The sequence below is a fragment of the Vipera ursinii genome, assembly GCF_947247035.1.
Source record: "Vipera ursinii genome assembly, chromosome: 3".
NCBI lineage: Eukaryota > Metazoa > Chordata > Lepidosauria > Squamata > Viperidae > Vipera > Vipera ursinii.
This window is the reverse complement of record NC_139516.1, coordinates 68,008,657-68,080,745: the sequence shown is the minus strand read 5'-3', so window position 1 is coordinate 68,080,745 and position 72,089 is coordinate 68,008,657.

Genomic DNA, 72,089 nt, shown 5'->3' with positions numbered 1-72,089 from the left:
CGGGATTCCACCCGCCAAACTGCCGACCATTTATATATATAAATTCAGTGTAGCTCAGGCAAGCCAAAAGGTTGGACAACATGCCTTAGGTTACATTTGTAGCTTGCATACAGATTATCCTTGAGTTACAAACATTCATTTAGTGACTGTTTGAAATTATAAAGGCACAGAGAAAAGTGACTTATGACTGTTTTTCATATATAAGAAAGACTATTGCAGCGCCCCTTTGGTCACATGATCAAAATTGGGCCACTTGGCCACTGGCATGTATTTATGACAGCTGCAATGTCCCTGGGGTCATGTGATCACCCTTTGTAACCTTCCCAGCATGCTTCCGTCAAGCAAAGTCAATGGGGGAAGCCAGCTTCGTTTAACAATTGCATGATTCTCTTAACAACTAAGCGATTTGCTAACAGTAGTGTCAAAAACAGATCACAAAATGGGGCACAATTCACTTAACAACTGTGTGGCTTAGCAATGGAAATTTTTTGGCTCAATCGTGTTCATAAGTTGGAGAAGACTACCTGTATTGGAAGAATGAGCAACACGGCCACCCTCCTGAGGTATTTGTTTAATATCTACAGTTGGCAATAGAATTGTATTTAGTATTTGGGACTGGCACTTTGAATTCCTTATTTGAAAACAGGAACTAAGGATCTGGTTAATATTGGATAATCTTAAAATTAATGGTTCTTTTCAAGCAACTAGGCTTTTTTTTCCCTCCCGCCTCCTGGAGATGTATGATCTGACCCATAGTTTAGGGTATTTTCCCTCCGAAGAAAAGAGCGAGAACAAATTAAGGCCAAAGAATTTCTGGATTTCTCTTCCAAAAGCATTTCAGCACTCCTGGCTACTATTCCCACTGGCCCTATCCATCATCATTGATAGTCTGAGAACCAATTCATTTATCACATGGCTCTAACATTGTCACCTAGAGCTCTGGCTACATAGACCCAATTTCTTGGATTTGGTCTTTCATGTGGCCTCTTCCCTGCTGGCATCCACTCAATCACTCCACTTGCCATCTGAACTTCTTCTAAGCGACCCATATGTCATACAGTTCCCAACCACCTGGTGGTTCGGGTTGCAACTGCCGATTTCTAGCGCGACTTAATTGGTCCTTTGTTTGTTTCCCCTGTACCGGTATCATCAAAGACTCTGCAATGCAATGACTGAAAAACTTTTGGAGTTGGGTTTCCCCCCCCCCAAAGTAATCCTTAAACAGAATATGGTATTTCACACTGCATCAAGAATGCTGATCCTTCCCTCCATTGAGACACTTTAATTAAATCTACTTGTCGTATCAGTTGTAGGTCAATAGGTGTTAACGTGGAATGTAATAGCAAACAATGCAGGTAAATCCTCGACCTAAGAGCACAGTTGAGCCCCAAATTTCTGGGGTTCAGAGAGAGAGAGAGTTAAGTGACTTGTACCCCATTTTATGACCTTTCTGGCCACAGTTGTTAAGTGAATCATGCGGTTGTTAATTTAGTAACGTGGTTATTAAGTGAATCTGGCTCCCCCCGCCCGACTCTGCTTGGCAGACGTTTGCAAAAGGTGATCACATAACTTTGGGAGACTGCAAACATCACAAATATTTGCCAAGCATCTGAATTTTGATCATGTGACCATGGGGATGCTGCAATGGTCATAAGTGTGAAAAAGGGTCATAAATCAGTTTTTTCAGTGGTGTTGTAACTACCTGTAGAACTAAAAAAATGAATTTTAACCAAAAAAACCCCCACATTTGGGTAAAAATAAAGCAATGACTGAACTACTGATTCCCAGAATCCAAAGTTTCACTGCAACTCAAAGTTTTTACCAAGATACCAAAATGGAGCAAATGTTGTCCTTGTCGATGAAGCAGATATTTCACAATTGTGGGTCAACTCTGTCTCTTCCTGCCCAAATCCTTACATCTCCATATATTTTGGTACTCCCCATTATGGGATACAGACAAAGGCTCCTTGGCTCCCTGAGTCCTACCAAGGAGAAGGGCGGTATATAAATCTAAATAAATAATAATAATAAATAAATAATAATAATACTTGAGCAGGATTATACAGAGAGAGATATTTTACTGTAATTCATGATAAATCATAATCATGTCTTCTCTGCACCATCATCCCAGGAAATATTTTGTCCACTCCTTCAAATCTTTTTTATATTGGATAAATACCCTTACATTTTTTTTTCATCCCAACAGGGACTTGGGGATTTACAGTGACTTTTAGCATATTGAGGCTTTTAAAAATTTGAATTATTCCTTATAATATCCAGATCATCTTTGTAACTAAAGTCTGGTGGCATCAACATAACAATACACTAGTATGCGTTTTTATATATCTGCAAGGTGTTTTTTTAGTTACAAGCATAACAGAATAGTTTTTAGTTTCAGAGTAACAGTAGCTACTGTTAGGGTCTCCCCATATAAACTATTGAATGAAATCATTTATATTAATATAATGTCAGCGGTACTATATTTCACAGCAATAACTAATCAATTGGCTTCTTTTATGTTCATTTAGAAAGTTAGCAGGAACTGCAGTTGAGTCAATATAATTTAATATAGATCCGCTTATGGCATCTAAACTCTACTATTTGAGTTGATTTGAACACATTATTTGTGTATTATAAAGTGCAACATAGAAAGGCACCATTCTCTATTACCATTTGTTTCCTAAACAGTTCATGATTTGTGAAGTATTCTTTGTGACAATTCAATTCTTGATCCTTTGGAGGTTTATGGTAAATTGACTAAAAATGGTCCAAGCAATTTTGGATTTGAGAAGACCTGTTGTGAAGACACAGTTGTGATGAGGAAGGAAGTAGCCAAACAGCTTCTCTATGGTGGTAGTTTGAGGTGGCTTGGCTCTTTAATAAGGAGGCAACTGCTTTCCAATATTCCTGGATTTTGCTCTCTGTTCAGCTAGAAGTGCCTTGATTACAATTAATATTCCTTGCTGCAAGGGAGAATCAGTGCTAGCATATTCCCCTTAACTGCCTTTTGCTCTCTGACCATTCCTCTCATATAATTCTTGATAAGTTAAGTAGGACCGGCCAACATTAACCTTATTACCAAAGATGGTTTGAGCAATCCTACAGTCCTGAGGTATCATAGAGATCTCTCAGGAATGGGGAAGCCAGTTTTCACACAGGATTAATTTCGCTGCCTCTGACCTTTAAGCTACAAATTGCCTTTAAAAAAAAATCTGACAGTAATTTCAGCTCCTTTTTGTTTTTGCTTTTCATTCACAAGTAGGCCAGTTTGCCCTATATTTTGAGATACTGATGAATGGTAGCGGATGGATTCAAATATAGGCATTGCTTAAATGTGATTTATTGATTAGGACTATTATGGAAGTGCACAAAATAAATAAGAGGTGGATTGGATTCAAGATAGTTTAGACACATGGAAGGAAAGGGCTTCCTCTACACAGGGATCCAGCAGAGGTTTCTTACTACCCCCTTTCAAATAGATTCTATAGGCTTTCTGTAAATTAAGAAAAAATAATCTATCCAGTACTTTGAAGACTGTCTGAATGTTCAGAGAAAGACTATTAGGGAGTATCTGCGGAGGGGATAGTTGGTCTTGGCAGATATGATTAGGGTCAGTTGATGATTCGTAACTGGTTAGGTCTTCATTTGCAGCCATTTTATGCATTTGCAAGCTCAAGTGTTCCGCAAATTTTCAAATGCACCCTGCCGGGAATGATCTCCCATCGCCCAGTACACTCACACAGAGAGGGCCTCCTCAGGGTGCCGTCGGCTAGACAATGTCGGCTGGCGACCCCCAGGGGGAGGGCCTTCTCTGTGGGAGCGCCAGCCCTTTGGAACCAACTCCCCCTTGAGCTTCGGATGGCCCCGGACCTCCAGTCCTTTCGCCACGGCCTTAAAACACTTCTTTTCCATCAGGCTGACCTGGACTGATGACAGGGATTTTAAAATGTTTTTTAATTTTTAACTTCAATTGTAATTTATTTTATTGGGGCTGTTAATTTAATTCTTTTTAACTTTTGTATCGTTGTATTTTATTGCTGTTAGCCGCCCTGAGTCCTTCGGGAGATAGGGCAGCATATAAGTCCCAAAAATAAATAAATAAATAAATAAATAAATAAATAAATAAATAAATAAATAAATAAAAGGTTTGAAATGCCTTAGGTATTCCATTTATCTCTCTGTGCTAGGGAATAACATGATTCTACTGTGTAGCATCAACTGTATGACCTGTGTATAGTTCAGAATATTCAGCACGAACTCATCTGCACACAAAGGTCAGGATACAGTGGTGGTTAGTTTATTGGAGCTTTTCTTGGTCATCGAGGTCATTGTTACTCTTCATAGCCTGTTACTGTCTAATCTACTTTATAGGATTATTATAATAAAATTACCATGGGCAGAAGAACTTGTTGCTTGAGATATGAAGGATCAATCTTTATTTCCAAAAGTACTTTACTGAACAATGATATACCAAATATACTGGAAGGTCACATAGTAAAAGGCTCAGTTTTTATTTGCATCATTTTTAAATCTACATTATTACTTATTTTAACCTAATGCCTATAATTAAAAATCCTTTTTTTAAATCCTTGAATCTTTCTCTGTACTTAATATCTGGTTCCACCTGAATGTTAAGTTCCTCATAACATCCTTTCTGATCTCACCCCCCCCCAATTATTTGCCTTTGTTGCCATTTTTTTACTCCTTTATTGCTTGCAGTTCTTAGATTTTTATTACTTTTATTAACTCTTTTCTTCCCTCTCTCCCTCTTTCCCCAGGAACATTTGTTCTGCTTCTTTCAGCTTCTCTCTTGGAGTGTCTGGGTCTGAGATTGGTGGCTCACCATAAAGACAAAAGATTATTTGTCTTCTGTTGACTACACCTCCTTCTCTCTCAGACTTTACCATCTCCTGTCTCTCGGTGGAAACTGTCTGCTGAGTGAGTTGAGGGAACCTCTTTTACTGGTCTCTCCTTCTTTTGATTCTGGGTCTTCATGAATTCTACATTGTTGCTTTCTAGCTTCCAATTGGCTCTAGGGCCCTAGCACAGGGGTCCCCAACCCCGGGTCCGTGGATGAGTACCGGGCTGTGGCATGCCATCAACTGGTCTGCACAAACAAGCAAAGCTCCATCCGCAGAATGCAAGCAGCCCACAAAACCACACACCCTCCGGTCCATGAAAAAACCTCTCTCCACATAACCGGTCCCTGGTGCCCAAAAGGTTGGGGACCTCTGCCCTTGCAGCTACCACCACTCTTAATGGACTCTGCTTAACAGTCGGTTGAGGAAATCACAACGTTGTCCCCACTCATCACACTCAGGGCAGCTTCTGAGTCTTTTACTCGCGTTGATTTCTGATTACAGGTTTTGTGCTCCAGTCTTACCCTCAACACAAAGTCCCCCAAAAGAGTCTCCCTACCTTAGTTCAGGACTTTATTCTCTTTCTTCTGAGAATGTCTTCTGAATTTCTTCTGAGATACTTCCCTTTCATAGCTTTTGTGATTTCTGTTTTTTTCTAGTTTTTTTTTCTGTTTTCTCTCCAGTCAAAACTTCCCTCACAGATTTGACACTCTCGCAAACAGCAGTTCCTTCTCTATCCAAGAGCTGTCTTTCATGTAGCCGTCAGTTTTACCCAGGGCTTTTTTTCTCATAGAACGCTCAGAACGGAGTTCCGGCACCTTTTTTGGATGGAACCTTGTAAGGTAGGCAAGGCAGGTTGTATGACGTGTGTGAGTTCCGGCACCTTTTTCTTTTACAAAAAAGCAGTGGTTTTACCTATTTTCATTCCCAGCTTCCAGAAATATGCCCATCTGTATCACGCAGATGTGCACTCTGCCACTCACAGGTGGCTGGTGTCTTTAGTGGTATCGTTTCCCAATTCTCTTGACGTGTAGAAATCAGTCTAAAGCCATGTTAACAATCGTGTGGGATTTCTACCCAAAATACAGGTAGACTGCACTTGGGATGGCAGTTCGGTCTTTAAGTTAAGTGGTTGCTAAGTGAAATTGCAAATGTGCTTTTGACCTTACTTCAGCTTTTCATTGCTTTAAATGCCTGCAAAGTTCACAAAAACAAGGATTATTTTCTTATCGCGGTTGTAACTCATAAACAGTTGCTGTCTGAGGCAGTCACTAAATGACAACTGTGTCTAAAGTAGGACAAGCTTAAACTAGAAGGGCATGTCCTAACTCCTGAAGTGGAACTTTTTATATGCAAGGCGTGATGTCAACCAATATTAGTTCATTCTTGCAAATATTGCTATTTTTGTGCCTAAGACGTGCCCTCCTCCCCAACAAAGTAATGACCAAATTTAGACAAAGACAAATCTTGATAAAATTATCAGAAAACAAAATATTGTAATATGTTTTAGATGTAAGCTGAAATCCTATATTCATTTACCTGGGAATAAACCTCACTGAATTTTAGGAACATTAACATTCTGAATAGATCTTGACCAGATTGCATATGAGCCACTAGCTGAGAATGGGTAAGAACCAGCCAAGAATGGGTAAGAAAGATCATGGATCAATGGTATTATTTTGGAAGAAGCTATTTTCCCCAGTAAAATGGAATTATTCTGGGAAAAGCAATTTTCCCTCAGTAAAATGGAAAACAATATAAAAGTAATCTTAACCACTTCATGCTTAGCATTGTAGTCACTAGAAATATAGGCTGTTTCTTACCATTTCTCCTACTGCTTTTTTTTCATTGCAAGACGTTTCTTCCAGATGTTCCACTGTCCAGAATTACAAATCTCATCTGCCCCAGTGGCATGACCAAAAGGCTACTTGTTTCTTCACAAAAAAGTAATGTTTTCAGCTACACAAGTCTGCCTGCCCTCATTTTGGGGGTGGCGCTGCTACTTTCACAATGTTGTAAGCTTATTTTTTGAGGTCTCACTCTTTCAATATGGTGGCCCAGCAAGTTTAATTTCCTATCTGACATGCTCTCCATTTTCTTAAAAAGAGAAAAGTGAGTAAAAACATTTTACATTGTTGCATGGCCTTTTCAACTGTTCTGCTCTATCTGGGAACTCTGTTACTGATATTGTTGGAAAACCTGCTCAATTTTCTAAGTAATTAGGCAAGGTTATTGGGAGGTTCCTAGTGCTTCTCCAGGAATAAGGCAAAATCTGAAACAGATCCACAATGAAACCCAACTATCTCAAACCAATCATACTAATTCATAATGAAAATGTTTCATATTTAAGATGTCAACCTTTAAATGCTGACTTTAGACATTTTCAGAGGCAAAAGTCTACAACAATGTTTCTTTTAGAAATTTTAGGTTATGTTGTGCAGATACTAACCCTATTGTTGGTCTTCTTCTGCTGTGATCATTGTCTTTCCTCATGTCTTCTTTCCCACTGGTAGTTGCTTCCCTTAATTATTTAATTTGATTTTCATGAGAGACTTTCTACCTTGAGGGTGTTTTTGTTACACTAGCTTCATTTACTGAATGAAGTAAATGTTCCATTGAATGCACAATGCTTCTGCAATCTAGAAAATCTGTTTTATTCTCAATGTTCCTCCGTTTGTCCTGAGATTCTGATAATTCATTGCTTTTTCCCTGTTCACTTGTTTTCTACTTTTCATAAATACCTGTGATTCAAGGCAATAATTTTTAATAGACATGACTGGTACATGCCATTGCTTCTGTTGTGCACAACGGCCAACCTTTCCCTTGGATTATAAGAGTCACCTTACACAATGCAGGTGAGAGTTATTACCGCAGTTGATCCCAAAACTTTAGCTGTAAGGTGAGACATTTGTTAAGTGAGTTTTGCTCATTCTATGACCTTTCTTGCCACAGCTGTTAAATGAATCACTGCAGCTGTTAAGTTAGTAACACAGTTGTTAAATGAATCTGGCTTCCCCATTGACTTTGCTTGTTAGAAGGTCACAAAAGACGATCACATGACCCTGGGACACTGTGGCCGTCCCATAAATATGAGTCAGTTGCCAAGCATCTGAATTTTGAAAACGTGAACTGGGGGATGCTACAATGGTCTTAAATGTGAGAAACGGTCATAAGTAACTTTTTTCAGAGCTGTTGTAACTTAAAATGGTCACTAAATGAACTGTTGTAAGTTGAGGATTATCTTTACCAACAAGAAGCCATGATTGTCTTCATTGATTATTAGAATGGTTTTTATTGGATGAAATTCTTTCAGCTTGTGCTTTGTTTTTAGTCATGAAGTAAAGGAAAGAGCTTCATCTCTAGAAAACACCATTATTTAAACTGCAGGCTTCTACCACGTTATTTGTTGATTAATACCCCAACAACTAGATATTGATGATGAAGCTCAAATACTTTGGCCATCAAATGAGAAGAGAGGACTCATGGGAAGAGACCCTGATGTTGGGAAAGATTGAATGCAAAAGGAGAAGAGGACGGCAGAGGATGAGATGGTTAGATAGTGTCATCAATGCAACGAATGTGAATTTGAGTAAACTCTGGGTTTCAGTGTAGGACGGGGGGGCTGGCATGGTATGGTCCATGGGGTCGCAAAGAGTTGGACACAACTTAGTGACTAAACAATAACAACAGAAAGTCAGGACATCTTGCACTGGGGTAACTGTACCTAGGAATATAATGGTTTTACACTCCATTATGAAATGGTTATTTCAGCTCACAGTGGCTTAAACTAAGAGCAGTTTATACACCTGGATGACTAGGCAGATGTTTATCATGGCAAATTTTAAAAAATACTTTGAATCAAGGAACCACCAAGAACTCTCCCATCAATGTTGGCAAAACAAGCCCCACTCCTTTCTAGTACTGATAATGTTACCTAGCCGGATAATGAAATGTCTGAAATAAAACGACCAAGCTCAAAAAGCACCAAGGACCCCACAGTTCACCCCTGAGCTACAAATATGTTCTTCTATCAGATATGTGATTTATTATTAAGCACTAAAAGCAATGAGCTGCTTATAAATATTCAAGAGAGAGAGAGAAGGAAAGGTAAATGTCCTAGCGTAAGCCACATTTGCCTTTGACTGGGATGATGGGACTAACGCTGAAAGCAGCATGCAAGTGCAGTGGATTCAGTTATGATTGTAAGTCGAGGACTACCTGTATCATGTTGCTAAATATTCAAAAGTCAAGATCAGTATTTTAAGATATTCTTCTCTGAACAGGTGTCTTCCAAATATTTTGGGGATTCTGGGGAATCCCAGAATCTCTGAAAGTTTTCAGGTTAGGGAAAATTGCCAAGATAAAGTAAGTAATGCACATTATTTTGGATGGGAGTAAAGGAAACATCTTTCTTTTCCTATATGCATGTTACAAACTTCTGATGAATATTCCCTTGTCACAGAGGATTGAACTGCTTACTGTCAATTTGCATTTTTATATTGCACTTTCTTATTGCCAAGTTGGGCTTTGTCCAATGACATTTGATAGTATTTTTCATCCAGTAATTAATATTGTAGTTATATTAACTCCAACTCTTTTGTTTTCTTAATGTTTGCAATGATGCTATATTTTTAAAAGAAAAAGCGTATGAAATTAAAAGGTTTTTCCCCCAAATAAAACAGTCAATAATTTAACTTTATTTCTCTAACAGATAATCAGCTGGCAGAAGGCTAATGGACTTGAAAGTTTACGCATGTATACTCCTTCAATTAAAAATAAACTAATGTATTGGCACATGATATGCTCCTAATTATAGTTATGATTTTTAAATTATAATCATAATTAAAACAACCACTGTACTTAAATTATATTTCAGTGGTAATAGAAAACAATGGCTAGAAATATGCACCTGAACACAGAAGAAGGCTAAGAAATGTGAGGGTTTATCTATTTATTTTTCAGATTTTTGAATCACCCATCTCCCTCTGAGTGGGATTCTGGGCAATGTACAATAAAATGCTAAAATATAAAAACAGTATATAAGAATTAACTTTGTGTGGCATAAGGAAGGGCATCCAGCATCCGGCCAGTAAATGCTCAGCTCCATCCAGTCGCCTGAACTCTACCCCGAATTAAGGGATTTCAGGGTCATAAAAAGGAAGAGAGCAGGGCTTTTTTTCTCATAGAACGCTCAGAACGGAGTTCCGGCACCTTTTTTGGATGGAACCTTGTAGGGTAGGCAAGGCAGGTTGTATGACATGTGTGAGTTCCGGCACCTTTTTCTTTTACAAAAAAAGCACTGGAAGAGAGTATAGAAGAATTAAAAATTTAGAATTTAAAAGGAGGCAAGGATGATTGAACCCTATTAAAAATTAGTGGAAAAGGAGAAGGGAGAACTCTCAGGGCATCAACCAACCCCATGGCTGTGTGCCCTGTGAGGCCGCAGAGTCATGTTTTAATAGGGGCCTGCCTCACCTCTGGAGGGAGTGTATTCTGCAGTATTCTGTCAGTTTGGGTTCAATTGTCAAAGACAGAAACATAACACATTTACCCAGAAGTAAAAAAATTCTGGAAAGTGGAGACCTTCAGACATGACTCAGGCCATAAAAATGCTTCTACAAATTTTAAAAGCCCTTTGTCACAATCCCCCATATTAACATTTTAGTATTTTCTTCTTTGCTTTACATCCCATTATTGTGAGGCTAATTATGATTTAAATGATATCAATTATTCCTTCTAGACCAAGCCGGATATGTTCCAAATATGGCCACAACTAGATTACAGTGTGCAAAAAATCAAAAGAATAAGATAATTATGTTTTAAGGGGTAATGGTATTCACTCCCACTCAGTTTTTATCACTACACAAAAGCACCAGTGTGGTCTATTCTAGGCAGCTGTGCTGAATAATAAAGATTTGGAGTCCTTTGTAGGCATGAAGAAAAAATAAGTCTTTGTCTACTTTACTTGGGATATTCTACCAAACACTCATTTGTAACTGTAAAGACCTTTGGAGTTGCAACAGGCTAAGGAAAGTTTGCGCAGATAAACAGAGTTATTCTAAATTTTGTGCCTACTGAGAAGTGAGTCACGAAGTGCTATTGCATTGCTTTTGAAAATATATATGCAAATAGTCTTTCTGCTAAATAGGCCTGTTATATTTTTGAGGCTATATTAAGTCATAAGAAAATGAGAATCGCAAATCATAAGGACATTCATCACTGTTCTCCGAACAAATACAACACTGCGGGCAGAACTTTATCAATTCACATCCTCTGTTTCCATTCTATTTTTGTCTCTTTACTGTCTGAATAGTTATTATTTGTGTTTAATCTTACTTTTAATGATGAGATCTTGCAGGAATTTGCACCTTATACCTAAAGCAGAGTGCACAATCTACCACTTCTTCCATGAATTCATGACCTTCAGAAGCCTTCATTTTTAAGGTGGTGGAAAGGCAAATGGAAAATAATCAGAGCAAAAGTATTTTTCATAGTGTCTTGAGCACTGCCAGCCAAACATACAGGGAAACAATGAATTAGAAACTTATTATACTTCCATATATTTTGAGGATATTTCAAAAAGTAAATGGATTTGAGTATAGCTAGGGTTCTGAAATGTAATTTACCTTCTTGGATGGATGTTCATATAAATGGGAAAAATGAATTACTTTTGCTTATCACTAATTGTTGTGGGATTTTTGTTCTAGTTTCTTTTGTTGGGTTTATCCAGCTACACCCAAAAGATAGAATCAATTATATGTTTCTATAAGTGGAAGTTGTTTCTTTCAATGGAATGACAAAAGAGGATTCCACTTCTCCATATGTCTTTCATGTTCTCCACTAGATCAGATTTTGAGTACATGTGGAAAACAGTCATCAAGAGAGAGCAAGACAAACAGGAATTCCTATTGCACTGACAGACTTAGATCCTACCTGACTTTTTAATTACGCACAATAAAGTACTGAATGCTGTTTCATTACTAAATAGATCTAGAGTTCTGTTGCGTGAGAAGGGCAAAGTGTTTTTTTATCATGTCCATTTATTCTCACAGTGAAACAGAAGTGATTCTAAGGCTGATCTAGAAACATTTAACTATAAAGTTATAGCTTGGCAAAAGAACCAATCTGGCGTTTTGGTTATTGTACTTCACAAGCTAGATCTCTGGAACTGGCCCAGTTTTACTCATTTAAATAGATACAATGGTTAATCCTGACATGCTAGTAATTTACTTTTATTAGGAAGGTAAACTTCAAATATGTGATGTCACCAAGGAGCCTTGGTGGAGCAGTGGGCTAATGCCTCCTTAAGTAACACCAGCTGCCTGCAGTTAGTGCAGGTTCGCATCCCACCAGGCTCAAGGTTGACTCAGCCTTCCATCCTTCCGAGGTAGGTAAAATGAGGACCCAGATTGTTGGGGGCAATTAAGCTGACTTTGTAATAATGCCGCTTGGGTGTGTGTGTGAAAGCCCTAATAAGCAGGCATATACATAGAATGAAGGCTACTGCTAAGCTTGTAAGCCGCCCTGAGTCTTCGGAGAAGGGCGGGATATAAATGGAATTAAAATAAAAAAAATATAAATGTAACAAATTAGGCGTCCGATAAAAGTCATAAGCATGAAGCCATTGGAAGCTCAAATATTTTCTTTATAGACAAATTTGAGAGCCATGTTTGAAAGACTACCATTATTGGACTCAGTATAGAATATTGACAATGAAGCTTCCTGAATATAGGTTTCCCTCCCCCCCCAAAATCAATTCCATTCTGACCTGCAGAGGAGTTTTCTGTATCCCTAAAGCCTGACTGTCAATATTCCAGCTTTTAACCAATAAAAGGTATTATTTGAAACTTGACTCTACATTTTGCCTCACGGATAATAAAGGCAAGTAATTAAAAATATTGAGTGTAGCCAACGAGACTGCATCGTGATGCACTACAAACCGCCTTCTTTTCAAGGGATCTATTATATTGCTCCCTAAAACATACAATGGATAAAAGCAAAAAAAGAAATGTAAACTGGAGAAAGAAGGGGGGAAAGCAATTTCCGAAGATCGGTTGAAGCATGAGATGCCATCCAAGACTCTCGGCATTCTGTTCCTTGACATTTGCAGTAATGCAGGATGACAGTCCCAGCAAGGATATTACTCAGAGGTGGCTATTGCTGAATACTTAACCCCATCTGGAGTTTTGGCCTGAGAAATCTAGGTTTCTACCTGACCACTGCAAAGGTAACAGGGAAATAAGATGAGCTGCAAACATTGGGATTCCTGCTAGGTGGCAGGAAATAGTTAAGAGTTTAAAATGTCTCTTTGCAACCTTCTAGTGGTTGTCTGTTTTTTTGCAGTTCAAAAACAGTAAGCCTAACTAATGGGCATTATTGGGGAGTAGGGAAAGCCTTTATGCAACAAAGGCTCATATAAAAGACTCATTTGTGCTGCCATATAGAACCAGTTTTCTTTTACAATCTATTTTCAGACAGACATATAACACACTATTGATATAATTGATTTAGTAACAGAATCCAATCTGGGTTGGTCACTAGGACTAGAGGTTTTGTCTTCTGAGCTTTCAGTCTTGTTCTTGGAAGACTAAACCTGATCCTGGTGACCAATCCAGATTGGATCCTGCAAAATTATCCTGGGACACGTATATTTGCCTTCATTCATGAACTAGTATATATGTTTTGCAATAGCCATATACATATGGCTGTTGCAAAAGCATTGTTGTATTGTCAAACCATAACCTCCACTCTTTTGTGACATGACACCCACATATGAAAGGGCAGAGCTTATGTCACAATAAGACAACACTGTTTTTATCATTTTGATAAAATTAGTTATTGTAGAGCTGACAGATACAATGGATGTCTCTGAGAGTAGGTCTAAATTGGATTTTTAAAGAAGTAGTATGAGGGATGGGGTGGGGGGGGGGTGTCCAAGAATACCAGTCTGCCTGTCTTTCCAGTGTGATAACTGTAATGCCAAAACTATGTTGGGTGTATCAATTTACCTTGGATTCTTTTTTGATCAGCCAGAAATGTGAAACTCTACTTTTTGTCTAACTAGAATAGGAATTGCTGGTTCAGTTCTTTAATTCAGTCACTTCATGTAGATTTTTTGGAGGGAAATGTGGAGTCCCTAAAGGAGTCAATACAATCAGTTTTGAATTAAAAATATTCTTGGTTCAGGTCTATATTTGATTTCTACAAGTCCTGCAAATTCAGTGTTTATGATTTGTTGATGTGGTTTGCTTGGTATTGGGTTGTTGGTTGTTTTTTTTTTGAATTTTTACAATTCTTATGGATTACATTTATTTTATATTATTTGATGTCTTTATCTTGTGGTAGTCTGCTTTTTAGGATGCAAATTTGTCTCTGACTCATAAATTTATTTGAACTAGAATATTCTCATCCACTATAAACATTTGCTCTCTATTTTAGCTTTTGAATTTTCTCTATTCCTTCACATTCACATAAATTAACTCTTCAATTTCATCTCGCACTCTAAAGAGCCTAATTTTACTGCATTTCAAAACAATTTCCTGTTTCAATCTGACATTATGCTTAAACAAGGTTGCCTTCTCTCTACTACAATTTAGTAAGTGCAAATTAGAGTATTTCACTTCTTGCCCAAGCGTGCTGTAAGATATTCTTTTTATACTGTACTTATTATTTATTCAATTTATATCTTGGCTTTCTGTTATACAGTAGTCTAGGTTGCCTAGCAGCAATTAAAAAATACAAATGGTAAAGCATCTGAATAAAAGCAATACAATTTAAACCAAGAAAAATAAAATAAAATTAGTGTAAGTAAAATCAAAATAAATGCAACTAACAATGAAAAGCATGGCAAAAGAGTTGTTTGTTTCTTTAGGAGGTGCCGTTTTCTTAAATACTGAACAACATGTGAAAACACCTTCTTAGCCTGGAAGACACACAGGAAGAAGGCTCTCTTGATATGTCCAAGAGACGGGTTTTTTTGAGGAGTTTTTGGTGCTGTCTGAGCTTTGTTGTTTTCTTGCAGATGTTTCATTACCCAAACTAGGTAACATTATCAGTGCTAGCTTGATGTTACCTAGTTTGGGTCATGAAATGTCTGCGAGAAAACAACCAAGTTCAGAAAGCAACAAGAACTCCTCGTTTCAATGCTGTGCTACAAATATTCTGTTTTAAAAAGTTTTTGAGATCGCTGGCATCCGTTTGACATAAATGGGACAATTCATAATAGGAATGGTATTACCATCAGACAGTGAGGGCCTAGCAGATGAAAGCATTTAAAGTTTAGCATGTGTTGGATGATCAGGAGAGGCCTTGATTTTGATTTCAATGATGCTTCTTATGGACATTTTAATTCATTGTGTGTTTTTATTGGATTGCTATAAATTCCTGTAAGTCTTTATTTTGGTGCCCCCCCAACTAGAATGAATGAGTGGAAGGATGGATACATACATACATACATAAATCATTAATGCGTCTTCTTCTTTGGACAAGTTGGCAATCCCAAGGGCATAGCCTTTCAATCCTGGAGCCTTTTGAGTATAATTCTTTCCGCAGAGAAGATTAACCAACTCCTGCTTAATTTTAGAAAGTTGACAATGACTCTTTATTTCAGCGGACGCTCGCAGACAGTTGCTTCACAAAGTTGCCATTATCGCGTGGTAAGTTTTTAAAAGTACAGCTGCGTGTTTTTTATCCATTGCCTGGATACAAAAGGGTACCAAATATGAAATTAGCAGACATCATAAAAATTGATCTAGCTTTTCCTCCTATTGTTTCTCTGCTTTTCCTTCCCAAATGCCCTGACTAGGGATTTGGCCTTTTGCAGATTGTGTCATCATCACCAACCCCTGCAGATCTGGAAAAGAAATTTAACCTTGCCCAGTCCATATTGTATGGATCACTTGCAGGTTACCACATAAGCATTGTTGCTAGCACAGTTTCATTCAGGTTGCAGTTGAATCCTGGTATGAGAAAGCTGACCACTGCAAGGGACAGTGCTCACAGTTGGAAAACGTTGTAAACAACCCCAATTTTCTTAATGCCAGAAAACGAAATAGTTTTCTATCATTATATTATTGTGTCTCTTCCGATGATCCATTTTTTTAAATCCTCCCACCCATTTGTCAGTTTCCCTTTTAATCTATTAATATTCTGCACTGCTGAGCTACCACCGGAACATTTCTAGCAATTCATATATTTGTATTTTTTTAAAAAACAGACTACTCTGTACCCATGTAAATTTCAGGATTACTTTAAGCCTCCCAATAATTTGCCTTTGGGCAAGGATGAGGGGGCTTTTACCTTACATGCAGAATGTCCAGGAGTTATAGAAGCTGATGTTCAAAGCATCTAGAAGGCAAAAAGGAACCATTCAATTTTAGAATGGATGCTGTACAAAATCAGTGGGAATCGGGCAACTTTGATAAACACAAACAAAACAACAAATAATTAAACACATCTAAACGGGGGTAAGCACACATAACAAACCACTTTTCCTGTTTCTAGTCCAGCATATCAACTTGATGACCAGGCAGATCACTTTCGTATTTTTCTTTTATATTAGTGATGGACATGGTTTGTGAGCAATCCGATACTTCACATAAAAAAAAAACCCACAACCTCTCATGGGCATTTTAAAGTATCAGAAAGGACAAGAGGGGAATAGAAGACCCTTTGTCCCCTTTAGGAAATCTTCATCTTTAAGCACAACTTAACCACCAAAATATTAGAATGGGTATACAAAACACCATTGTCTCTAAAACTAATTAGTGTTCTGCTGTCTAATGGCAAAGCCTACATGATGTCTTGACCTTCTTGCATTATTGTATCTAAGGTTGTGCCATAAAACAGAGGGAAGCGCAAAGTGCCTCCAGTGAGGCTCAGAGGTTTACACTTTTAAGTAGTTCAAGTGAGGGGAACAATGCGGGCAGTGTATCAGCCTCCTTTAAAGATGCTCTTGATTAATTGTGGCTACAAGGAAAATAATGCCACAACAAAGCCTCGTAGGGACCCCTTGCTAGAATTCCTCACTTTTTCCTCACAATCCATCCCAATGTGAACATATCATTTAACTTTATCTTTTGAAAGTTGTGGTCTTGTTACATATGCTGGAATCTTATCCCAAAATTCACATTCTTGTATGAACACAGACATTTTTCTTTTTGCTAAACTGAACCAGCAGCGGCTGTGCTGAAGAGCAGAGAATGTCTAAAATAAAATAAGTAATGAAGCAATGCATCTGGTTTCAAATTGCTATTGAAACACAGGCAGCCATATCTTCTAGCTAGCATTAGTAGGCTAAAGAAGTACTGGTAATATATGTCTTAGCCACATTCAGCAAATAAAGACATTCATTCATTTATTTAACTTGATATGCCACCTATCTTGCCATCAAGCCACAGAGATGCAAATATTAAACAGAGATGCAAATATTAAAACATTAATATTAAAATAGTTAAGACATCCACATGTTGTAAAAATGAGAAAGATCCTTAGTAAGAATATGTTTCTTAGAAACAAGCCAAATACTCTATATCCAATTAATTTGTGCATTAATTCGGAGGTTGGGTGCAACCTTTACGCAAAGTCATGGTTTGTTGAGTTTGCTGACTAAGCCTTAAGTGGCTGGATTCACAGAAAAGGCTACCTATACCCAAGAATAATAATTTAACACTACTGTATGTCAAATCCCATTCTGTATGATAAGCAGGGAGCTAAAAGCTGTCTATGACTATTGTAATTTCTACACAATGGTTTGCCGCATTAGATGCACTGACTCTAATCCCCCCCCCAAAAAAATAATGCAACACTATTTCTGGTTTTTAAGACACACTATGACACATTTTCTCTTTAACAGTAGCTGCAGAACTGTAGATCATTATGCTTATAGTTTGTATGATTACAGCCAGCTTTTCCTTGTTTCAGCATTTGAAGTCATTGTAATCCCCGGCTTTGGAAGTTAAAACCTAGCGACATTTTTATTGACTTTCTAATGCAAATCTCAGCTTTCTCTTGGTCAGAATTAACCCCTCAGGTCAGAAAGGCTGAGACTGACCTAAGCAAGAAGATAATATTTGCAATTATGTAATTCAGCAGGATCAAAATTAAATATGTGCTAATTATGAAGAGTGGGCTAGTCATGTCCGACCCCACCTCCTTTTTTCAGTAGTGTTGTCAGGGGAGTTAAGCCAGTCTTTTTTGCAGTTAGTTTTAAGACCATTAAATTATCCTCATTTGCAATATATTTGTAGAAGATTGCAGCCCATCTAAATTGACCCTGAAGGAAGACTTATTTCATTAATAGGCTGTCTTGTGCTAATGCATAAAGCTAGAAAAATATATCTATTAAATTTTTAATGTCCAAATGATGTTTCTGGCTTTTTTCTTAATCACAAAGCAAAATGAGCCTGAAATACAGTATGTCTAACAAAAAATAATCAATTTTATCAATCTTGAAAGAGAAAAAGAATAGGAGTTTTCAAATTACGAATATACTTGGGTTTCAGTGTTATTGCACTGGATAGAATTGTAATAAAAAGATGCCAAATTTTTTCCCCTTAAATTAATATTCCATATGGACATCTACTAATATTTCCCAATCTTCCATCATCCAAAATTTAGGAATATTATGCTCTAATATCTAGATAAGAACTTTCTATTAAATCTGACATACGATAGCCAAATACATAAATATATAAACAAAACCTCTCTCTGTGTCCTACTCTCTGCCCTTCAGTTTTGCCTTTATAGATTATTTTTTAAAATAAAATGGACTAAGGTTGAAAATATAACTGCAAGCTTAACATATAATGCTTATCACCATGCATTTTTGCTGCAAAATCATAAACAACACCCTCCTCCAACAGATTCTGCTTAATTTCAGTATTTAATCAGTAAATTTGATCTTGAAGGGATGGAAGACAGATAGCCATGGAAGACAGATAGCCAATCCTTGCCCTAGTGCAAAATGTAAATGATCAGGACTCTAGAAATCTACATGCATACTGTTGTCTGTGGTCTTTGTGGAATATAAACAAACTCTATGGGAAATTGTGTGGTACATGGAAATTCATTTCCTTAGCAGTGGATGTTTCTTCTCTCCATGAAGATCATCATCTTTATCTCTACAGAGTCAGATCTGGTGCATGGAAGACCAACAGACAATGCCAGCGGTTCCAGTCTATCAGATTTTAAAAAAGGTCTCAGAAGAAGCCAAAGGAAAACTACTTTGGTATTTTGCCAAAAGAAGTCCAAGTTCGAGGTCCCCAGAAATTGAATTCATCTTGAAGAATTGACTTTAAAATGACATGTTGATTGTAAGTCTGAATCAAAAAGGATCTACTTGCAGGAAAATGGAAATAAGAGTTTAAGCCTTAACTGTTTAACTGCTTGCTTACAAAAATCTCTCTGTATCAGTAGGCTCTGTTCTACAATGATTGGTGGTCTGTTATCCCATTATTTTTCATAACAAGAACAAGATGCACATATTACAAACTAATAGACAAACTCACAACTTTCTTTGCATAACTCCTTTCAATATGATCCATATATTTACTCATATGTTTTGGTATTTCTCATTCATTTTGAGGCATACTGTATTATTGGTTAACAGAAATATAAAAGAATAATAGAACTGAAGGGATCTTGGATGTCTATTAGTCCAATCCCCTACTCAAGCAGGAGACCCTACATCAGTTCAGACAAATGGTTATCCAATCTCATAATAATAATAATAATAATAATAACAATAACAATAACAACAACAACAACAACAACAATAATAATAAGTTGGAAGGGACCTTGGAGGTCATCTAGTCCAACCCCCTGCTAAGGCAGGAAACCCTATACCATTTCAGACAAATGGCTGTCCAGTCTCTTTTTAAAAACTTCCAGTGTTGGAGCATTCACCACTTCTGGAGGCAGGTTGTTCCAATGGTTAGTTGTTCTAACTGTCAGGAAGTTTCTCCTTAGTTCTAGGTTGCTTCTCTCCTTGACTAGTTTCCATCTGTTGCTTCTTGTCCTGCTTTTACGTTCTTTGGAGAATAGCTTGGCTCCCTCTTCTTTGTGGTGGCCCCTGAGATATTGGAACACTGCTATCATGTCACCCCTCACCCTTCTCTTCATTAAACTACACATACCCAATTCCTGCAACCGTTCCCTATATGTTTTAGCCTCCAGTCCCCCAATCATCTTTGTTGCTCTTCTCTGTACTCTTTCTAGAGTCTCGACATCTTTTTTACATCGTGGTGACCAAAACTGGATGCAGTATTCCAGGTGTGGACTTACCAAGGCATTGTAAAGTGGTATTAGTACTTCACGCGATCTTGATTCTATTCCTCTGTTAATGCAGCCTAGCACTGTGTTGGCTTTTTTGGCAGCTGCAGCACACTGCTGGCTCATATTTAAGTGATTGTCCACTAGGACTCCGAGATCTCTCTCACAGTTACTACTAACGAGCAAGGTACCACCTATACTATACCTGTGCATTTGATTTTTCCTGCCTAAATGCAGAACCTTACTTTTTTCACAATTGAATTTCATTTTGTTAGATAGTGCCCAGTGTTTGAGTCTGTCCAGATCCTCCTGTATCTTAAGCCTATCTTCTGGAGTATTGGCTATTCCTGCCAGCTTGGTGTCATCTGCAAATTTGATGAGTTACCCATCTATCCCCTCATCCAAATTGTTGATGAAGATGTTGAAGAGCACTGAGCCCAGAACAGAGCCCTGGGGCACCCCGCTACACACTTCCTTCCATGTAGATGCAGTTCCATTGAGGACCACACGCTGAGTACGGCCTGTCAGCCAGCTACGAATCCATCTGGTGGTGATGCTATCTAACCCACATTTTTCTATCTTATCAAGTAGTAGGTTGTGATCTACTTTATCAAATGCCTTACTGAAATCCAAGTAAATTAAATCTACAGCATTCCTCTGGTCCACTAGTTTTGTCACTTGGTCAAAGAATACAATAAGGTTTGTCTGGCACAATCTGTTTTTGACAAACCCATGTTGGCTTTTAGTGATAACCTTGTTCGCATCAAGGTGTTTGCTGATTTGTTGTTTGATTATCTTTTCCAGAATCTTCCCAGGTATTGAGGTCAGGCTGATAGGTCTGTAGTTTCCTGGATCTGTTTTTTTTCCTTTTTTGAAGATGGGAACTACATCAGCTCTCTTCCAGTCCTCTGGTAGTTCCCCAGTGCTGCAGGATCTTTGAAAAATATAGTTCAGTGGTTCTGAGATCACGTCTGCCAGTTCCTTGAGAACCTTGGGGTTCTCAACCTTCTTAAAAACCTCCAGGGATAGAGCAGTCACAACTTCTGGAGATAAGTCGTTCCACTGATTAATTGTCCTAATTTTCAAAAAAATTCTCCTCAGTTCTACAGTGGTTCTCTCCTTGATTAGTTTCCATCCATTACTACTTCTTCTGTGTTCAGGTATATTGGAGAATAGTGTTGACCTCCCCTTCTTTGTGGCAGCCCCTTAGATGTTGGAAAACTGCTGGCATGTCCCCCTAGTCCTTCATTTCATTAAATTAGACATATCCAATTCCTGATAACCGTTCTTCATATGTTTTAGCTTCCAGTCTCCTAATCATCTTTGTTGTTCTTCTCTGTATTCTTTCTAAAGTCTCAATATATTTTTTTATGTTGTGGTGATCACACCAGTTCAACAACATAATGAAGGTTTATTAGCACTTATGGATATTGCACTCTCCTCTTACATTTTGATGTTTGTTTAAAGAAATTATTTTATAACATAATCTGGCTTCTATTTGAATGAGCTCCACTGAGAAAATAGGAATGAAGTGATGGACATCCTTGTTTATGGATGCCCTTGCAAGGTCAAGCTGAGTCCAGCTGAACTTAAGGCACACCAAAAAAGGCTACTGCTAGCAAAAATTAATTTTATACCCCACATACTAACAAATGCATTTCCAAAGGGACTCTAAAGGGAACTTAAAATACTTTTAATTCCGAAGGCTTGTCCTGTAATTGAATTACCCAATATAGAAGTCAGGAAGAGAATGCTGGTGATAAGGTGGCATTGCTCAGCACTTTGAAAACTTTATGGGATGTAAAGATAAATAATTGAATCACAACAGAGAATACCCATTCATTTTCCATATGCATTTCTGCAAAGGCTACGTTTGCATGGCAAATGTGAAGAAAAACATTCTAAAGTTTACCATTAATCTTCAGCAAGGAAATAAAACACCTTAACTGCTCTAAAAGGAAAGCCCACATATAGTTCAGATCAAAAGAATATCAGGCATTCTTTTGTTTCAGTATATATTCCCATTAATTTGGACTGCTGGTATGCAAGTCTGTAAACAGTCTATTAAGCATATGAAGCTTAAGACTTGACTGTTTTAGCAACATGTATTTGAAGTAACAGTTTTAAAATGCCTCCCGTTTAACACAGCTTGTATTTCATTACAAACTACCAAATCTCAGCTGTTATGTGAGAATTGACAGCTGTATTTTCCTAGCATTAACTAACGCTATGGAAAAAAATATTGACAGTGTTTCCTGAGCTTCTGTCACAAGTTTGTTAGAAATATTGTCTCCCCTTCAATGAGCTGCACAATATGGATATTGCCAACTGTGGACTACAAGCTGTTTCTTTACTGCAATTAAAAACACAAAACAACATACCGGGGCAGGTATGGTGGAAAATGATACACCAGATTGGATTAGCACCAACAGTACAAACTCGGTGATTTTTCAGGAAACCCGTAACTTGAGTGCTGTCAAAATATACTATATATATGCACAATAGATACACTATATACACAATATACTTTACTGTTTTCATCCCAACTGATCATTTAAAAAACAAAATGGTATCCTACCTTGCTTTTTCTCCTTTGCTCCCCATCATTTTTCTTTGTGCATCAAGTCTTTTTTACTGAATAGGTAAAGGCAAGAACAAAGCCTTTTTTTTTTTTGCTAAAGGGAAGGATAAAAATGCTTCAAATAAACATTTGCTTTTCTTGCTGTGGAGTCTCTGTTTATACTTTTCTCTTCTTATGACAAACTTCCCCCTTTAAAATGTGAGGGAATGTGCAAGAATTATGGGAAAGTACTGCAGGAGAATATACGACCAGGAAAGGATCAGGTAGACATAGGAAGGGGCAGAGAGGTCTGTAGGATCCAATACTTGTATCAAAATGATGGAAGCAACATTGTGCCACAAGATCTGTCCAGGTTGTACATATGTGTGAAATCATTTTGAACATACCCAAAACTTTTGACACAAGGAAACGGAGGAAGACAGAAGTGTAGAAGCAGCAGCAGAAGGAACATATCAGCCTTACTAAGTAGAGCAGGCAGGAAACGTGACCAGATGAGGAAATTCAATTTCATTATAAAGCTACATTAACAGAATCTTGCAAGTCTGAAAGGACAATTCTGCCTGCCACCATCTCCTTTACAGACTGAGAAACTAGGGAGGATTTCTTTTGAAATTCTTGTCCTGTCCACTATCCAGCTGTAGGCTATGTTGTCTCTTTTCTGGCCATTCTCTAGCCAGCATTCCTTAGATCCTCTCAGGGTCTTTCCCACATCGAGAAACTTATTTCAAAATGAGAAGCAGGTGGGTTTGGAGAAAGAAAAATTATGACATCATCGGAGTGAAGGGACAATGTGGGACAGCCAGGCAACCCCACCATATCACATCTGACCCAGGAATCCAATTTTAGTATTTCTATTGTACAAAGAGACCTAGTTGGGTGCCTTAGACTGTTTCTCAACCTCAGCCACTTTAAGATATGTAGACTTTAAATCTCAGAATTTCCAAGCTAGCCAAAATTTAAATGAAACCATTCATAAGAGATGACTATTCAGCCTCTACTGAATATTACTACTGAAGGAGTCCACTATCTCTCTGGAGACTTAGCCCCATTATTGAACTGCCTTGTTAGGTCTGAATGGCCAGAGATCTTTTTGTTGGGACAATCCCAGTTTTGTAAAGGCATTCTTGATGCCAGATACCTCTCCCAAAATTAGAAAAATGTCCTGATCTTTAGGAACTACAGTATCTTGTCTAATTGGCTGATTGGACAGCAGAAGTCTCTTCTTCTGCAAGGAAGAACTAGGAAGAACAACAGTAGGTTCATATGGACTGCCAGATGAGAAATAGCTTCTGTATTTGCTGCTCATTCTATCTATGCAAGGACTTGGAGTAGACTAGAGTAAGCAGGGATGCCATAGGCAGCCAGAGTCGTAAGAAATGGTATTCAGTTCCTGGGTTTGGTTTTGTTCATCATTGTGGGTACCGCCTGATGGAATGGGAGATGAAAGACTGGATCTAATTCATGATTAAAAGAGATAGCAGCTAGAGGCACATTATCTTATGTGAGGGTGAAGCTTCGTTCTCCGAGCTTGTGGGTTGGTTTCATTACCAGGCTAGGTAACATCTTCAGCAGAGTTTAGGGGATGTCATTGTCAGTGTTCTTCTGTTTATAAGGGCTTCAGGTGTGGGTGTGTCAAGTTGTCTTATGTGCTGTAATATACAACCACAGCTTTTGATCAATGAACTGCAGTTCTTCTTAAATTAGAAAACGGTACGCTGAAAAGTTTGACTGGGCTTATACTGTACAAAAAACAATACACTGGAAGCATATTTTGAACCTTTGGCCACAGATGTGCTGAAAAGTGACCCTGTGTGTTAACTGACCCTTCTAAGAGAAAAGATGTTAAACTGAGACCGTGATCCAGCAAAGCTAACCTTTTTAAAGTTTATCTCTCTGTCAGTTGAAACCTCTGCCATACTGTACTGTTTGGAGAAATATGGGAGGACTCTTGGAAAAATACAATTTAAACAACAACAAAAAGTGATTGGATTTTTTGCTGACAGTACAAATTCTAACTTCAGTGGTAAACTAAGAGCAAGGAGGGGAAAAAAAACATATTTTCTGAAAACTGAAAGAAGCAAAGCCTGAATTTTTTTAGCTAGAGTGGGTTGCACAGTTCACCATTGTCCGCAATGCAGTGTAAAGTGTTGCTGGCAAACTACATCTTGTCACTGAGTCCTTTGATATCCAAGTCTACACACCTGTCCCTGTTAAACTGTCAGAAACACTTTGTGGATATTGCAGTGGGCAGGGCAAGTCCTTTTCAACTTTTAAATATTACTTTTCATAAAAACTGGTCCAGGCAATGGACAGCCCATTTTAATCAATTGCTGACTTCCTTATTAATCCGATTAGACATGATCCCTGTTTGGGAAGAGCAAAAGCATCATCTGTGGTTTGTAACTGCAAAATAGTTATGTCAGGGCAAGACAGTTCATTTGAAGAACTAACACATGCAAAGAAACATTGTGGTAGGAGAATGAAATTGGGCGTGTGGGGGAAAAGCAGCAAATGTCTGACAGCACAAACTTTTATCCATATTGGCAATATGGACATTACTTTCAAAATCATTTTCTTTCTAGTTCAATTTGCCATGTGTCTGCCTGGTATGAATGTATCTGCAGAAGATATTTTCCGAGTATGAATAATATTTGCACAGAGAAGAGCAACCAAGTGGATTTGGCAAATCTAAATTCATTGCTTATCTTGAGGGTCGGCTGCAATCTTAGCCACCATTTTGTAGTTTACAAGATGCTCTTAAAAAACAAAAGTATGCTTTCAAAATAACTCTAGAAATAATAAAGGAGATAATAAATTCTACCAAACGTGTAAAATCTGATCAAGTCAGGTTGCATTGGTTTTTTTATTTTTGTTTTTTGTCTGTGTATAGTTTTTCCCCCCAGTTTTTGCCTAATTCGCTTGGGAAATTAAATACAAGTAGTCCTCAACTTACAACCACAACTGAGCCAAAATTTCCACTGTTAAGCAAGGCAGATATTAACTGAGTTGTGCCCCATTTTATGACGTTTTCTCCCATTGTTGTTAAGTGAATCACTGCAGTTGTTAAGTGAATCTGGCTTCCCCCATTGACTTTGCTTGCCAGAAGCCACCTGAGAAGGTTACATATGGTGATCACATGACCCGGGGAACTGGAACCATCATAGATACATACCAGTTGATGCAAGCGCCCAAATTTTGATCATGTCACCATAGGAATTCTGCAATGGTTGTGTTGTGTAGTGAGTTCATTGCGCAGGAATGGGGATGAGGCAAGTGAGTTCAGCAATGGTCATGTTTATTTGCTTGCAGGATCTGAACTGAGAACTGGGCTGCAGCCTGCAGCAATTTATAGCCTGGCCCCTAGGCGGCAGCCAATAGGTTTAAAGCAACCCATTGCCACCTAGGGGCAGCCAATAGCAGCACTGGAGATGGGGAGTGTGAGTTGCTGGAGAGCCGTTAGCTAGCTCCAGCTTACCACATGGTGTTACATTTGAGCCCAATACATAACAGGTTGTAAGCGTGAAAAACTTTTTCCAGTGCCATTGTGACTCCAAGATGGTAAGTTGAGGACTACCTATATGTACATTTACATTAATGCATCCCTGTTCTACTCTCAAAAATCTGCTCATCCTATGTCAGTAATTTTATTCTGCAACACCTACAGTAATATGCCTTTATTCTGTATCCTGTCTTTTCTATCAGGGGTTGCATTGTTGTTTCCCTTGCCTCCAATTCTGCAAAGTGTATGGCTCAGTTTTTAAATTTTATTTTTATAGTCTTGCTAGGGAAATGAAGTTATAGATAAAATAGGGCTTTTTATTTTGGGGGCTACAGTCTGGAAGGCGGGGCTAAACGTGGCTGAGTGGTGATGACCACTAGTCAAATGGAGACTAGTAGGATTTTTTTTCAGTGTCTTTAATGCTTATAATAGGGATTACATCTATATATATAATTTCTTTGTACCATTGTCTTACTATGATATTTCTTTCGTCATTAGACCCAATAACAAAAGTAAACCTTATAAGCGAAGTATCCAAGGCTAAGAGAGACAAAACTAGTTACAGTGAATTATTGGCTTGCAATTTCTTATCCTAGGCAACTGTCCTGTGATACAATACACATATGATATCCAAGTCAGCAAGTGCATTCTGCTGCAGACTAAACAGTCGTTGCCCACTTGTAAAGGAGGTTGAATTGGACATCTCCAAGGATATTCCATGTCAGTGTAATGGAACAAGAGCAAAATATTTAAGCTCAAGCCAGCTATGTTTGAGACCAGATACTTGTTTGCAAACTAAAATGAAATATGTGTGTGATAATATTTGAGTTTCCAATAATTTTGTAGACATTAACTAACCAGTTTAAGTCAAACCAAGTAGTATGCATCCTGATTAATGTAGGTTGCTTCAGCAGCCTTTGTGTGGGAGGATAAAAATGTAAGAATTAAAAACTTTCTAGTTGACTAGTATCCAATAAAATTCACAACATGTGGTACCGGATTAAAGTGTTATTGGAATATTATTGTAGCAATTTAATTAAAATAGACATTTTACATTTGGTTAATACAAAACTGAAAAAGTCACTTTTAGTGTCCCCTCTAAGTGACTGTACATTACACAATTTTAAATTAATCTACCATTAAATTATGCTGAATACATTTTTCTGTGCAGAATACATTAGCTTGGACAGTGCCTATTTTCAGGCACAAGAATGGTTTACATTTAAAATAATTTTTAATCTGGAGAAAGCAGGGAAATACTAGACTATATTATAAATATTAGAGTACAAATTTAGTATGCGTGCAATAGAGCTTTTCTTGCTTTAGTATTCAGGAAATTGGTAAATGAAAACTTCACAGAAATTATTACTAGAATGCTAAATTTATTGATAACTTGGTAGAGATTATTTTTATGTTTACTTCTTTGCAATTTAGGGACTTTTCAAACAAATCTTATGCTGCAGCTATTTGGGAATGCTTTAATAAATCAGACATTTTTTTATTTTATCAATGGTAAAAATCTAATTGCCTTCTTGCAAACTGATTTTTCTTCTTTCCTTTGCATCTGCTGCTCTACAAATGAGTTTCCAAAGAGAAATATGTTACGTGAAATTAATCTTGATCAATTTTAAAGTTCATATTCTTATCTAATGACTTTCCGGAGGATATACTAAAACTGAGATTGACTCTTAGCCCCTTTGGTTGTAAAAAGTTGTTTGAAAGCTGGAAAAATAAGACACTTGCTTATGGACTCTTACTGTCCATTTAGTATACTGTACAAAATGACTAGCACACATGTGCGGGGGAACCTTTACCTTTTTTTTACTGCCTTATAAGTGAATATGTTAACTAATATTCTTACTACAAGTAACTATATACTAACTATAGTAATCTTTTCATGAATAAATTGTCACTACCTACTAATCTTTGAAAGTAGCAATTAAGGGTCCATAAAAATCACAACCTAGCAGTTCGAAAGCACGTAAAAATGCAAGTAGAAAAATAGGGACCACTATGGTGGGAAGGTAACAGCGTTCCGTGCACCTTTGGCGTCTAGTCATGCCGGCCACATGACCACAGATTCGTCCTCGGACAAGTGCTGGCTCTTCGGCTTTGAAACGGAGATGAGCACCGGCCCCTAGAGTTGGAAACGACTAGCATGCATGTGCAGGGGAACCTTTACCTTTACCTTTAAAAATCACATGCTCTTAATGAGTTTACATCCACAAAAAGATATTATATTTTTAATACAACAGTAATGTTAAAAAGCACTAAAAGCATAAACTTTAGCTTTTGCATATGACAGTGGTCTATCTGCTAACAAGTATTAATATTTGCTGCTATAACTTTTGGCTTTTAAGTCTTTCTTTTAAACTTTGGAGGTCTCTCTATAATTGTCTGGATAGCCTTTTCACAAGACGGGCCTTTCCTCTTATAAATATTTTACACTCCAAAATTAGATACTATAGACCAGCCTTTCCTGATGTCTTCTGTGAAAGCCTTAGGTTCTGTGGGAGGTCACTAGTGAGAGTTCATGGTTAAAAAAATAAACAGATTTTGAAAGTTCATGTACCATGTAATGTTAGCACTCCCAGATGTGGGGAAGTTAATGTGTCATGACTTAGCTGTAGACAAAATCATTTTTTGTAAGGCTACCCTGAAAATGTTTTCAAGATTGAGAAAAACTGGTATAAAAATTCCAGTGAGGGTTGATGTTCACACCTGAAGCAAGGTGCTTCTTGTTTGTAAGAACTGATTCCTGCACACAGAGGATATACATATAATATAGAGGTCGTGTGATGCTTTTTTGATCTGCTCCTCTCCTTGACATTGAATGGTAGCTAAATGATAGCTTGCACAGTCTCGAAGCTTTTGTGAGAGATCTCACAAGGGATATATTTATAGAGCTTTTCTAAACAGGCATCACTGCTGTGGTGGATTCACATCATGTATGAATACCATGATAATGCACATATTTTATGAATGCCATATTCTGGAAGTGAAATATTCTTGCTTATATCATGTGGTGTGATAATTTATAGAATTTACAAATTAATCCAATTAATGCAATTTCATCCAACATTTGTAGTTTTTCTTAAAGTTAACATTTATTAATTTTTTTTATATTAGCTGGCAAATATGACTTTGGCCCTTGTTAAAATAAGCAAAATTAAACTTCTACTATTAGTATTTTGCTTTTTAAAACATTTTACATAATCTCTGCTCATCTCAAGTGTGTCAGGTCATAAAATGAAGAGCAGACCTTGTTTTATTCTTCCTAATTAAATGAAAGGAGCAATTTGGAGGCAGAAATCAAAGTTTTTTTTCCCCTCTAAAAGCAAATGCTTGGATTTGGTTTTTAAAAAATAAATGGTAGTAATAGTAGTTGTAGTAATAATTTCCTTCCAAAATATTTGACAGATAGATGGCTTTAATTGGTCAGAACCAAACAATTGTAGTTTTGGTTTATACCTACTTTAAAAAAAAGATAAAAGATGATGGAAGAAGCAGAAATGGTATTTCCCCCCCCCCCCTTATGACAATGGCAAGATAGAAAAATCATAAGTGCATTTCAATTCTTCTGCAGTTTGGAAATTTCCATCCTTTGGAGTTTGGTGGCCTTTAAGCGGAATAGCTGCATACAAGACTGCTTCTTATCTCAGTTAGATCCAATACTGGTTTCTTTGAAATTATTTTTTTTTCCTTTTATTGATAATGTCAAATAAACATTTATTTCAGGTGCAAAGCCTTGGGATGTGTTAGTGAAAACTGGGGCACTGCTTACTGCCCACTAAGTGGGTGGGGAAAGGGTGCTGTGACCCTCTTACCCTTCCCACCAGTTTCCCTAACAGCTTTGGCCTTCAGGTCAGCTCAATTTCCCCTCTCTGGAGTGGCCATTACTGTGCTGGGGCATGATAAATGCTTTTTTGTGAGGAGCTGTATTGCCGTCAGCAAGCGCTAGGGAGGTGGATACCCTGGGCCAGGCTGACAAAGCTAAGAGACAGATAGACTCACATGCCTGTGCACAAAACAGCTGTTACCTAGCAACAGGATGGTGATCACGGGGGGGGGGGGAATGAACAGACATACAAACAAAAATGAAAAGGAGATAAAAAGAGTAAAAGTCTGTAGGGCTCAAAGGTTAATGCTCCTCTGTCTAATAACTTGCATTTTAGCCTTTCCAAAGCATTCAGGAATGATATTTCTCTGAAGTTAAAGATCTCATTGGTATCAAATTGGGGGTGGGGGGGGCGTTAAATGAACAATTTAGTTTTGCCTTTCATTTTTGTGATTGACTTTGCTTTTTCCTAGTTGTTTCCTTCTCAATATTTATTTACTATATATTTATGAGTAAATGCACTGCCCCAAGGCTGTGAGGGTCCTATTGTAAACTGGTATAAAAACCTGGGAAGAAATTTGAAAGCACAACCCATGCAGACATCACAGTCTTTAATGCTAAAGTGCTAGTCCTAAAATCAATCAGGAACGAAGAACATGTGGGCTACACATTACATTTCCCATGAGAGTTCAGTCTCACTTTATGAAACTCAGGTGGCAATTTCAAAGCCTCCCTTAATGGCAGACAGGAAAAAGCTGTACAGGATGTAAAGTACACAAACTGAATTGTAAATATCTCCGGCTATTTTATCTTGGTTTCCTTACACTTTTGCTACACAGTTTTCTTAAACAGCATTCACAACGAATACTTTCTCCAACTTCTTGGGTTTAATTGTATGGAATCCTTTGAAATTGTTGATTGTCAGAACTCTTAGATTTACTATACTATTGTATCTTAAATCTTTCCATGGTCCATACGGCTTCCTCCATAGTCTAAGACAGGGGTGTCAAACTCAATTTCATTGAGGGCCACATCAGCATTATGGTTGCCCTTGGGGGGCTGGGTGGGTGTGGCCAGGTGGGCGTGGCCAAGTGGGCGTGGCCAGCTCAGTGCTGCTCACTGGCGCAGCTGACTCTTGGCTTCCATGTTTGCTAACTTGATGTTTTGTAGCATCATACCAGCAAAGTTTTGATTTTTATTTAATTTTCATGAATAAAATACTGTCCGGATTCATACACTCTGGGAAGTGATGGATTATTTAAAACATGAAGTACCAAATGAGCAATTAGCTGCATGTAGACCATCAGGCTACTTCATAAATCATGGTTCAAAAATCTGAATGATTAAAGACTAAGAAATATCATTATATCTAAACTCATTATACTGATCCTTCCTCTAGCGTCCCACAATAAACCTTAAAAGTGGGCCTTTAATTCTAAGTTAAGGTGGTGACTTTGTCAATTGCAGATAGTCCTCGACATACACCATTTCATTTTGTGACTGTTCAAAGTTGCAATGGCACTGAAAAACTTATGTTTTTCACACTTATGACCACCACAGTATCCCCATACCCATATGATCAAAATTTGAATAGGTGGCAACCAGCTCATATTTAGGAGAGTTGCAGCATCCCAGGGTCACATAATCACCTTTTGCAACCTTCTGACAGGCAAACTCAATGGGGAATCCAGATTTACTTCACAACTGTGTTACTAATTTAACCACTTTAAAAATTGTGGAAAAAAAGGTTGTAAAATGGGGCAAAACTCACTTAACAATGGTCTCACTTAGCAACAGAAATTTTGGGCTCAATTGTGGTCATAAAGACTACCTATATTGGCAAAATAACTTCAGTTTTACACAGAAAAAAACCCAGATGCATAAAAGTAGGTCATGTTTGGACTATCTCATGGGTTGTTCAACCATCACAGAAGTCTCTATACTGTGATCTACTCTTCAAATCTATGCAAATTACCTCTTGCAGGATCCGGGCCGGGCCGGCCGGGCGCCTCTGCTCACCCAGTTTCTCGCCCTTGGCAGCGCCTGGCCCAGGAGCCTGCCCGCCAGAGCAGCCTGCCAGAGGAGCCAGAGCGGCTCCACTGCTGGGGGCGCGCCTCGGCCGGGGCGTTGCAGCATCCAGGCTGGGCCGGCCGGGCACCTCCGCTCGCCCACTTTCTTGCCCTCAGCAGCACCCGGCCCAGAAGCCCGTGCACCATAGGAGCCGGCAGAGGAGCCGGAGTAGCTCCACTGCTGGGGGTGCGCCTCGGCCGGGGTGTCGCAGCATCCAGGCTGGGCCGGCTGGGCACCTCCACTTGCCCACTTTCTCGCCCTCGGCAGCACCCGGCCCAGAAGCCCATGCACCAGACGAGCCGGCAGAGGAGCCGGAGTGGCTCCATTGCTGGGGGTGCGCCTCGGCCGGGGTGTCGCAGGATCCGGGCTGGGCCAGCCAGCGCCTCCGCTCACCCATGACACACACTCCAGCAGGCAGAACTTAGCGTCACGCCGCATCCCGTCTATGCCCAGCGCCGCCGCGGGTCACACTCAGGATAGGGAATGGTACCATAGAGTGGCCACCGGGTCAACTCCAGCCTGACCCGCCAGCACAGGCCAAGCTGCTGGGCGGACTGCTGGTCTTCTTCCAGTACCTGCACGTGCAGCTGGCCGGCGGCGTGCCCTGGGGCTTCCCCCGTGGGGCGGGCTGGAGTACGTCAAGCCCCTCTTCATCTCCAAGGTGAGTCTGCGGTGCAGTCTCCCCAGGGAACGCAGACTGCACAGCTCCATGCGCCGGGAGGTCAGGAGCCAACTGCGGCTATTTCTCTGGCCGCCTCGAGTCCGCTTTCTCACCCGGGCGCCTCTCTCCCTCGCCGGCTGGGGGTTGCTCGCCCTCCCCCCGGCATCCCGCCTCGCTCCCTCCTGCCTCCTGCTCGGGCACAACTTACCTGCATTTCTGGGCTAGGCGACGCTCCGCAGCTCTGAGGAGACCCCAGCGATCTGCGGTGTGAGAAGGGGCGGTGGAGCAGGGCAAGGGGAGACCTGCTGGGCAGGGAAGAGGCAGGCCCGGGGAACCCAGAGACTGTCCGCCCCCACCCACACAGCAAGTAGAAAAAGGTCCCACTCACCTTTCCAGTCTCTTCCTCCGCTGACTCCACGTGCAGTCCAAAGAAGCAAAGAAGTTTGTGGGGCGCGTCCCACAAACCAAAGAAGTTCAATCAATCAATTCAAACTTCAAGAGGTTTTTTTTTGTGTGTGAGCAGTTTGAATTGATTGATTGAATTTTTTTAGTCCCACTTTTTTTGGGAACTGGGAGGAGGCTGCCTGGGAGCCGCAGGAGACAGCTCTAGCCAATGAGCTGTTGAGGGGCTAATGAGCTGCAAGTGTTGCTGGGCTCCACCAGCCCACGTGCACTTGCCTCCTAGTGAGCAAGTGCTCAGCCGGGCCGGCGCCAAGGTGGTGGGCGCCGGACCTTTGTAATTTCCAGGAGAGTTGTGCGGGCCGGATTCAATCATTTGGCGGGCCGTTTGTGGCCCATGGGCCTTGTGTTTGACATGTCTGGTCTAAGAGAATGAGTAATTTCTTTGGTTTGTATTTCAATGGCAACTGCAAACTGCACCAAAGGACAATCCTAATTCCTTGATTTCAGAAAATAAATTATCACCTATTTCCTAGCACCTGTTGCCAGAAGCAAAATTTTACTGGTTCCATGCTTTGTACTTTTTAAAACCATTTGCCTATGAATTTGTAAAAACATTATTCAATGTATATCATAGTTTTTTTTCCACCAAATAGTGTTCTGATACCTTTGTAATACTGCCTTTTTCCTTTCAGGCTTCCATTTTTCTTTTTTATTCATTTTAGCTGTACTTGAGATTTTTCTTTTTCATTGTCCAAAATAGGACCCCCCCTTTCTTTAATCAGTTCTTATACACCTTCCTCCATTCTCTCTCTTTCCTCTTCTGTCAGTTTCACATTCCAGACTTTTTCCTCTTGCTTCATCTCTTTTCTTTCCCCAAGAACTCGTTGTGCCATTTGGAGTCTGTCCATTTTGGGCTGGTTACTCACCCAGTGTTAAGATGGCGTCATATCCTACTTTACCTTCAAATAAAAAAATAAGTAGGCAATTCCTACTTGCTATTTCAAGTTAGTTCTAGTTGCCTAGTTTTAGTTGCCAGATGAGTTATTTTTCCTTGAGTGAAGGAAGAAAATGTCTCATTCCTCTTTGCATCACACTATTTGATTTTCTAATGGTTTCTACCAAATAGTCTTCCTAAGAGGCCATTATGAGGAAATAATGATGCAGTGTTGACTTACCATCTGGGAAAGTATGAATGAATGAGTGTAAATTATAAGCCTACTTTGGAAGCCTATTCAGGCATGATATTTTTGGTCATATGGTCTAGTGTAGAAGCAAGACTTAGTCTATAGAGTAAAAGATTGGAGCTTTCAACACCTATCCCAAAGGTGCTTTTCCAAAAAGCAACTCAACTTTCTTGTTTTTTTTTCCTTGAATACGTTTCAGTTCTGAACTGAAGACGTTTCTTGCATGAGAAGTGAAATGTATTCAAGGAGAAAAAAACCAAGAAACTCCAGTTGCTTTTTGGAAAAGCACCTTTAAGACAACCATGATTTGGATGATTGTGAATCTCCATAGGCTTTCAACACTTACGTTCTAGACACCTTCTTGGGCTACACACCCTATAGTTTCTTCATAGTGCTGCTGCCATTCCTTTTTTATGGGAAGACCTTCACCTTCTTGCAGATATTACTACACATTAATATCTATTTTTAACATCCTTTCAATTCTGTAAGGACTATCCCAAAGTCAAATTAATCATTCATAAATACCAGGTATATAGTCTTGTCTCTATTACACACATCAGTTTCTTACAATTTAAGCATTCATTAGAATAAATTCATCATTCTGTTATTTCGTATCCAACAATCATGGAGAAAATGTATCTATATGGTCGCTAAGAGTTAACACCAACCTGATAGCACATAATCAATCAATAGGAGTACATCCTTCTCCAAGATAATGTATAGAATACCCATCTGAAATTTCTAATGGAAATATTCAGTGTACTAAAACTTCCTAAAATATTCTACTTTAATCAGGAATGTGTAGCTTACTGAGTTATAAGGGTGCACTTAAGGGAGCTCAGTGTGGAAGAATGATTTATAAGAATATTGATTCAATAAAGTGTGCTCTTTGTTAAGTTTTATTTCACATACTGTCAAAAATTCTGAAGTCACATATCATGCATTTTGATCTTCTAAATCACAGGTCGGCAACCTGCGGCTCCGGAGCCGCATGCGGCTCTTTGAGCTGTCTCTTGCGGCTCCCAGCCGCCCGGTGCGCGCGCACCTCTTCCAACGGGCAGTGGTGCGCGCGCACCTCTCCAAATGGAGAGTGGCACCGCCCGTTTGGAGAGGTGCACGCGCACCTCCCCGAATGGGCGGAGGTGCGCGCGCACCTCCCCAAACCTTTGGAGAGGTGCGCGCGTACCTCCGCGCGAATGGGCAGCGGTGCCGCTCTTTCAGGAAGCCCGCCTCGGCCCGTCTGTGAAGCTGCCGAAAGCGGCAGCTTAGCAGACGGGCCGCGGCAGCTTCCGCAAAGAGCGGCGCCCCTGCCCATTCCGAGAGGTGCGCGCGCACCTCTCCGAACGACCGGAGGTGCGCGCGCACCTCCCCAAACCTTTGGGGAGGTGCGCGCGTACCTCCGCGCGAACGGGCAGCGGTGCCGCTCTTTCAGGAAGCTTCCGCTTTCGGCAGCTTCCTGAAAGAGCGGCGCCGCTGCCCCTTCGCTTTCGGCAGCTTCCTGAAAGAGCGGCGCTGCTGCCCCTTCGCTTTCGGCAGCTTCCTGAAAGAGCGGCGCCGCTGCCCCTTCGCTTTCGGCAGCTTCCTGAAAGAGCGGCGCTGCTGCCCCTTCGCACGGAGGTACGCGCGCACCTCCCCAAAGGTTTGGGGAGGTGCGCGCGCAACTCCGGTCGTTCGGAGAACGGGCAGCGGTGCCGCTCTTTCAGGAAGCTGCCGCTTTCGGCAGCTTCCTGAAAGAGCGGCGCCGCTGCCCCTTCGCTTTCGGCAGCTTCCTGAAAGAGCGGCGCTGCTGCCCCTTCGCACGGAGGTACGCGCGCACCTCCCCAAAGGTTTGGGGAGGTGCGCGCGCAACTCCGGTCGTTCGGAGAACGGGCAGCGGTGCCGCTCTTTCAGGAAGCTGCCGCTTTCGGCAGCTTCCTGAAAGAGCGGCGCCGCTGCCCCTTCGCTTTCGGCAGCTTCCTGAAAGAGCGGCGCCGCTGCCCCTTCGCTTTCGGCAGCTTCCTGAAAGAGCGGCGCCGCTGCCCCTTCGCTTTCGGCAGCTTCCTGAAAGAGCGGCGCTGCTGCCCCTTCGCACGGAGGTACGCGCGCACCTCCCCAAAGGTTTGGGGAGGTGCGCGCGCAACTCCGGTCGTTCGGAGAGGTGCGCGCGCACCTCTCGGAATGGGCAGGGGCGCCGCTCTTTGCGGAAGCTGCCGCGGCCCGTTTGCTAAGCTGCCGCTTTCGGCAGCTTCACAGACGGGCCGCGGCGGGCTTCCTGAAAGAGCGGCACCGCTGCCCATTCGCGCGGAGGTACGCGCGCACCTCCGGTCGTTCGGAGAGGTGCGCGCGCACCTCTCGGAATGGGCAGGGGCGCCGCTCTTTGCGGAAGCTGCCACGGCCCGTCTGCAAAGCTGCCGAAAGCGGCAGCTTTGCAGACGGGCCGTCGCCATCGGGCAACCGGGAACCGGTTCCATCTCATTTTTTTAAAAATGGCAGCCGCGTGCGTCCGCGCATGCGCAAAAAACCTTTTTGCGCATGCGCGTGCATGGACACACGCACGCGGCTCCCTCTTTTTTTAATTTGTGATGGAACCGGTTCCCAGTGGCTCTTTTTCTTTTTTAGGTTGCCGACCCCTGTTCTAAATGATAAACTGTATAACTAATTTTCATTTCCAGCTATTCCATTTTCCCCAGTTGTTTTAATCTTACATTCAACAATATTTGTAATTGGCTTTTGGGAGGAATATTTAGGTTTTGTATTTCCCTTACATTACTGTTTTTAAGGAAGCTATACAACTGTCTTACACAGGTCCTTCATCTTGAGCATGAATGTGTGTGTGTGTGTGTGTGTGTGTGTGTGTATCATTTTCAAATTCTAAACTCTGAAGTTACGTTTATTCAAAAATAGAGAAAAATCACATGCGTTGTCAGCCATTGCACAAGCCTTTACATGAATTATGAAAAATACAATATATAAAAATGATTCTTGCTCAGAATTTGTAGAATATTTGGGGGAGGAAATTTGCAAACAAATTCCAGCTCCATATTCACAATTATCAAATATTGTTAAATGAAGCACTGACAGATGTGAACATGCATACTCGTGAATTCAAAGGGAGGCTCAGCTAATCTCAATGTACACATAGTTGTACTTTGACAATAAAGGTTCATTTCATTTCAAAATTCAAAGTAAAAATTGACTGGATATAATAAGTTTCCTAATGTTGGCTTAATTAACTGACAATGATCTTTCTAGATATGCATTCTTTATTCACAGAAGCTGCTCCTTGAACTGGCTAGACTAGCTTGTTTTGCAAGTGTATGACACCAAGTTAAAACTTTCTCAAGCTTTTTTCTTATTTAATAATACTATTTTGCATTCGGTTGGCTGAAATTCATTCTTTTCAGCCAACAGCAGAATTTATTGTGAATAAATAAATTCTATTGATTTTTCTGTTTTATTATTATTGGACATTTAACATATTCTGAAAGCTGTTTGATTCTGTGAACTCATCACAGCACACTTTGGATTTGTTTGTGTGTGTATGTGTATACACACACACACACACATATATATATACACACACATACATATATATATACACACACACACATATATATATACACACACATATATATACATACATACATACATATATGGTAAAGGTTCCCCTGCACATGCATGCTAGTCGTTTCCAACTCTATGGGCCGATGCTCATCTCCTTTTCAAAGCCGAAGAGCCAGCGCTTGTCCGAGGACGTCTCCGTGGTCAGGTGGCCGGCATGACTAGATGCCAAAGGCGCATGGAACGCTGTTACCTTCCCACCGTAGTGGTCCCTATTTTTCTACTTGCATTTTTTTACGTGCTTTCGAACTGCTAGGTTGGCAGAAGCTGGGACGAGTAACAGGTGCTCACTCTGCTACACGGCACTCGGTTTGCACTTTCATATGTTATCCAAGGGATTTTACCTAAGTAATGTATAGTACAGGTTTTTTTATATATAAGTGTAGACTTGTTACACTGTCTCTATTGAAATAAGCACTAAGATGAATAGTTTCTAGTTCCTCACTTTCCAAATGGACTCCCAGGTTTTAAACTTCTGTAAAAATGATTTAGAAAGTATACAGGAAAACATAGTAGAGTTCTCAGTAACTTTGGCTTTTAATTCATACATAAAAGTTAACCAAAAAAGTTTGTATAGGATTGAAGTCATACTTCAGTCACTACCAGAATTCAAATATTTTAAATACGTTAGACATGGTGCCCCAAAAGGCAATAATTCAAGTCTTACATTTCTTATATTTTAGATGCTTCATTTCATTTCTCCTTGTGTAACAATCTAGGAGAAAATGAATGGGCCTCTGCTAATTAAAAGACTGTAATTCCATCACAGATTTGTGATAATAAACTGTGAGAACAAAGCTTGAGGGTCATAGTGACTCATCAGCCCCTTGAAAGAAATTTAATCTTACAATCACAATTCCATTTATTATTTTCTGTGACATGTTGTGTTGAACAGATATACAGAAAATGATGCCTCCCTCACTATAGCTAAAGTAGCCACCGATTCTCGGCAGATATACCTGTTCTTGACACTGGGATTTTAAAAACAAATGAACATGCTTCCTGGTGTTGAGCAGATAGTTTTGTTTTTTTTACAGGCAATCAATGTTACATCGTACAGCAATTTATTTGGTCAGCTGTAAATGAATGATTGGTATAATATATACACCTCTGGGAATTAATGAAAAGTATGCAGCGCATGGAACTGCTACATTATTTGGTTTGAATGTCATCTGAAAAAGTACTTATGTGACTTCCTTTTCTTAGGAAGCACTTGTGCAACTTTTAAGATCTTGCCCGAAGCAAGTTGCACTCAGAAATGCTAAAATATCTAACGACTCCTTGGTGCTCTCTGAGTTTGGGTTTGTTTGCAGATGCTTCATTATCCAGCTAGGTGACCTCATGTGAGGGTTGTTTTTTTTATATACACAGTACCAGTGGCGTAGCGTGGGTTGTCAGCACCCGGGGCAAGGCAAGTAATTTGCGCCCCCTAACCGCACGCCTGGCACACACCCCCTCCACAGTGGGCGGCGACCCGGCGGCTCGGATCGGATTCGCACAGCCAGCACTGCAGTGAGAGAGTGTGAGTGAGTCAGGCAGGGGCAGAGAGCTGCGAGTGCGAGCGCCCCCCCAGATGTTGCGCCCGGTGCGGCCGGCCCCCCCTGCACCCCCCACGCTACGCCACTGCACAGTACCTTGTCCTGCCACTTTTGGTGCTGGTGTTGTTTTCCCTTTGGGAGTTTCTTGATTAGAGTATTATTTACTGCTTGTTTGCCTGGTGCTAATCCCTGTTTATCTGAGTGTTGGCTGTGAGAAAGGAGATGTTCTGATATTTTTGTTTTCTTCTTAGCTCTTTTTATTCTGTCTTTTGAATGGTGAGTAAATATGATTTATTTCTCTGTGTCTATTGATGGCTGAATGCTAAGCTTCAAGGAATTCCCTAGCATTTTTGGATTTAGCTTGGACTAGAATGCTTAGTTTCCCAGTTGTGACATTAAGGAATTTTCATTGTTTTCTGACTCCTAGTTGGTCTTTATGGATGCAGTCAGATAATCTGTCTGTCTGCCCTACATAGTGGCTGTTGCAGTCCTTAATACTGTATGTTGTGTAGATGACTCATTTTTTCTTCTTCTAGGGCTGCTAGGTCTTTTGGTTTACTTAAGATGCATTGGGAGGCTTTATTAAGTTTCTGTGACATGATGCCATATGGTTGAAATAAGTCTGTTGATTTCTAATTTCTGAGATGTTTTAAATGTGTAGTAATGTTATCCTTTTCATAGCTTGTGCTGTAGTAGCTAGAGCAATCAGGCATTTTGAACACCCAGGACTCTCTACAGTTCAACGTGAGCTACATATATACACTTCTATTAAAATATCTGCACAGCCACTGGGCACTTCACTGATTTATAGATGGATGCTAGATAAGTTGATTGTCATCTGTTTCATATTACACTGAGCAATAATTTTTTATGAGTAGACAAGATTATACTAGCCTTGTCCAAGTTAATGTTCATTCAATGTGATAGAATTCCTTTCTCTTGTAGCCAGTGTACATACAACCTGAGGTCATCCAGTGCTTTAGAAAATAGCCTGCTTTGGTCCAAATCAACAGCTGCTCTTTTAAGTTTGGATTGCTTCCCAAGAAAGATTCATACTTTCATTTGATCACTATGAGAAAAATCACACATTTTTTTTCACCTTTTAACAAAAAGGAGTAACCTTGAATGTGGCAAAAACATCAAGAGATAAACATTTACCAATGAACAGGTGTAGGGTTTTTGAAATTTGGCATTTTTGAATATATTTATTTTGGTTTGAGTTTGTGTTTTAAGAAAAGTGTAAGCACTGTTTTATAAATAGATTTCCTTTGCAATTCTGTTACCTTTCCTAGGGACATAAGTCCTACCAAATTTCCAACAACTGATGAAGTGGCTTTGTGTAAAGGTAGTCTATACACACGTGGAGAAGACATTTTCAGCCTTTGGCTATATTTTTTCTATTTCTTCAGGACAGGTTCCTACGAAAAGTTCATACATTGTAGGGATACTTTTGAGGAAACAAAACCAATCCCTCCCAAACCATTACCACCAACAACTGCAATTTGAGAGAATCAGTTGGACAATTTTGAGGATAATTCTGGCAAATTTCACATCTTTCACGTTCATTTGAACTACTATAGACCCAAGAACATTGGAGGGACCTGCAAAGAGCCAAAATAATCCAGGTTCATCTTACTTGCATTTTAAAGTGGACTCAGCTGGGTAGTATGGATCCATCTGGTTGCATGCAATTGAAAATTTAAGCAGTTGTTGGGGGAGGGCCATTGAAGCAACCAAGACACCTTTTCCCTTAAAGGGCCTATAAACAAAATGTGACATCTATGAAGCTGAGAAATTAGAAGGAGAGATGAAGCAGGATTCCTGCAAAACAAACAATCTTGGTAGCACTTCAGTGAAGTCCACAGAAAACTTTAGCTCATTGATTTTGGATACACTATAGATGAGCCAGAAATATGGCAAGCTCAGTTGCTGAACACAGACAACAGAAAGATGCCCAGTTGATTCCAAAGTGATCCAGAGCCCTTGTGGAAACACTATGAATCATGCTAAGTTTCAGACAAATAGTTAAGAACATTTTGTGCAAAGGAAGCCATTACAAATTTGGGTGGTGAACATGATTAATCCCTTTGTTGCACATAAACAGTCAAATGGTAAATTGTAGACAGTGTAGAAGTGTCCTTTGACAAGGAAATTGCCAATTGTAAAACAATAGCTTTTCCTTATTTCTTACTTGGAAGACTTTTATAAACAATATTTTAATTTTGGGATAGTTCCTAAAAACATAAAAACTAATATTCATCTATGGCAAGTTCTATGATTTAGAGATGGTAAATCATAAATCCCTAAAATCTTCCACAAATTTTCTATAGAGATTAGAGTAAAACAGTGTATTGCAATGGGAAATTGCTGAAGGTCACGTCCATGTTTCCCAATTTATTTCAGGCAAAATACTTCATCAAAGGACAGGATGGAATATCCATTATAAACTATTCCCTGTGATTGGGAAATAAAACTCCTCTTCAACCCTTCTTCCCTTTCTCTTCCTGACATTTTATGCAGAAAGGGAAAGAATATAAAAGTTTCTACAATCAGGAGGTCTACCTCTTCAGCAGTCTAAAGCAGTATTTCTCTTTAGAGTTTAAGATGAGTGGAATTCAACTCCCAGAACTCCTTTGGTTGGCTGAGAATTCTGGGAGTTAAGTCCCCATATCTAAATGACCCAGGTTGAGGAACGCAGTCCTAAAGCTTCTTGCTTTGGCTTGGATCATTTTGTAATAGTGCTATTTCAACTCATGAAGTCAGAAATTCAGTCGGAGTGTTTATGAGACATGCACTTCAAATAAATCTGATGCACACTTTTGCAATACTTACATGACCAGACCCCTAAAGGTTTACAAGCGTGGCTAGTAAATTTCTATACCCCGCATCAAAACCGCTGCAGTAGGGTACTTTTATGAATCGGTCCATAATTCTGTTATCATTTGTGACATGGGAAACTCAGAACCCCAATTTAGAAAATAATTGTTGGAGAAAAGAGGCTATTCTCTGTGAATGTATTGCTAAAAATACAAACATCCATCAGAAAAAGTACTTCTTAAAGCCTCAATTGTTCGAAGAAGTTTGGATTTGTCATAATGAAGCTAGAAATGGCTCTGTGTACTTTGCATGCACAAAGAACTGACTTTTCATGATTTCATAATTTTTGTTACATTGCTAATCATCAAAAGTAATTAAGGGCAGGCTGATGCTACATCAGCTGCTCATGGGGCTTCTCATTACCATTCATGATTTGTCTTGGCTATAATTCATATCCCTTTACCAAATACCAACATATTAGTTAACGTGTTTAATTAAAAATGCGGGGGGGGGGAATACAACACCTGCAGATGAGAAAACACAGATGGATTTGCTTCTTTGCAGAAAGACAGTTTCATGCGAACTTGCCATAGACACAAAACAAAACTAGGTGTTAAAATAACACTCCTCACTTCAATAGGGTTTCCATTCATGCTGGCAGAAACAAGCATATCTTGTGTGTGTACACAGCTTGTTCAGTACACTTATCCAATGGCATGATGTGATACCCTGTCTTTCTATCAAAGACATCAGAAGACCAATGTCCAAGTTAGCTCAGCAGAATTATTGGTAGCCTCGAATATGAAGCACAGTATTGTTTAGAGCTTTATAAAGACGAAAGACTTTATATTTCATAAATTGACTTTTTCTTTCATGTAATTGCAAGATACAATTTCTTTGCTGTATTTCAAAATAGTCTTTTCTTTTAAAAATGCTCTCAATGATATGTGAATCATGACTGGTACTGTCCACCTACCCTACCAATAGATCCAATATTCAGGACTTCCAATATCATCAACATTTTATTGAATAGATTGAAATCTACCTTGCAATTATTTTTAATCAGGATTGAAAATTTAAACATTAATGTGTTCTGTACTACTATTTGCCTTTGACTAGAATTGGGCTAGAGAGCAAGAAAATGTGTTATTTGTAAATGCTGTGTTTTCTGGCTGACGTCCTCTATGCAATAGTGTAAACAAGAGTAAATTAATTGCAAATTTGTATCTGTTTTCAATAACAAACCAGCCCAGGAGTATATTAATTACTAGTTACTATTGTTTTATTTTTATATCTTCTGCAATAATTAACAAACGCTGCTTACTATTCTTCCCTGTGTTTCAAACATAAACAAGTTAAAAATAATTAAGGGAAAAGCATGCTTAAGTAACTATAAGAGGATAGTATGTATGCTTCCTAATTCTGGGTCAAAGTTTGGGGTTTTGGAAAGTGGAAATTAATGATAGCTTAATTGCCCAAACCCCTCTGTTTCATATCTTGCTGTAGCCGTACTGTGCTAGTTTTGTGTTTTTGATAGAAAATACTTGTCAGTTAGGTGGTCATTAAGTTTTATCCACTTCACAGTATGATAGATCAAAGCAATATGCCTTCTTGGAATAAAATATGTATTAAATTTGTACAGTATGCTGCTGCTATTATTATGCTGAAACAACATTGAAACTAATTTTCATAGGCAGAGGGCCATGGATCATTTCCCTTCCCTATTTCCCTGTTGGTAGCTTGGGAACAGGACTCCAAAATTTAGAGTTTTTAGTTAGACCTATAAAAATGTATAAAAGGAACCTGTCATTGACCAACTTCCCAAAGTTTCTTCATAACTTTATACAATACAGCAAAACAAATCCAGAATCAGACTTAATTTGATCAGATAAAGTAACATGACATGTATTAAAGAATCAATATGGCTTTTGCCATAAATCAAGAACCGCCTTGTTAAATGTTTGGACTACTTTAGAACATTTAGATGAAATGATTTGATTTAGGGACTGTTGATTTGGATTTACAAAAGGATTGATAAAGTAAAAAAGACTCTTAAGCAAATCTAGCATTCAGGGGATGAAAGGAGACGCAATCTATTTTATCAATTAGTAGCTAGATGAAGATTAGATACCGGTAAGCTCTAACAATGGAGGTTACAGTCAGAAAGATATTCTAAAAATCTCTATTTGTAAACAGCAATTTCATTGACATGGAGTTGGCAATGAGATAGCCAAATCTGCAGAAGGCATCAAATGGCTTTAAAAAGGGCTTGTTTAAAATAAAATGGCTTTTTAATCCCCTTTAAAATTAATTTTAATGTTTTAACTTTTAATACTCAAAGTTTTCATCCTTTGTTTTATTCTATTATTTATAGTTGGTAAACAACCCAGAGTCACTTAGTGGTGAGATGGGCAACATACAAATTTAATAAATAAGTAAAAAAAGAGAGATGCAAACTTTCTACACCAGGGATGTCAAACTGCCAGCCCGCAGGCCAGACGCATCATAGCGAAACCGCACCCACCCCATTGCCAGCAATGGCAAAAAAGTTGCTATACATCGTGACAGGTGAGGTTGCAAGTTTGACACCCCTGTTCTAGAGGACCTGTAAAAGAAGAGGATGGCTAGTTGTGGGTAGAACTATCTCTTAGCTGTAGTTTTGCCAGCAAAACAAGGCTACCCTGGTTGAATTTTCTTCGATATAAATAAATACCTTTTCAGATTAGGGAAAAGAATTTCTAAAATGCAGATGGATGGTGTGATTTTTAACTGGAAAGGCACTTGGTAGTCTGCTTTCTGATGTTTACAGGTAGCTCTGGGCGTATAACCATTCAGTGACTGTTGCAATGGCACTGAAAAAAAGTGACTTATGAGTTTTTCACACTTAACACCGTTGCAGCATCTCCGTGGTCACATGATCAAAACAGTTGGCAACTGGCATATATTTATGACGGCTGCAGTATCCTGGGGTCATGTGACCTTTTGTGACCTTCTGACAAGCAAAGTCAATGGAGAAGCAAGATTCGTTTAACAACCATGTTCCTAACTGAACAATTGCAATGATTCACTTAACAGCTATGGCCAGAAAGTCGTAAAATGGGGTAAAACTCACTTAACAACTGTCTCGCTTAGCAATGAAAATTTTGGGCCTAATTGTGGTCTTAAGTCAAGGACTACCTGTCCTCAACTTAAGGGGAGACCTGGGACGTCTTTCCCCCTCCCGCAAAGCAGCAAAGGGACCCACGAAGGGCCTTCAAGTCTTTCCCTCGCAAAGTACCACAGACGCAGTAACAAAAGCGGGGGTAGTCAAAGAGACCGGGGAACTAGTGCGAAGGCCTTCTGCCTTCTCCCAAACCCAAAACTAGGTTTCTTCGCTACCAAGCTGCCATTTCGCTTCGCCCCCGTCCAAAGGCAACCCCAGCCGCCGGGCCGTCCTCCGACCAAGCTGGGCGTCCTGCGAGTCGAGGCGAAGGGCCTCTCCAGGCTATTTAGCAGGCTCCGAGATGCGTAAGCGCGTGATCTGCAAGGCCGCTAAAAGCGCGCTGAGGGAGGATTTGCGGGCCTGCGAAAAGGACAAAGAAAAATGTTTTCCAATCCATTATTCACCCGCCGCCGTCGCCGCCTCCTCGGGCCCGCCCGCGGCTCTTTTAGCCACCTCCACTTCCCCGCTCGGCTCGCTCGGGCTCCGCGCGCGCGGAACGTCTCGCCTCCAGGGAGCAGCAGAGATCGCGGGCAGGCGGCTGAGGCTAATGGCCGCAATTAATAACTTGTCAGCGTCCCGACGAGGAAAAGCTAGCCTCGGCATCGGCAGGCCGCCGAAGGCGGGGCTTTGGCGGAGCAAATGAGGTGCAGGTGTGTGGTCCAGATTTAAGGAGCTCCGCCGGGCTGCCGCTGCCCTTCCTCGTGCCAAGTGCTAGGCCGGCAGTCGCGCCCCTTCTGCGAGGCGGCGAGCGAGTTCGCTGGCCAGCTTCCGGCATCCAGGTCTGCCCACCTGGTTCCCTGCTCGCTTTTGACTGAAAGAGTCCCTCGGAAAACATCCTTGGAGTTTAGTGCTAAAATGTCCAAGATGGGCCATAAGATAAGATCATCTTTATTGTCACTTTTTTCTGTGACAGTAGAGTGGCACTCATTAAAAAAAATGAAACACTGATGTCTGCTCTCAAAAGAATATATGTGTGTGCATATGTGTGTGTGTGTGTATATGTATGTATGTATGTATATATATGTGTGTGTATGTGTGTGTATCTATATCTATCTATCTATCTATAATATATATATGTGCATGTGCACACACACATGCACACACATGCACACACAAATACAGATTAGATCAGGGGTCTTCAAACTTGGCCCTTTTATGAGTTGTGGACTACAACTCCCAGAATTCCTCAGCCAGGCACTGTCTGAGGAATTCTGGGAAGACCCCTGGATTCGATAGATTGAATTATCTAACTTTTCTGCTATGTATTCAAAATGGACTGATTAATATACATGTGTGTACATGTGCACATGAGTATACACATATGTGCACACATCTATATGTATATTAATCACAGTCTGAAGAAATAGTGGCAATATTAGATAAGTTAATAGATAAATTAGATCCCTTAATGCCAAAAAAACCTGCTGGATTGCTGGGCTTACAGGAAAGATGTGGAACCCCTCTGAAGAAGCAACAGGAGCAGGCTTTTGGTACCTTTTCAACTGCAAAGGGCTTTTATCAGATTGCAAAGACTTCAGTGAAATAATCCCCTTGCAGCCTTCACTGGAGCCAATGTTAAGAAATCCCTTCTATGTCATAAGCCAATGGTCTTAATACCAGCTGGGTAGTTGTAACAGGATGATGTTCCTATAGGAAATGTGGAAATAGGGTGGGAGCAATGGCAAGCCACTTTCAAAAATCTAGCCCCCAAAAAATGTAACAACTAGTTCATCAGGAAAGTGTTTTTCATCAAATACATTCCTTTTTTTAATTTTAAGTGAATGTGAGGCGGGCATTATGACTTGCTTCTCCTAATTATCTTTTGATGGTTGTACTTTAAGAGGAGAGCCCCTCCTGAGTGCTGTTTGGGTGTGTGTATGATACCATAAATTATAGAATAACTTATTTTCAGACTTCTCAGCTGCCTCCTCTTTTTTCCCTTCCTGTAGGGTCAGTTCTGCTTGAAAAGAACCAAGTTTACAAATCTCTACTGGTTTGTACACTCCTATTATGCATACTAGGTTATGCATTTGTAACTGTCACCTAAGTCAGGGTGATACAGCGCTCTCATCTGACCCTATTCATTTAAATGGGTGCGTCTTGTTGACATTGATTCATGCTAGAAGTGATATCAATGCATTATAACTGCTCAGTGTCACACCTGCTGGTTCTCTCCGAGAAAAGAGGGCAAATAGATCCTGGCAATGATGGTCAGCAAGATTTGAAACTCTTCAGAGCTAGGAAGTACAGATGAAATTCATGGGTCACCGTGTTTGACTGCCCCTTGTCTCTCAAAATAAGATTAACATGCAAAGTATATTATTACTATGCGTTTGGCTGGCCGAGCGCTTTCCCTTCCAGCTTATTAAAAAATTTGGGTCAAGGCATTGCCATCGCTTGTTGCACCAAACGGAAGAGAAAAGTAAACATCATTATGCATGCATGGAAGTCTTCATCAAGGTGTGGTTGCTAATGTATTAAAGTGAAGCAATCTCTCATGAAAATAGCTCCCCTTAATAGCCTCTGTCTCTTTATTGTGCTTCTTAGTGAAACATAAATCACTAATATGTTTTCCGCTGCAAAGTACTTTCTTTTCCCATTGTATTCACAGATTTAGTGGCATTTCAAATAGATAAACACAAGCAACATCTATCAACACTACAAAAAGGGGGCCTTAATCAAAGCTCTGGGTCCTAGGTCTCAGCATCTCCATTTACCTTGAGATAAATCCATTGGTGTGACCACCACTGCACAGGGTGACAAATCACCCTCGTCAGCTGAGCAGCACTGGGGCTTATTGGCCTTTCTTTAAGTGGTCTTACCCTTCAATGAAAAGGATGGTTCTTGTCAAGCGGGACCAGATTAAAGTTAGACAAAAAGAAATGATCTGTTATTAGAAAACTGCGATTGAGAATCACAAAACAGGAAAGAAATATGAATAAGACTGTATACAGGGGGAGGGGGGTGGCTTTCTTCAGTCCAAAGAGGGGAATTAACTGTAATTCCTTGTACAGTTCAATGGGTTAGCTCCCTGGAGATAATCAGGCATTAATATTAAGTATCCAACCAGAGAAATGAGCAAGTTGTGGCACTGCCGTGCAACTGGGTCTGAAAAGGTGTGGGGGCTTCTGATACTGCTCAAGACAGATCAGTAAGATTGCACTCAAGGTCTGTTTTGGATAGTCTCAAGGGTTCTGGATAGTCGACCATGGAGTATTTTTTCATTGTTGAGTATCATGAAGAGTTCTGCGATCCAAGGGCAAAACTGTAAGAACTTCAGTAGGAAAAAAACAAACCGTAACTAGATCTGATGAGAAACTGGAAGAGAAGACACAATGAAGTTTTATAGAACAAGTGCCTGTCTAATTTTGTGGCACCTGAATATAGCAGGAGTCATGTGGGACGTTAATGGAATCTATTACTAAATAAGCAATCATGTGACTGTAGGCTCAGGTTGAGTTCCTACGTGCATATTCATCAAGATTTTGGAAAATAATAGGCATCACTGGTTAAATATTACTTGCAGAGTTTTCGTATCATTTAACATCGCCTCTGATGCTGAAATGGAAATAATGTACATGTTGAAATTAATGATAATCCACCAGATGGGAGAATGGAGTGGTATTGGCAAGTGTGTGTGAATCAGACTTGGCAGCTGGATACAATGCTCAATTCAGAGAGTAATCATCATGGTACAGCAATTGAGATCATATACAGCTACAATTTTTGTTGAAAGCCATGCATTCCTCACTCCATCCAAAATGAATAAAGACATCACCAGTACAGAACTATGTGTATCAATGTCTTTTGTAGGACAGCAAAGATATATCTTTTAACACTTTATAATTTCAAAGGAGCATAAGCGTAATGCTTCCTTAATATTAGCTATTTCATTATATGCATATAGCTAAGACAGCACAATAGTTTTATACATTACATATATTTTATTGTTAAAATGCATAATTATCCATAAAAATGCAAAATCCTTTGCACTTATTTGCAAGCAAGTGCCACTGAACACTATTCGCTTCTGAAAAAAGGTGCATAAGACTGCATAGTTGAAAACATATTAGAAAAAGGGATGTGTGTGTCTTTATAAAGAGGTTATGATTGGATAGGCAAATACTGCCTGAAAAAAATGCAACCCCACAATGCTAGAGAATCTGGGCAAACATTTGCAAATCCAGTTGACCTGTTTACAGAGCAAATTCACCATGTGGGTCTCAGATTACAAGATAAAAGAAGAAACCAAACCATTTCACAGACTAGCAAGAAGATTCCCTTTTACTAAACGTGAAAAGCGTTTGTGATTTTTATGGTGAATATTATTATCCTTTTGTCTGAGAGCTATTTAAGAAATACTAATTAACAACACTTTTTTTCCTCTTCCAAAGTTAAAACTTTCCAAATACATTAAGATTGAGTTCGGGCTGGAAGATTTTTGTGAATGCTTTTTCTGTTACTGTTTTCAAGGTTTAATATAGTTTATTAAATAATAATGTCTATTCTGCCTGACTATAGGTAAAAGCTTATTAATTTTATATCTCACCTTTCTGTTTTTATGATAGAGCTTTATTAATACTGTAGTTAACAAATAATTAACCTTTAGATGGGATTTTAAACATTGGATTAGCTAAGAATTTATAATGGGGCAGATAAAGTTTTTGTATTATCTTTCTTGGGATAGGATATTTTAAATTCAGAGTTGTCCTTCCTAATAAATAGGGTAATCATGGCAAAAATTCCTTTTTTAATAGGGGATTTAACTCCCAATAATTTACCTTAACAAAAGCAAAGAAAATGGCTGAATATTTTGAAAATATCTGGGGCGTGTGGATGAGCTTTGAAGGTAAATTGAGAAGAAAAAAACCATGAGATATATTTTAAGATGCTGTCCATTTCCCTAGAAATCTGATGTGGAAGAACTGAATATTTGAATGTATGTTCCACCATTATGTTCCGCCTGTATTTTTGTAAATAATCATGAATATTTCAACATGACAGACAGCCTCCGGGAGCCTGATTTCAAAGGTTGAATAAGTGCGGTTTCCTTGAAACTTTTCATCATTCTAAGTATAGGAGTCTGCATAAAACTATTTGTAGGTAAATAAGCATCTATGCATATATACCCCAAAATAAGAATGAAATGGCATTCAATGGAACAATGAATATAGAATTGAACTATGAATGTTGAACTTGACCAGATGTTAGATAATGCATAAATTACTGGTCAGATTTCAGAATTATGCTGGTAAGTTTTCCACAGTTCTCCCTGTCAGCTGTATAGTACAGGTTTAACATCAGAAATTTTCTTCCTTGAATAGCTACCAAAACTTACAAGTTCAGAAGAGCCCATCCGTAACAGTCCCTTCCTGAACCAATTCTTCAGGTAATGATGCTTTCAAACGGCAGGGGTAACCGAATGCTTCGTATGAACCCTCTGCCCCTTAGAGGATTGTAACAGTTGACACCGAAAATGGGTCTTGCATTTGGGGAAAAGATGGCAGCCAACCAGTGCACAGTGAAGTTACAAGCCAGTTTGGCATTTTTTCCCCCATTTTTAGAGCAGCCACTCCTACAGACTAATCTTTTCCCTCTCCACGCACTAACTTTTCTTGGGAGTAGTAGCGCTTCTGAATAAACCAAGGGCATGTCGGTTCCCTTGAAAAATGCAGTTGCCACTTGCTATTTGTCTGGTGGTTTCATATCACAGATCAGAAACAGACAAGTACATGCATCTGCAGAAAATGTTAAATACTGATAATGCAAGATACAGAAAAACCAGTTTATATCCATTATCATTACTGTGGAGATGTTTAGACTGGATTTGGCATTTTTATTTACCTACTGTACAGATAGTCCTTAACTTACAACAGCTCATTTAGTGACCGTTTGAAGTTACAGTGGCACTGAAAAAAGTGACTTATGACCGTTTTTCACCCTTATGACCTTTGCAGCATCCACATGGTCACATGATCAAAATTCAGATGCTTGGCAACTAACTCGTATTTATGTCCCCAGCTCATATGATTACCTATGGTGACCCCTCCCGCTTGGAGAAGCCCGATTTACTTAACAACCATGTTAGTAACTTAACAACTGCAGTGGTTCACTTAACAACTGTGGCAAGAAAGGTCATAAAATGGGGCAAAACCTACTTAACAAATGTCTCACAGAGCAACAGAAATTTTGAGCTCTATTGTGGTCATAAATCAAGGACTACCTGTATTGAGTCTTTTCTGAAGATCTGAGATAGACAAATGTTTTTAATTGTTGTTTTTGTTGGTTGCATAGTCAGTCAGATGCTTAGATTGGGTATGGCATTTTATCCATCTACTGAGTCCTTCCCAAGGACCTGGGATAGGCAGATATTGTTTGATGGTATTAAAGGTATTGTCACAGTATGTAAGCTGTTATTAATATAGTTAGTTGCCCAATCAACCAAATGTTTAGATTGGTTTAGGAAGTTTATTCACCCATATTAATATATATATTAATATATATTAAGGACCCAGATTGTTGGGGGCAATAAGCTGACTTTGTAATAATGCTACTGGGGGCGGGGGCGAAAGCCCTAATAAGCAGGCATATACATAGAATGAAGGCTATTGCTAAGCACATTGGTTTGTGCTTAAATTGTAAGCCGCCCTGAGTCTTCGGAGAAGGGCGGGATATAAATGGGATTAAAATAAAAAAATAAAATTATACACACACACACACACACACACACATACACACAAATATATATATATTTGAAAACATATATATATATATATGTTTTCGTAGATTCTCGCGGGTGTCTGTATGTGTAGATCTAGAGTCTCGGGTTTCTTCCCGCGTTCCTTTCATCTTCAGAAAGTTGTGGCGACGTTTCGACGAAATCCCATCCGTCATCATCAGGCCGGAGTGTTCCTCCTGCTGCTTCCAGGAGCAATGCGTGGTCTGGCTGTTCCTTTCCTTCCAACACATATACAAACAGAACTACACACCCTGACAGACATATTGACAGCAAACAAGTTCCCAAAAAACAAAATCACCAATATGATTCAGCAGGGGACTCCGAAACAGAAAAACATCCAAGAAGAAGAACAGAACAACGGACGAGCCATCTTGCCCTACATAAAAGGAACAACCGACAAAATCAGTAAAGTACTACGCAAACATAACATCAAAACCGCATTTAACACTGACAGAAAGATATCAACCATCCTGAGAAATCCCAAAGACAAAATAGAACTGGAAAACCAGGGCGTATACCAAATCCCATGCGCCTCCTGTCCAGCAACATACATCGGACAGACTAACAGAAGAATAGAGGTACGTGTAGAAGAACATAAGAACTCAGTACAGAAGAAAGATCACACATCTTCACTAGTACAACACATAAACACTACGGGACACAACATCAATTTTGAAGGTACAAAAACAATCGCCAAAATAGAACATCTCAATAGCAGAATAATCAGAGAAGCCATTGAAATAGAAAAACACCCAGACAGTATGAACAAGCGAGACGACACCTCCCGCCTACATGACATTTGGAAACCAGCATTGATAGAGAAACGAATTTCAGCAAACAAGGATTTAAAAAACCAACAAACAACCCCAAATGCCACCAGCCCCAGCAAGACTCATCCACACCCAGAACAAAAACTCTCCCACACAGAAGACAGAACAAGTCAAGCAAAAGTGCCATCACCCAAGCAGAAGAACGCACACACGAACCTGACTGACCCATACCAGAGATACATAGCAGGTCCTCGAACTCGGAGCCAAACCAAAGCTCTGGAGGCCACTACACAGCCCACTCCTCAGGACACCAAATCACAACACTCAGGATATTACAACACAACAAAAAAACCCACCCATTCAGAACACACCCCACCCAATCAGAAGACAGCCACGCCTCCAACCAATCAGAAGACAACCACGCATCCACCCAATCAGAAGACAGCCACGCCTCCACTCAATCAGAAGACAACCACGCCTCCACCCAATCGGAGGACACCCCCACCCAATCAGAAAGCAGCCACGCCTCCACCCAGTCAGAACACAGCCCCACCGGCAGTTGGAAGGAAAGGAACAGCCAGACCACGCATTGCTCCTGGAAGCAGCAGGAGGAACACTCCGGCCTGATGATGACGGATGGGATTTCGTCGAAACGTCGCCACAACTTTCTGAAGATGAAAGGAACGCGGGAAGAAACCCGAGACTCTAGATCTACATATATATATATATATATATATATATATATATATATATATATATATATATATATATATATATTTGTGTAAATTACTAACAAAGAATTTAAAGGGAAACTGAGATGCATTTCTGACTCTTTAGTCTTCATCAGTCAGCTATACCCTTCTGAGATTCAAACCTGGGCTGATTGCATACTAGGCAGTGTTATTAATATATATATATTTAGTCCCATGTCTGGGACTAAGCAAGTGTATTCTGAATGCTTAACAAACATTTAACACATATCTTCCTTGTTTCTCAACTAACAAAGAGAGAGAGAGAGCCTGTGGCCTAGGGGTTAAAACAACTGCTTAAGACGCAGTCGGGCCAAGTTCAAATCTCAAAAGGGTATGGCTGACTGATGAGAACAAATAAGTTTGAAATGATCATATCGGTCTCCTTTTATTCTTTGTTAGCAAGCCAAAAAATTTACATATATATATATATATATATATATATATATATATATATATATATATATATATATATATATATATATATATATATATATATATATATATATATATATATATATGATGTTAATAAATTCTGTTCTTTGCAGATTTCTTGATTATATGGCACATGTTGATTTATGGGGCACAATATAAGCATCACCATAACCATATTTTAAGTAAAAGACTCTGCTGGAATTCCTCCCTGAATATTTGTTCTGTTTATGGCAGGGTGAGGAATCTATACTTCCTCAGATAGTGTTGATTCTATTTTCCATTAGCAATACCCAATATCAGGGAGGATTTGGCTAACAGAGACTGAAAGCATATTTGCCAAATGGGGAAAAGTTACTATAGAGCTATAGCTAAAACGAGAAAAAGTGGAATGACACTGCCTCTATGTCTAGATTCCAAACACACACACACACACACACACACACACACACACACACAAACTAACAACATCATCATTATTGTTAGAGGATGATGGAGATTAATGACAGGCTTTAAAAAGGAAATATTTTAGGCAAGGGTTTAAGAAACTGGACTAAGGATTGATTGGACAAATGAGCATAGTTTGGAATTAGGATAAACATTAGAAGATACAAAAAACATTATTAAGCATTTTCTCCCTGACTTGACTACAAATAATAGACAAGAATCAGTCACACTTCTTTTTCTTTCAAGTCTTTCCTTCAACTGCCATTCTGTGAAAAAGGATTAATCTGTCAAACTAAGCCCAAGAATGACAGAACAATTCAGCCACAGTGCAGTTCTTTATTTGCTCACACCAAATAGGCAGAATATTGCCAGACTAAACCTGTATTACTCTCATCCTAATAGATACACCCTGGGAGATTCTAGGGAGTGGCTATCCTTATTCTCTTCCTCTGTCTCCTATTTGGCTCCAGGTTGTGCTACCTCTTATCTCTCCCTACTTTCTGGAATGTGTTCTCTGGAAAAGTGCCACTTCACTGTAGTCCATTCCCCTCCGTAGGCACCATAACTCACATTTCCTCCATTTCTGCTTATTTTTGCCACTGACTGTTACTGGAGCTTCACTTGAGTGCTACTGATATACATATAAAGGCTGTCTGACTGAACAAGAAATGCCAAAATTTGGTGCTTTTTCACTTATTTCATAACAAATAATATCCAATGTGCTTCATGCCAAGATGAACAAATCACCACCCTACTGGTTTCAATAAATGGTTGCACCATCTGTAGCTGCAATAATGGCAACCCAAAGCTGTCTGTAGTTGATTATCACAGTGGTCTGTTGGATGTTTGGCCTATTCCTTCATAGTGAATTGCTTAATTTCAGTAATATCAGGTCCCAGCACATTTCTTCTGAGTTTAGATCTGGCCTTCGACTGGGCCATTTTAAAACTTTGAGTTGGATCTTCATCTATTCTGTTCTTTGCACATTTGGGATCATTGCCTTGCTTTATGACTTGTGCTGCAGCTGATGGAGAGATGGATTAATCTTTTGCAGAATTTTCTGACACAAAGCTGAATTCATGCTGCTTTGGTGATGGTAGGATCATCCAGATCCTGAGGCTGCACAGCATTCCCAGTCCTGACGCCACCGTCTCTATGACTGTCAGTTAGTATGAGTTTTTTTGTATTGTGAAGTACAGTTGTTGGGTTTTGTCCTTGTCACAGGCAAATTTTCATGTTTAATTGATTTGTCTAGGGGATTTGAAAGGGCAACTTGATGTTTTCTGGAAAACATGAGCTAAGCCAGGGCTAGTCAACCTTGGTTCTTTTATGATTCATGGACTTTAACTCTCAGAATTCCTGAGCCAGCCATGCTGGCTCAGGAATTCTGAGAGTTGAAGTCCACGAGTCATAAAAGAGCCAAGGTTGACTAGCCCTGAGCTAAGCATTAACATTCTTAGTGAACCTTCCTTTTTTGCTGGCTGGGGAATTCTGGGAGTCGAAGTCTACAAGTCTTAAGCCGAAGTTGGACACCTCTGCTCTACAATCAATGCGGTGAGAACTTTACAACGATGAATGGAGCCAAAGTATGTCAGATTTACATAAGGTAGGGCTGATTGTTTAATGAAGCACTCAAACAACTGGCCCTAGTTATCCTTTTAATAGATTAATCAAACTAATGGGATTAAAATTGTTTGTACACAGGCGCATTGCTTTTGAACTTAACAAGGGCTAACCTTTAGAATTATTTATAGACTCTTTGTATACATAAATAGCATCCACGTGATATTCAGCAGCATAAATTTGGAAAAATTCAGAACATCCACCTAAGAACAGAATTTTTCACTGAATTGTATACTGATTTTCCCCCCCTGAACATTCCTAAATACACAGGTATGTATTCACAGATACACAACAGCGCAATTCAAATGCTCCTTTTTCTTCCTTTTCCCAACTCTTTTTGAGGTTCTTCTTTTCTCTCTTTGCCCCAATATCATTTGCAAAAAGGACCAAAGACAATGGAGGCTGCAAACCAAATGCTTTGCTTTGCAGCTTGCCAAACATAAATTATAAACAGCCTTCAATATGTATTTTTCACACATCCCTATGTAAACAAATTAGAGATTGATTTTTTTTTTGCAGATGTTTGTATCTGTTGGGTTTTAGGTGACTGAATAACTGAACTGACTTAAGGCTTGGTTCAGATTAAAGGCTCTGTGCTTGTCAGCTGGAAAGCTGGAAGCCTGGGTTTGAGACCCAAGTGCGTTGCATAACAGGGTGAGTTCCCGTTACTCGCCCCAATTCCTTCCAACATAGCAGTTTGAAAGCATGCAAATATGAGTAGGTACCACTTCAGCAGGAAGGTTACTGCTTTCTGTACTTTCGTGCTGGCCACATAATGACTGAAGCGTCTTTCAGACAACGCAGGCTGCCTTTGCTGAGAACAGGAGATAAGCACTGAATCAGTCACAAGTGGACAGGGAAAACCTTTAAACTTTTAACATTGCAGGTGGGAATTCCATCCTCACGTCACCTTGTTGTTCCTTGGATTTGCTTCTCTTTCCCGTAGCCAAGATTATTGCCTTACTATCATCTTCCCATTCTCCAAGTGGCCTTGTCAAGAGTCATGGTGGCCCAGTGGCTGAAATGCAGTAATTGCAGGCTGACTCTGCATTCCCTCAGCCAGCAGTTCTATCCTGATCGGCTCAAGGTTGACTCAGCCTTCCATCCTTCTGAGGTCGGTAAAAGGAGGACCCAAGTTGTTGGGGGCAATATGTTGACAATATGCTTAGAGAGGGCTGTAAAGCACTGTGAAATGGTATATATGTCTAGGTGCTATTGCTATTGCTATTGCTATTGTCATTTTCTTTAAGTAGAGGATGCTTAGTTTTTTCCTTTCCCCACACACACATTAGTGAATAAGGGATGAAAATAGATAGAATGAGTCTGGCTTCCTTTTTGTGCCCTCCAATTAGTCAACAGGAAAGACCAATGCCTAGCCTAGCTTCATGGAGAGGAAATGGAGACACCGTAGTCTTCTTCTAAGAATCTGAAAGCTGTGTGGAAGTCCCAACTCCTATCTTTGTAATCTATCATCTGAAGTGCTACTTCATTGTACCTAAATGGGATGCCTCTTCAGTATAGTTGCCACCCCACCACTTGTTCTGTAGCCACCATCCTTAGCCTTAGAAATAGATGCCATCATGTCATCATATGTCACCCTGAAGAATTCCTTGTTACAAATGTTATAGGGCAATTGCTATCCGGAGAGTGAGTGATGCTGTTGCTGATCTCACAATGTACAGGAAAAAAGCATTCAAGGGAGAAAGAAATAGTGATGGGCATTGGATCAAATATTCTAGCAAGTTCAGTGCACATCCCTAGTTCGAACCAAACTACATAATTTATTTTTTTTAAAATTTATATTCATTTATATCCCACCTTCATTATTTTTCTAAATAACTTAAGGTGGCAAACATAACTAATACTACTTCCTCCTCCTATTTTCCTCACATCAACCCTGTGAGTTGGGTTGGGCTGAGAAAGAGTGACTGGCCGAAAGTCACTCAGCTGGGTTTTTATACCTAAAGCAGAAATAGAACTCACAGTCTTCTGGTTTCTCTAATCTAATTCTTATTTCTCTGCAGAAATAACTCTACGTATACTTAGGTTTCCTCACAAAAGCAAAAAGAAAAGAAAACAAAAAATGATTCAAGCTGTTCCATAGGGAAGGAAACTAGAAGTTAGAAAACATCTGCAGCTTCATTATGATATGGAGATATTTAATGGTATTTGTAATGTATTGGGCTTGCTTTGTTAAGGGAACACCACGTGGTAATTGCTGGAAGGCTGTTTGAGCAGGGAAGCTGGCTAACGGCTCCCAGCTCCTCAGACAACCCGTCTCCAGCGCCGCTATTGGTTGCCTCTAGGGTGGCAATGGGTTGCTTCAAACCTATTGGCTGCCGCCTAGAGGCCAAGGTATAAATTGCTGCATCTGCAGCCCTGTTCCTTAGTTCAGAACCTGCAAGCAATAAACCATGATCTTTGCTGAACTCACTTGCCTCGTCTTCATTCTTGTGCAACGAACCCAGTACACAACACTGGCAACGAAGGTGGTTTCCTGCTTCTCCTTCAAAGCTGAAAGTCACTAGGGGAGAGGCAGCGCATGCCTGGAGGGAAAGCAATTCCCCCCATACGGTCGGCTAGCTCAGTCACGCTAGCGACCACACACTCAGAGGACCAGTCCCTGGGCAACAGAGGAGCAGGATTCGAAGATGCTGAGAACAGGTTGCGAAGACCAGCAGAATGCCCAAGGTTGGAAAGCTGAGAGAATTCAACATCAAGCAGCCAGAAGAGTGGCCCTCGTACCTGTCCCAGGTTGAGAACTACCTTTGAGTGAACCAGGTCACCGAGGATGAACTGAAGGCCACCATGCTACTCTATGTATGCAGCCCAGCAACGTTCAATTTAGCCAAGAACCTGTTTTTGCCCAAGCCGTTGGAGTCCGTATCCTTAGTGGAGTTGAAAAAGAAGCTTGGAGAACATTTCCAGCCAAAGATGTCGGTGATCACTTGGCGCTATGCCTTCGAGCAAAGAATACAGCAACCAGGAGAAACCGCATCCGAGTACATTGCAGCCTTGAGGCAGGCTGCATGCCTGTGCCATTTCTCCGACGTCAAGGAGAGACTACGAGACCGGCTTGTCTGTGGCCTCCGCAGCTGAGAGCTACAGCAGAAGCTTTTCGCCAGAGAGGTCCTATCATTTTCGGATGCACAGAATGAAGTCATGGTGGACGAAGCCGCCGGCGGAGCCGTACAAGCCATTCGGCCCGCCAAAACTGCACAACACAAAGAATCCATCCACCACGAGGACATCGAACACACAGAAGGCCCCGAAGAAGACACAGAAATCGACAAGTTACACAGACAACCTGACCAACGGCATCGCAGCAACAAGCAACAAGAGAATATTTACAAGGCAGATCCCTTTCTTAGATGTCCAGGTTGTGGCGGCCGCCACCAACACTTGGACTGTAGATTCCGAACAGCCACATGCTGGGCCTGCGGGAAGACTGGCCACATCGCATCTGTCTGCAGAGGTCGCCAGAGCGACTGGCCTGTGAATTGCCAGTCAGAAGATCCGACCAGGAGAGGTACTGGGGCCCCAGGGCCGTACAGCATGGGGTTTTGCTCCAGCCGCAGAAGTGTTTGCCGTACCAGGGCCCACCACCCGATTAAGCCAAAGTATAGACTTCAGGTGGAGCTGCAAGGGGTCCCCTGTAAGATGGAGCTGGACATTGGCTCCACCATTTCTATTATTTCCCTTGAAACATTTAATTTTGTTTGTAGTCGCAGTAAGAGATGGGCAAAGCTGAGGCCTTCTGACATCGTACTAACTGATTTCTAGAATGCCAGAGTCACACTCTAGCCGTTAAATTTAAGGGGTTTTCAGGGCACCTGTATGTTGTCGTAGTAGGGGGCCAGAGAACGAGCCTAATTGGGCTTGATTGGCTTGATGCACTAGGAATCCAAGTAACCGGAATCAACTGGACACAAGTCATGAGTCTACGGACAGTATGCAAGGAATTCGCAGATGTATTTGATGCAGCTCTGGGAACATACACGGGCCCGCCAATAGCATTCAAACTAGACCCGAATGTAGTGCCAGTCAGGATTAAGCCTCGTAGGTTTCCCATTTGCCCTCAAGCACAAAATAGACACTGAATTAGATAAACTTGTTGAACAGGGCATCTTGCAACCAGTAGTTGGTGGGGGATAGGAAACTCCTATTGTAACACCACTAAAAGCCAACGGGGAAGTCAGAATCTGTGCAGATTATAAATGCACAATTAACTGGGCCCTCAAACAACACACATACCCAGTTCCAGTAGTAAGCCACATCCTGGCATCCTTGCAGGGTGGCACCATTTTTGCAAAATTAGATTTGCCTCAGGCCTATCAGCAACTGCCTGTTGATGAGGCCACGGCTGCAGCACAGACAATTGTAACCCACAGGGGGGCATTTAAAGTTAAGCGCCTGCAGTTTGGGGTCAGTGTAGCCCTGGGCATTTTTCAGGGCATCATGGAACTCAAGGGCATTCCGGGGGTTTGCCCCTATTTTGATGACATGCTTATTGCTGGAGAATCCACTGAGGTGCTAGCAAGGAGGCTCAGAACTGTCCTGCAAAGGCTGCGAGAAGCAGACCTCAAACTTAAAAAGAATAAGTGCAGTATTGGGGTCCCTTCAGCTGAGTTCTTGGGGTTTCGCATTGATGCTGATGGCATCCACCCTGCTGAGTCTAAAGTAAAAGCCATTCAGATGGCACCTAGCCCTAAAACAAAAGGAGAGCTGCAGACATTCCTGGGCATGCTCAATTTTTACCACGTGTTCCTTCCTAACAAGGCTGCAGTGGCGGAGCTGCTTGACAGATTCTTAGATAAAAATGCTCCATGGAAGTGGAATAGCATTCACGAAAAATGTTTTCAGGAATTGAAGGCACTTTTCTCAGTCAGTTCCACCATCACTCATTTCAAGGAGTCTAAACCAGTTTGCTTAGCGTGTGATGCGTCCCCATACGGGGTGGGTGCAGTCTTAAGTCACTTAGAGAAAGATGGAACTCAAATTCCAATTGCTTTGTATTCAAGGACACTGTCCTCTGCTGAGCGTAATTACGCTCAAATTGACAAAGAGGCATTGGCCATTGTAGATGGAGTTAAAAAATTCCATGACTACTTATACAGCAGGGACTTCATGGTCTTCACAGACAATAAACTGCTTTTGGGGTTATTCACTATAGACAGACAGACACCCCACATATTATCCCCTAGAATGCTGAGATGGTCCATTTTTTATCAGCTTTTATGTTTAAGCTTATTCACAAACCCGGCAAGGATATGGGCCATGCAGACGGCCTGAGCAGGCTTCCAGTGCCACAAATTGAACCAGATCCGGCCCCAGAGGCCCGTGTTTTGTCCATTCAGGACTTGCCAGAGTTTCCCCTCCATGCAGGGGACATAGCTGCAGAAACAGCAGCAGACAAGACACTAAGTAGAGTGCTTTCTTGGGTACAGACAGGTTGGCTAGATAAAAGCCCAGGCCCTGAGTTTCAGAGCTATTTTACAAGAAGACATGAGCTATCAGCTCACAAGGGTTGTATTCTTTGGGGGAACAGGGTCATAGTTCCTACCTCACTAAGAGACAGGGTTTTGCAATCACTGCATGAAGGCCATCCGGGTATTGTTCGCATGAAAGCATTGACTAGAAGCTATTTGTGGTGGCTAGGATTAGATAAAGCCATTGAGGCCCAGGTGCATGGGTGTTATACATGCCAGCAATCAAGGCCTGAAATGCCGCACGCTCCAGTTCACAGGTGGGAGGAGACTCACACTCCCTGGTCTAGGATTCACATAGACTTCGCTGGGTCCTTTCAGGGACAGCTCTTTCTTAAAGTGGTTGACAGCCACTCTAAATGGCTAGAAGTTATACCAATTGCAAACATGACTACTGCTAGGACCATCCAGGTGCTTAGGAAACTCTTTGCCATGCATGGGCTGCCGGACGTTGTAGTGTCTGATAACGGGACCCAATTTACTGAGGCAGAATTTCAGGCATTCCTGAGAGAAAACCTCATTAGGCATGCAATGTCGGCCCTGTTTCACCCATCTACTAATGGTCAAGCCGAACGCATGGTGCGCACCACAAAAGAGTTGCTGAGGTGTATAGTGATTGGCGACTGGCACCACAGACTGGCCGATTTTTTGCTTTGCCAACATTCCATGCCATGGACGGCTACTAGGAAAAGCCCAGCAGAGCTGCGCTGGGGGAGGTGACTGATCACGAAACTGGACAGGTTGCACCCAGACTGGGTAGCAGCAGAAGCCTCTCGCCCCAAACCCCCGAGGGGGCTGCAAGTGGGCGATGGGGTGTGGGCCAGAAACTACAGGCATGGGAACTTGTGGGTGCCAGGAAAAATCACTAAAACGTCAGGCCCTCTCTCATACAAAGTGGACCTAGAGGGCGGGCAAGTTGTCCATTGCCATATCGATCAGCTTAGGAAGCATTTTTCAGAACAGCCACAAGGCGAGGACTTCGTCATAAGTCCTAACCAAGGGCCACAAACTGGCAGCCAGGCCAATCCATGCATAGACTCTGAAGTCTCAAACAGCCAAAGCAACGGGGAGTTGGCTGTAGGGGAGGAAAACCCGGACATGCAACATGGGTCCCCTGATGTGAAAGCCAATTGTTAGCCATTGTGCTAACTCTGCTGAACAAACTGACTCTGGGGTGGGCCAACCTGAAGGCCAGCCAGAGATCACCGAGCCATCCTGAATCGCTTGAACTGAGAGACACTGGTCTACCCAGCTCAGCGGGCAAGCTGGTAGGCCAGGAAGTACCTGGGTCCCCCAGGCATTCCACAAGGGCTCGCAAACCTCCTGCTTATCTGCAAGATTTTGTCCTGAAATAATAATGCCATAATGTTGTATGTACCTTATTGTACTGCCTGCTTATCTACAAGATTGTCCTGAATAATGAAGCTATAATGTGGTAAGTACCTTATTGAGCTGTTAGCTAGGAAACACCTGTATTAGCTAAGAGGAAACCTGTTTTCTCACACCATTGTTATACCTTTTGTAAAATTGTATTGCTGTAATTACTTTCTGTTGTTGCTATAATATTTGTTCATTCTAGGGGGGAGGGGTGTAATGTATTTGGCTTGCTTTGTTAAGGGAACACCACATGGTAATTGCTGGAAGGCTGTTTGAGCAGGGAAGCTGGCTAACGGCTCCCAGCTCCTCAGATAACCCATCTCCAACGCCGCTATTGGTTGCCTCTAGGGCAGCAATGGGTTGTTTCAAACCTATTGGCCGCCGCCTAGAGGCCAAGGTATAAATTGCTGCATCTGCAGCCCTGTTCCTTAGTTCAGATCCTGCAAGCAATAAATAATGATCTTTGCTGAACTCACTCGCCTCATCTTCATTCCTGCGCAACGAACCCAGTACACAACAGTATTTAATATTTGGGAGACAAGGGTGCAACTTTGTGTCTATTTTTTATTTATTTATAGCCCACCTTTATTATTTTTAGAAATAACTGAAGATGGTACACATATCCAACACACGTTCTTCCTCCTACTTTCTTCACAACGACAACCCTGTGTGATGAGTTATGCTGAGACAGATTGACTGGCCCAAGTCACTCAGCTGGTTTTCATGCCCAAGGTGGAGCTAGAATTCACAGTCTCCTATTTTCTAGCCTGGTGCCACTAGACCAAACTGTCTGTCTGTCTCAATGGTTTTCAGATACCAATTTGATTGCATCCATTTCCTAAAGTCTCTCCCCAACGTATATTTTTTTTCTTCTATAGTAGCTGATTCCTCTCCTTCACATAGTATTATTTGCATAAGAAGCTAGATAAAAAATAATCACAATGGACACACTCTTGTGACTGACACCCTGCTTCCTTTGGAATGTGTTGCATGTAAAAAGATTGGAGTTTTGGTTGTGTGGTGGTAGATACCACCTTGATTTTTTTAAACTTCATTTCCCACTCCCTTAGCTGCCTCAGTTGCTTATTGCTGCCTTAGGTGCACACTGGAAGTCCAGGAAAAATGCAATAATTATAAGATCCAATACACTAAAGTGCTGGAATAAAGACATATTTTTTCCAGGTTAGTATATAAATCTGTTTCATATCAGTAACAAATATATAGCTTAGAGGATTTTTATAGTTATGTATACAGGCTTGCAAAAATGAAATACAATTAAAAAGGGTTACTTTAATTTGGCAGCTAGTACTTTATCCTGGAGGCATCCAATGTGGGATCTGGAGGTGGGAGATTACATATGTTTTCTGCTAAAATGTTTATTTGTTATTTCATCCTTTCACCTGCCCCATTTATCAGCCTTACCTTGCTGTCGTGTCCTCTCTGGAAAACAGTCCATAAATTCTGCAAAAAAGAATTTTTGTTGTTGTAATTGTTTAGCACTTTCTAAGGAGCCTGTTCTTGCTAAGTCCTTGTACTGTAAGTACTCAGACAAAAAGCTTTGGTGAACCTTCTATTATTGTTAGCAGCAAACACAGGACCGAGTTCAAATGAAGCAATTCAGTTCTGGTGAGGTCTAGATAACAAACTGAAAGACGTAAACTTTTAATATCCACAGCAACATCAGGTCTATTTATTTTTCTTTAAGTCTGGAACAGAGCTAATTTGCCAAAATATTATTTCAAACAACCATCTATTGTATTTGCTAAATATTTTGCCCCACTTTTTTCTCCCAAGTATTTATTTGCTAAGTAAATAATTTTTCATTCATTTCAGAATATAACTTGAAAGGACCCGCTACAGCGTATACAGTATATAACCCAGGCAGCAAAGAAATGTCTGATCAGCTTTTCATCCCAGAGCATTACGGAGAGAAAAGGCGCCTGACATTTTTATTTATTTATTTATTTATTAAATTTGTTTCCCGCCCATCTTGCCACAAGGTGACTTTGAAAATAAAGGAAGCAAACAAAGTTGTGAGATGAAAGTGGAGTGTTCCAACCAAGATATACATTGTACAAAATTACATTATTGAAGGGTTCTCAAAATTTGTACCTATCTTCTGTTTGAAGGGCATACCTGTACAAAGTTGACAGAAAAATTAAGAAAAAAACATGGCTAACTAAATAAATTGCATGGTGGGATTTTCTCCCATGATCCATTCATATTTTGGATAGTAGCCTATAAATAAAAACAAACAAATATAGGTGGTCCTTGACATATGATAGGTCACTTAACAAATGTTCAAAGATACATCAGACAGCCCAAAATTACATATTACGATGGCTGTCGTGCCCCTGCAGTCATTAACTCTTATGATTGACCACAGGGACACTGCAAAACACACACACACACACACACACACATTGTGCTTTTCTTTCCCCATCCCATCCCATTAGGACCCTGTAGCTCAGGGGTGTCAAACTCAATTTCATTGAGGGCCGCATCAACACTGCGGTTGCCCTCAAGGGGCCAGGTGGGTGTGGCCTGGGTGGGCGTGGCTAGAGTGCGTATGGCCTACTGGGTGTTCTGAACCAGCCCTCTTCTGGCCTTGTAAAGGCAAACCCCTATTTAAGAAGAAGAGACTGGAGAGCTTCCAAGGCTAAAAGACATCTGCCAAGATTTAATTACGCAGTTAACAAAAACACAAGAGCTTGTCTTCTCAAGCGGAAAAGTTGCTTTCAGCAACCAGCCCCTCCCCAAACACTCCTTTTATAGAGAGCTCAGGGCGTGGTCTCCCTGTGCCTCCTCCCGAGGAGTCTCACAGCCTTTCTTTGTTTGTTCCTGCTCGACTGCCTCCTGCGTCGGGCGTCCTTGAACAGGGCCAGCTGTGGGTCATCTTCCTCCGCACTCTCGGGCTCACGCAGCTGAGAAGAGGTCCCCGGCTGAGGACTCTGCAAAGCCTCCAAATCATCATCAGCCGGTTCGTTTCCCTCCTCCCCCACATCTGAGTCATCCGATACATCGGAGCCGGCTGTCGGACCCACAGGCTGGCCCTGAGTCACAACACTGGGTGGGCATGGCCACCTCTACATCGTTCACATCAAGGGTGCCTATGGGGGCCTGGGCAGGAGTGGGACAGATCTGAGGGTCTCTGGCAGGAAGAGGGTCTCTGGGCCAGGGCCAAGGCAGTGGGGGCCGTTCCCTCACTGTTTCCAGGATGGCTTCACGGGCCACATGAAACCACTTCACGGGCCAGATCTGCCCCCCTGGCCTTGTGTTTGACATGTCTGCTGTAGCTCTTGAGTCTGTTCCCACATGCCCATCAACCATCACACTTAACTTTTGAGCTCTATGGATCTGCTTATGGACAGGGACAAAATGGCAGCCGTCAAACTGCTTTGTTTTGCTGCCTCAACGAAGTCTACATAACAGGTGCTAAATCATCTCTTTCCATTATTTTTATTATCTATTTGTTTATTTATTTAATAGATTTCTCCCAACTGCAATCGAAATCTCAGCTGTATTCAAGCATGTATACAAAATATAAAAGCATAAAAGACCCATAGTACAGTAGTAGGACAAATACAAAAAATAAAATCAGTGACCAAGTTATTTATTTATTTATTTATTTATTTGTTTATTCTAATTTTGAACCTGCCCAATTCCCTCACAGACGGAGGTAAACATAGAGTGTTCCCTCTATAAAAAAAAAAACCTCCAGAAAAATCTCTAGAAGGAAAATAGTGATGCAAATCTATTTCTTGGGAGGCCCTAGTCCAAATTATGGGGCCATTATTGAGACCTGTTTCCTCCTGGCTTCACTTTCCCAACTTCACAGTAGTGGAGAGTTACAAGTAATTCTCCCGGAGATGTTCTTGCTGATTGAGTTGATTTTAGTTGAAGTAGATCATTCTGAAGGTACCTTGGCACCAAGCCTATAAAGTTTTATAAGTTAAAACCAATACATTAAATTGCACCAGAAACCTTTGTCAACCGAAGCAAGACCTGTAGCACATGTGTAATGAGTTCATGGCATCTGATGTCAGTTAACGCATGGGTTGCTGCATTTTGTACCAACTGCAGGTTCCAGATGCTCTTTAAAAGGAGCCCTGAGTGAACTGCAGTAATCAGTCTGGGCTGCTCCAGATAGAACTGCAATGCCCCAATCAAAGCTGGACAAAAATCTTGCATTAATTATGTTATTTAACAGATACATAGTGCCACTGATGACCAATATGTTATACTTGGAAATAAAGCTGAGATAAATGCTTTATGTTAATACTGAGCTGAAATGCCTTCCTCAATTTCCTGAGCATTTGCTTCTCTGATCTTCCCATCTCACTTTCAGGGTACTTTAGGCTGTTTTTGGCTGCGTTCTTCACCTTTTGTTGTTGTTGCAGAAGGCACTCTTGCTGTCACTTTCTATTCCACATCTCTCTGCAGCTACCATGTATCCTTGCTTCCCAGTTTTAGAAACAATGCGGAGGAAGTTGCTTGATATGTGGGAAGGCTGGAAAGTAGTAGGGGTAGGAGACATGGTTTTACAGTGAACGATGGGATAATTGCAGTCAAGCCCTCCATGATCTGACACATACAGTAAATGGTCTTATAAACAATAAAAAATCAACATGGTTAACATGACCTAATGGTAAACTCCAGTCTTTGTCTCTCTTTGGAGAATGGGGTGCTTGGTGCTCTCTAAGTTTGGTTGTTTATTGCAGATGTTTCATTACCACACTAGGTAACATCATCAGTGTTAGCAGAGAATGGGGCTTGCTCTCATTTTATACTCTAGTCACTAGACTAGACTAGTGGTTTGCCCTATCAGTGTTGGTGGGAGTAGTCTTGGTGGTTCCTTGATTGTTTACTCTTAACTTGATTGGCAGTTCCTTTATTGAGCTATTGTTTGCTTTTTGATTGTTGGTCTAATATTAAATATTATATTTTTTATCAATTTCTTTGGAGAGTCTGTGTCCATTGAAAGTGCCAGGAGTCATCCTAAGCAACTTATCTGGGACATTCACTTTATTAGTCTAAGCCTAGTGTGGGAAGTCAGTCCCCCCCCCCCCCAGAAGTAACTATTAAAAGGGCAGAAAAATATATTTCCTCAAAGGCTCTTAAAGAGGCAGAAAAGCATGCCCAGTTTTTCTTACTAGTCCCAAGTCTCCCTCCCCCAAGCAGAAACCAGCTCTGCAGAAATGCAGATAATCTTGTCAGAAAGACTGGAATCAGGAAACTGGGATTAGGAAGAAAGATCCCTAGAATCAACACCAAAAATCTAAGAGTCATCAGCCACAGCCCCAGGGAAGCAGGATATGACCTTTGGGACATAATAGGATTGACCCACCACCATCAGAACACCCACAAAAGCACACTCAGACTCAGGTCAAAGTTCATGCCACAGGAACAACTCCAAACAAAAGGCTCCAGAGGGTATAAAAACCCACTCCCTAAATGTGTTCACTCTCTTTTTTCCAGAGCCATCTTTCTATCTGGCTCTCTTCTTCAATAAATTGCAACCTTCTTTCTAAAGCAGTCACCATGTTGTTTATCCCTGGCTTGGACTGAACCATGATGAACACTTTTTCTTCAGCACTAGTATCCAACCCTGGAGTTCATAGAGTTTCTTAAATTGGCATGAAGTTCTCTCTTCAATTCTAATTCAGAACTTTTGTTGGGCTTTCATCTTGGCCAGGTTAGAGGCCCTACCCTCTGTAGTCTTGTGGGGGCAATATAAAAACATTTCTTGTCAGCAGACTTTATGGCCATGTACAAATGGCTCCATGGAACCCTAAGGCAGGGGTCCCCAACCCCTGGGCCACAGACCAGTACCGATCCATAGCCTGTTAGGACCTGGGCCCCTACAAGCGGCGGGCAAACAAGCTTCATCTTCTCCCACAGAGAGGGACTCCTCAGGGTGCCACCGGTCAGAGAATGTAGATTGGTGGCCCCCAGGGGGAGATCTTTCTCTGTGGGCGCCCCGGAGCTATGAAACCAGTTACCGGTTGAGCTCCGGACGGCGCCCGATCTTCGCTCCTTTCGCCACGATCTGAAAACATACCTGTTCGAACAAGCCGGCCTGGCCTGAGGGGGGGATTGGTGGGGTTTTTTATTATCATTTTATTGGGGTTTTATTAATGTATTTATTGTTTTTATGGGCATCTATTTAATTACTTTTTAATTTTTGTAACTTTGTGTTTTATTCTTGCCCTGTACACCGCCCTGAGTCCTTCAGGAGAAGGGCGGTATAGAAATATTAATAAATTAAATTAAATTAAATTAAATTAAATTAAATTCATCTGAGTATGTGTGGGATTTAGGTTGCACTCAAAATCGACTCCCTGGTCCCTAGTGCCAGAAAGGTTGGGGACCGCTGCCCTAAGCCATTTGCTTCTTTGCGGCTCTCTTTACAGGGAATCTCAGAAGACCTATATTGATCTAATTTTAAAGAACTGCCCCTATAGAGAGCATACTGTACTACGTATATTAATTTATTTCAGGTAATGTTATTGTATTCTATGTCTACATTTTAGTTTTGTTAATAATTACAGGTTTATGTATTTTTATTGTATTGTTGCCTGACCTAAAGGGCATAATAAAGATTTGATTGATTGACAAATGGAAGAACACTTGCTCTACAGATGAGGAATTGATCAAATTTTCCTTCTTTTTTAAAAGCAACTTCCCATTTCTGTCAATGCAAATGCTAAAAAAAATACCATTATTTTGTACAGACACAATACATTTTACAGATAAACCAGTCTTAGCCTAAGTATGTAAATCGTAATGTACTTCTAATATGATAAAGAGTAATAATTATCTCCTACGGCTGGGCCTCCGTCATGCCACTCCCCGCTGCTGGGACGCGGAACTGACCAGGTGGTTCTGCCCCAGGCACCTGATGGACCCAGATAGGTTCCAGACGGTGCTTGGACTGATTCCTTCCTCCCTTTCCCACAGCCCGGTCGAGGCCTTAGTTGATGCCTGGCAATGGGCGGCTTCCCAGGCTCTCGACCGTGTTGTGCCTTTGCGGCCTTTGACCTGGCGTAGATCCTGGATCGCTCCTTGGTTCTCCATGGACCTGCGGGAGATGAAGCGCCAGAGAAGGGGCCTAGAGAGCATTTGGAGGTCCAGTCGGTCTGAGTCTGACCGAACACAGTTAAGATCCTTTTCTAGATCTTATCTTGTGGCAATGGAGTGGCGAAGCATGCTTACTTCGCCACCCTCATTGCATCCACAGATAACCTCCCGGCTGCCCTGTTTAGGGTGACCCGTTCCCTTTTAAATCAGGGGACGGGAGAGGACCCCTTGCAGGAACGGGCCGAGGAGTTTAGTGAGTATCTGGTGGATAAAATAGCTCAGATTCGGGCTGGCTTGGACTCCGACTGGGCAGTGTCTGACGAAGGGGAAACGATGGGTTTGGCCGATAATATTTGGGAAGAGTTTGATCCTGTGACTCCGGATGAAGTGGACAGGATCATGGGGAAATTAAGTGCCGCCACGTGTTTGTTGGACCCATGTCCCTCCTGGCTGGTTTATGTGGCCCGGGAGGTTACACGAGGCTGGCTCCTGGCAGTTATAAATGCTTCCTTGAGTGAGGGGTGCTTCCCTGCCACCTTGAAGGAGGCGGTGGTGAGGCCCCTCCTCAAGAAACCTGCCTTGGATCCAGCTATTCTAAACAACTTTCGTCCTGTCTCCAACCTTCGCTTTCTTGCGAAGGTTGTTGAGAGCGTGGCAGCTCCCTTTGGTCCTGGAGGAAACTGAGTATCTGGATCCATACCAATCGGGTTTCAGACCCGGGTACAGCACGGAGACGGCATTGGTCGCACTGGTGGATGATCTCTGGTGGGCCCGAGACAGGGGTTATTCCTCTGTCCTGGTCCTTTTAGATCTCTCAGCGGCTTTTGATACCATCGACCATGGTATCTTGCTGTGACGTCTGGCAGGGTTGGGAGTGGGAGGCACCATTTTACGGTGGTTCTCCTCCTACCTCTCGGGCCGTTCGCAGACGGTGTTGACAGGAGGGCAGAGGTCAGCCCCTAGGCCCCTTAGTTGTGGGGTGCCTCAGGGGTCGGTACTCTCGCCTCTCCTGTTCAACATCTATATGAAGCCGCTGGGTGAGATCATCTGTGGTTTCAGGGTGAGGTATCATCAATATGCCGATGATACCCAGCTCTTTATCTCCACCCCGAACCAAGCCAGTGATGCCCTCGATGTGATGTCCCGTTGCCTGGAAGCGGTACGGATTTGGAAGGGGAAGAACAGGCTCCAGCTCAACCCGGCCAAGACTGAGTGGCTTTACGTACCGGCATCTCGTCTTGTCGAAGAGGTTCCATCTTTGGTTATGGGGGGAGCGGTGTTGCCTCCCGTTGATAGGGCGCGCAATTTAGGCGTCCTCCTGCATTCACGACTCAGTTTTGAAGATCATATTGGAGTCGTGGCCAGGAGGGCATTCGCCCAGGTTCGCCTGGTGCGCCAGTTGTGCCCCTATCTGGACCGAGATGCCCTATGTACGGTCACTCATGCACTCATTACCTCTCGGATAGATTACTGCAATGCTCTCTACATGGGGCTGCCCTTGAAGACCACCCGGAGGCTCCAGCTGATGCAGAATGCGGCCGCGCGGGTAGTGATGGGAGCATCCCGATACTCCCATATTACACCCCTCCTGCGTGAGCTGCATTGGCTACCGGTTGTCTTCCGGGCGAGATTTAAGGTGCTGGTACTTACCTTTAAAGCCCTACATGGCTTAGGCCCGGGATATCTGCAGGACCGTCTGCTGCCGGGGATGACTTCCCATCGCCCAGTGCGCTCACACAGAGAGGGCCTCCTCAGGGTGCCGTCGGCCAGACAATGTCGGCTGGCGACCCCCAGGGGGAGGGCCTTCTCTGTGGGAGCGCCAGCCCTTTGGAATCAACTCCCCCTTGAGGTTCGGATGGCCCCGG